The sequence below is a fragment of the Lemur catta genome, chromosome 5 (assembly GCF_020740605.2).
Source record: "Lemur catta isolate mLemCat1 chromosome 5, mLemCat1.pri, whole genome shotgun sequence".
NCBI lineage: Eukaryota > Metazoa > Chordata > Mammalia > Primates > Lemuridae > Lemur > Lemur catta.
In genome coordinates, this window is record NC_059132.1 from 44,994,825 (window position 1) to 45,066,913 (window position 72,089).

Below are 72,089 nucleotides of genomic sequence, written 5' to 3' on the forward strand. Positions count from 1 at the left end.
CTTCTAGAATTAGCGAGTTCTTTCTATGTTTGCCTTATTGAATTCTACCACTTTTGTATGCTTTTCAAATATTTACCTTCATAACTCCAGATAATTTTCCCGAGTAAGCTTACGGAATCCTATGCCCAATGTGTTTACCCAGCTCTGTGTTGTGCATCACGTCCACTGGGTGTCTCAACTTTGACGCATTGCCAGGTGAAGGTGTCCTTGACCCTTGTGTAAGGCTTCCTGACTGTCCATAATATACTCCGACATCTGGCTTGTTCACCCCAGGAAACAACCCCAAAGAAATAGCAGTGAAAGACTCAAGCAGGAGCAATCAGCTCTCCAGTCCTCCCCCCAGTCACCAATTCTGTCATTCACCAAGTTTTGTATCTTCTACCTGCTCACCATTTTTCCTATCTTATTATGCTTACTCACTCTCTGACTTACGATGTTGGAAGACTGTTTTCTGGACTCCTGCCCCCCACCGCCACTTGGTAAGTTCATTTAGCTTTCCATTGCTGCCTGGGTGACCTTTCTAAAATTTATTTGTGAAGATGTAAGTCATCTCCTCATTGAGGGTATCCTCATTCCATGAAGGGGACAGCTGATGTTCTAGGATGGCACGTGACTGGTGTGGTTCAGACTGATTCTCCCATTTTCCCTCTCCATCCCGCTTCCTGTAGCTTTTTGCAGTTTTACCACATTATTTTGCTTCCCCTATTTGCCTGGTTGCTTCCTTATCCTTGTGCTGATCCCACATGTCAAGAAATTCTTCACACCTTCGGTCTGTATTTTGTGTGTCTTTCAAAATCCATTCCTCTCTTTGTAGCGTTTCTGGAGTTTCCTAGTTAGAACGGACTGTTCTGTCCTTTGTGCCCTCACTGGACATTGTTCAGTCCATTTGTCGAACTGGTGACTTAGTGACTTACCCATTTGTTTGCTTATTTGCTTCCATACATCTCAAGTCCCGCTTGAATATCAGGCAGAATCTGCCTTCTCTTTATATGTTCCCCTTTGTCCCAGAATATTACCCATGATTTGGCAGACACAGTGACTGTGTATTATCTGACTGAGTGAGTGGGTGAGTGAGAGAATAAATACAATGTGTTCTGAAGTGCATTTCTTTTTTTTTTTTTTTTACAGGAGGAGACAACAAAGCCAGCAGATTTAAGAGAGGAAAATGGTATGAGTATTATTGAAAATGCTCCACGAGAGCTAAAATGTAATGTCAGTTTTACTGTAACGCGTGAAAATAGCAGAAGCGGTAAATCAGTGACTATCTCTGAGATTTTTCCATGCGTAAATACTGTTGTAAAGGCACCAGTTAACGTATGTGATTTCAAATGTAACAACCATTTCCTGTAATTATTTTTCTTTTCTTGTACTCCTTCATACGGCCTACCTTTTGTTCTTTTAATCTGCACCAATTCTGAAATAATTTTTTGCTATTACTTTTATTTCATCTGAATAAAAGTGAATGGCAGTAGACTTGTGTAGGTATTTGAATTATACAGTCACACATGTTCTCATAAATGACTCTGTGAATGACATTTTACAGCTAAGATGTCCTTGTTAACATCTGGACCGAAGGAAGAGGAAGCGTCGTCACCTTGGGATTCGGATTCGGAGGTACTGTGTTTTGTTGTTGTTGTTGTTATGCTGTTAAAATCTAAGCATTGAGTGAAGTTAAAATCCCAGAAGGGGTGGTGTGATGTCACAGTCTGACCTCTGCATTTTCATATAAGGGCTGATCGTCTTACAGTTTTCAGCTTATAGGTCAGTAAATAATAATGTGCTAAGGACATTACAGCTGTACAGTATAATTCTACTAGTTTGCTGCATTTTTTTAAGAGGCCATCATACTGTAGGGTAAAAAATAAGGCTTAGAAGTGGGAAAGAATCAATTTGGGCTTTCAAGTATGTTGACCTACAAGCTAAAGAATTCTTCCGGGTCAAGCCGTGGCCAAATGTAAAATTGCATGGTACATGTGAACGTGTGAAAGGTCCAGTGACATTCAAAGAGAAAGAGTTTGGAGTAGAATGTTTTGGAAGCTGGAAGTAACAAAGATAGTGCCTGAAACCTGAAGATTTTAAAACGTTGGATAGTCAAGTCAGGATATTGAGGAAACAGGAGATGGAAAAGTATGGGGAATAGTAAATACGTGAGAGTTTAATTACAGCAATTCTATTTACTGATATTTTGATGAGTAGAATTTGTTTTCAAAAACAAAATGCGCTAAATATATTTGTGGCTGCTGTGCTTTTACAAGGGTAGGTAGGAACTAGTGATGACATATACTAAGGGGACAGCTGTGGAAAGAGCTTGGAAGGGCCTGACCTCTTAGGTAGAAGCAGCTGCTGCACAGTGGTACCTGGACGGAGGAGAAGTCAGGTGACATGTTAGCATCCTGGTTATGTCACTGATTACACTAGGCATGAAATCTGCAGGAACTGCCAGGGCTATGCCAGCAGCGGTGGAAAGAAGGGGGAGGGAGGAGCAAGATGAGAAGGGTCTAAAAGAATGAGACCTGTCATTCTTGACACCTGTGTCTCAAGGATCCTTTCTGGGATTCGGTGCTGTCCTCTCACATGTAGGCAGCCTGCCCAGAATGTGCCAGCTGTGAGACCGCTCAGGTCCCCGAGATTCACTGGTGCCCTCTGGCTGCTGCAGTCTGAGTGGGTTGTGTAGCACATTTGTGTCGGTTCCAGTGAAATGAGAAACTGAAGGGCTGAAGCTCCCTGGGCAGCACAGAGGCACACAATGGGTGCGAAAGCAGTATGGTGCCCACCACGTGGGCTGTGGTCTGTGGGGAGGGAGAACGACCTCCAGGGTGCCAGCGGCCTTGTGGTCTGTGCTCAAGAAGCTCCCAGTTCCCTGAGGGCAGCTGCGCTTGGGCTCCTGAGGACAGAGGGGCTGTCTGACAGTTTGGGGGCCTGCAGACTGCCAGAGGTGTGAGGGGAGGAAGAACAAACCTCCCCACCTACCCTTTCCGTGGGGCTCCCAGGTCCTCCGGGGTCTCTCTCTGCTACAACCCGTTGCTCCTTCCTGTTCTGCCCTGCGTCTTCTTCCCGTGGGATCTGTGGTTGGTTCTGGCACTGTGTCCTTAGAATTACACCTGGGGTGTGCCTTACCATCTGAGACTTTCTGTTCTTCCTCGTAGGGTCCGGTGCCCGATATCTGTAGTCACCCATTCTGCCTGTATTCCCCTCTGTGCTCTTTCTAGTGAGGGTTTCTGAAGGTATCTTTAAGACATGATATCATCACAAGCTGCACATTACTGTTTAGAATTCTGATTACCCATTTTTTTTTTTTTTCCTCCTAGGAGAAACTGATGGAATGTTTCTGTTTCTATTTTTCTCTTTTTGTATTTATAAGTTTACAGCTTTCAGATAGTGGTATGTGACCATGTTTCACTACTTGAATGCCTCATTTTATAGCAATAAATTAAAGTGTACAAAAGTGGAGACAAAAAGTAACTGTTACATAAATGTTAGTCAGTATTATTGTGGATGTGCTATGAACAGAAGTCTCTGTTATAGATCTTATTGTGCTGAATGTCTTTTCTTTTCTTTCTTGATTTACATTCATAATTGAGTGGAAATGTTTCTTGTTTTTGTTTGTGTGTTCATCCATGTGCCCGCAGCTTTTGAAATGGTTTTACACCCACCTAAATTTTCCTTGCAGGAGACGTTTCTTCAGTGTCTGTCTCTTCATTCCCTCTCTGCCTCCATATTTAGTTATAGGTTTCTTTTTAGTAGCTATGTGTGCCTTTCTTTCATCCATCAGTGCCATATGAGTTTTATTCCCGTTTATTTCTCTCTTTCTTGCAAAGACCTGAGTGGGCACAATCATTTCTCTGTAGCTTTTTGTCAAGCAAGATAGAAGTGTCTTATACTACTTTGCATCTCCATCCTTTTAGGTAAGGTACTAGTAAAAACTAAACTCCCACATATTCATGGGCAAGAGATAATTCATACAAATATAAATCACGTGGATGGATGTAAAAATATAACACATGATGACTGTAAGTTCCTTAATGTTAGTTGTTTCAGAAATGCTCTCAACTATGTCAGAAAATTTTTGTCCTAGGTTATTCTGGTTAAGAAAATACTCTAAATGAATCACAGTGTTTGTATGGTAATGAAGTAGGGATGAGGGGGATAATATTTTGAGGACATCTGTAGTAGCTCCCATAACGCTCTCCCCACGTAAAGATATATGTTAAATAATGACAGAATTGAGTGTTGGGTCTACATTCAAGTTATTCCACAATCTGTGCACGTTGTGTTGATTCGTCTGGTAATGGTGAACATTACACTTGAGTTACCCATGTTGATACTCATTTTTATTAAGGCTTCTGTTTTTCTTTCTAGAATGTTGCACAACCGGGATTGACGAAGCCAATGGCCACTTCTCAGCAACTCACGAAAAGTGGTAAGCTATTTCAAGACTGCCTATATTGTGTTATTCCTTGTTAACTAATTACACATATTTTCATATACTCTTTATTTTTGCAGTAGTAAAAGGCAAATATAATGGTGTGGGAACAGAAAAGGAAACCATGTTACAGGACGGTATTTCTCATCATCGAGATGTGGTTGAAAGCCTTCCGACGTCAGTCAAAGTCCAGGGCTTTCATGCTCGTTTCGTGGAAACACATGGCCCTGGTCTGCAACCTTTCTTGATGTCTTCAACTGAGGAAGGTCACACAGAGGTAAGTTAGTTTAAGGACCCACAACAACAAAAACCCCTTCTTTTCCCCACACTTTGTTCACATACCACCCCCTGACCCTCATCATGCTGACAAGGATCCTAGAAAGAAATGGATAGCCTCAAGGTCATCATAGAAACCAGTGTAATCACAAGAGAGAGAGATGTACAGGATTGAGATTTATAAACTTTGGTGGGAGAAAACAATTCTTAGGGCTGCCACTGTGTGAGCAAAGAATTAGAAAGCAACCCAAAAGTGCTGCTCCACAAATATGTGGATGGAGGAATGAATGAAGGGGAAGAATTCATGTGCGAAGGGCAAGATAAACGTAATGATTGAGTAAGAGCGTCAATATGACAGATTAGTATAAAAACACCTCAGAAATAGTGGAGTTAAATGAGAGCAGGATCTCTCCACATTAAAAAATATGAAGAAAATGCTTTTATTTTTTATTTTTATTTTTATTATTTTTTTTGAGACAGCGGGCTAGAGTGCCATGGCATCAGCACGCTCACAGCAACCTCAAACTCCGGGACTCAAGCAATCCTCCTGCCTCAGCCTCTCAAGTGGCTGGGACTACAGGCATGCGCCAATATGCCTGGCTAATTTTTTTCTATATATTTTTAGTTGTCCTGCTCATTTCTCTCTATTTTTAGTAGAGAGGGGGTCTTGCTCTTGCTCAGGCTGGTCTGGAACTCCTGAGCTCAGAGGATCCACCAGCCAGGGCCTCCCAGAGTGCTAGATGGAAATGCTTTTCAATGCAAATTAAGACTCTGGGAGGTGGGGTGGGAGGGGATGGAGGTATGACTGCATGGTGAGTGCCAGGGACACTGTCTGGAGAATGGACATGCTTGAGGCTCTGACTCAGGGGGATGGGCGGGACATGGACAATGTATATAACCTGAACTTATGTACCCCCATGATGAGCTGAAATAAACAAAAATGAATAAAAATAAAAATAAATGCAAATTAAGAAACGAGAGGCAGTCAGTGCAAAAGATTCTTCAGAATGACATATCCCTGATGTTAATGAAGGACTGAAAGAGAGTTTAAGATGATTGTCATGAACATTAATCAGCTGGACATTTTAAAATTGCTAGAAGAGAATAATTTGAATGTTGCTAGCATATAGAAAAGAGAATCATTTAAGGTGATGGATATCCCAGTTACCCTGTATGATTCTATTAAAATGAATGTTTCAAATTATCACATGTTAGTCCTCATATGTGTACACCTAGTGAGCATCAGTTAAAATCCATGTGGGAAGTAAAGAAAATTTAATTCTCACTTCTTTTCAATTTAGTAAAGTGATGTCTTGTCTTGAATCTAGTAAAATCTGTGTCCTACATGATGAAAAGTATTTTTGACTCTTTTGTTTCTTGTTAAACGTGTCCAACTTAGTGTTCAGTCACTCCATCAGTTACCTAAGTAATTTATCTTATTGTTTGATATAATCTTGGTGGCTGTTTTAGATCTTTTGGAGAATAAGGAGAGAGAAATAAATAAGCCTTTGATTGGATATCTTTGTTAACGAAAATTGAAATGTGAGGTTATATACAGGAGGTTCTCAGTCTGTTTCGATGAAATCAGAAAGGCAATTTTGAGCCACAACCCTCTTAGAGAAATAAATGCAGCGATTATTTCTTTCTGGAGTTACTCTGATTTATCTTGTGGCAATAATATCGGTACCTAATGGCCACCTGTATGTACACATGCCACGTGAACGTAAACAAAATTGTCGATTGCTTGCTCACATAAACTACCTTTTATCACAGAAACATGCTAAGGCATGGTTTCCAAAGGAGTATACAAAATCATCTCTGGGCGATGATTTTTTAATTTTAAAAATATCTTCTGCTAAGCGCACGCTGTATATTGTTCCCGGGATGCTTTGTGAACTTTCGTATTCACAGTTGTTCCACCTGGCCTGTACAGTCATTCATCTCTAAAACTGAGGAACCCTCTACATTTGACATTTCAGTCAAATTCTTCTGTCTTCCTAGGAACATTGGGTCCCCCTTGACAATCGTAGCTGTACCTGAAGATTTTTAATCTTCAACGTGGATAATCATGGGTTTACTTTCTTCATACTAGATGCTCTCTCCGACTCTTAACTACTACCCTATCTGGCATAAAGCGGACATTAGAGCTATTAGTATGTCCTTTAGCGGGGCAGAAGGAAAAGCACGTGAAATTCAACATAGAGTATTATGTTTCCTTTTTACATTATAGTAGCATTTAAAGATGCCTCCTAATTCTGTAATCACACAAATGGAGAAGGAGGTCTTCTACAGTTTAACACTCATCAGATAAATTTTTACAAAGGAATCCTCTTGAACTGGCATTTTGAATCAGTGTTGTAGAATTCAGCCATTTCATTTCATTTCATTTAAACATGCATATCCCGTCAATTTTCTGCAAGTAAATATTTGCGTATATAAATAAAAGTATATTTCATATCCTTGAATCAAACACTGAGTTATGTAATTGAAAAATTGCATCCCGTCTCTTATTTCCCTCCTCTCCTTATCCTTCTAGAGTTAACAAGTTCTTTCTATGTTTGCCTTATTGAATTCTACCACTTTTGTATGGTTTTCAAATATTTACCTTCATAACTCCAGACAGTTTTCCTGAGTAAGCTTACCGAATCCTACGCCCAATGTGTTTACCCAGCTCTGTGTTGTGCATCACGTCCACTGGGTGCCTCAGCTTTGACGCATTGCCAGGTGAAGCTGTCCTTGACCCTTGTCTGAGTCTTCCTGACTGTCTGTAATATACTCCGACATCTGGCTTCTTCACCCCAGTAAACAACCCCGAATAAATAGCAGTGAAAGACTCAAGCAGGAACAGTCCAGCTCTCCAGTCCTCCCCCCAGTCGCCAATTCTTTCATTCAGCAAGTTCTGTATCTTCTACCTGCTCACCATTTTTCCTATCTTATTACGCTTACTCACTCTCTGACTTATGATGTTGGAAGACCCCCGCTTGGTAAGTTCATTTAGCTTTCCATTGCTGCCTGGGTGACCTTTCTGAAATATATTTGTGAAGATGTAAGTCATCTCCTCATTGAGGGGATGCTCATTCCATGACTGATTCTCCCGTTTTCCCTCTCCATCCCGCTTCCTATAGCTGTTTTGCAGTTTTACCACATTATTTTGCTTTGCCTATTTGCCTGGTTGCTTCCTTATCCTTGTGCTGATCCCACATGTCAAGAAATTCTTCACACCTTGGGTCTGTATTTTGTGTGCCTTTCAAAATCCAGTCCTCTCTTGGTAGCGTTTCTGGAGGTTCCCAGTTAGAACGGACTGTTCTCTCCATTGTGCCCTCACTAGACTTTGTTCAGTCCATTTGTCGAACTGGTGACTTAGTGACTTACCCATTTTTCTTATTTGCTTCCATACATCTCAAGTCCCGCTTGAATATCAGGCAGAATCTGCCTTCTATTTATATGTTCCGCTTTGTCCCAGAATATTGCCCATGATTTGGCAGACACAGTGACTGTGTGTTATCTGACTGAGTGAGTGGGTGAGTGAGAGAATAAATACAATGTGTTCTGAAGTGCATTTCTTTTTTTTTTTTTTTTTTACAGGAGGAGACAACAAAGCCAGCAGGTTTAAGAGAGGAAAATGGTATGAGTATTATTGAAAATGCTCCACGAGAGCAAAAAAGTAATGTCAGTTTTACTGTAACGCGTGAAAATAGCAGAAGCGGTAAATCAGTGACTATCTCTGAGATTTTTCCATGCCTAAATACTGTTGTAAAGGCACCAGTTAACGTATGTGGTTTCAAATGTAACAACCATTTCCTGTAATTATTTTTCTTTTCTTGTATTCCTTCATACGGCCTACCTTTTGTTCTTTTAATCTGCATCAATTCTGAAATAATTTTTTGCTATTACTTTTATTTTATCTGAATAAAAGTGAATGGCAGTAGACTTGTGTAGGTATTTGAAATATACAGTCACACATGTTCTCATAAATGACTCTGTGAATGACATTTTACAGCTAAGATGTCCTTGTTAACGTGTGGACCGAAGGAAGAGGAAGCGTCGTCACCTTGGGATTGGGCTTCGGAGGTACTGTGTTTTGTTGTTGTTGTTGTTATGCTGTTACAACCTAAGCATTAAGTGAGGTTAAAAGCTGAAAAGCAGTGATCTAACTTTTCATTCTCGCCTCTGCATATGCATATAAGGTGTTATTGTCTTATGATTTCCCGCTTGTTGTTAGGAAAACATTTCTGTGCTAAGTATATAGCAGCTGCCTAGTATAATTGTGCTCTTTTGCAGCATTCATTTAACAAGGCAGTGCACTGTACTGCAAAAACTAAGGCTTAGAAGTGACAAGGAATCAATTAGCGCTCTGAAGTATGTTGATCCAAACCTACCCAATTAGTGCAGTGGAACCCATAGCCCAGTGTAAGACTGTAGGGTACATCTGGATGTGGACAGGTCTAATGAGAGATACTCAGAGAGAAAGAGTTGAAGTATAATTATTTCCCAACATGCACTACAAAAGATAATGGCTGAAATGTGAAGACTTTAATATGTTTGGATTGTCAAGTAAAGATGTTCAAGGAACACTATGGGACAAGGAAAATTATGGGGAATAATCAATATGTAAGATTGTAATAACAAATCGGTTTAGTGATATTTTGATGAATATAATTCATTTTCAAAAATAGAATGAACAGAATATATTTGTGGCTGCCATGCTTTTGCAAGGGCAAGTATGACTTAATGACAATGGACAGTAAGGGCACAACTGTGGAAAGAAATGGGAAGGGTCTGACCCCTTAGATAGAAGCAGCTGTTGCACGGTGGTACCAGGACTGAGTGGATGTCAGATGACATGTTAGTATCCGATTATGTCACTTATTGTAGTAGGCGTGGCATCTGTAGGAACTGCCAGGGCTGTGTCAGTGTGGGTGGGCAGGGGAGGAGGAGGAGAAGGAGGAGAAGAGTCTAAAAGGATGAGACCTGTCATTCTTGACCCCAATGTCCCAAGGATCCCTTCTGGCATACTGTGTTGTCCTCTCACCTGTAGGCACTCTGCACAGACTGTGACAGCTGTGGGCTCACTCAGTTTCCCCAAGATTCACTGGTCCCCTCTGGCTGCTGCAGTCTGAGTAGGTTGTGCAGCACATTTGTGTGGGTTCCAGTGAAATGAGAAACTGAAGGGCTGAAGCTCCCTGGGCAGCACAGAGGCACACAATGGGTGCGAAAGTAGTATGGTGCCCACCATGTGTTCTGTGGTCTGTGGGGAGGGAGAATGACCTCCAGGGTGCCAGCAGCCTTGTGCTCTGTGCTCAAGAAGCTCCCAGTTCCCTGAGGGCAGCAGCGCTTGGGCTCCTGAGGACAGAGGGGCAGTCTGACAGTTTGGGGGGCCTGCAGACTGCCAGAGGTGTGAGGGGAGGAAAAACAAACCTCCCCACCTACCCTTTCCATGGGGCTCCCAGTTCCTCTGGGGTCTCTCTCTGCCAGAACATTCCTCCTTCCTGTTCTGCCCTGCAACTTCTTCCCGTAGGATCTGTGGTGGGTTCTGGCACTCTGTCCTTAGAATTACACCTGGGGTGTGCGTTAACATCTGAGACTTTCTGTTTTCCCTCATAGGATCCAGTGCCCGATATCTGTAGTTAGCCATTCTGCCTGTATTCCCCTCTGTGCTCTTTCTAGTGACCGTTTCTAAAGGTGTCTTTAAGACATGATATCATTACAAGGCGCACATTACTGTTTAGGATTCTGATTACCCATGTTTTTTTCTCCTAGGAGAAACTGATGGAATGTTTCTGTTTCCATTTTTCTCTTTTTGTATTTATAAGGTTACAGCATTCAGGTAGTGGTGTGTGACCATGTTTCACTACTTGAATGCCTCATTTTATAACAAAATTAAAGCCTACAAAAGTGGAGACAAAAAGTAACTGTCACGTAAATATTAGTATTATTGTGGATGTGCTTTGAATAGAAGTCTCTTTTTTAGATCTTATTGTTCTAAATTGCTTTTCTTTTCTTTCTTGATTTACATTCATAATTGAGTGGGAATGTTTCTTGTTTTTCTTTGTGTGTTCATCCATGTGCCCGAACCTTTTGAAATGGTTTTACACCCACCTAAATTTTCCTTGCAGAAAAGGTTTCTTCAGTGTCTGTCCCTTCATTCCCTCTCTGTCTCCATATTTAGTTACAGGTTTCTGTGTAGTAGCTTTGTGTGCCTTTCTTATCACAGAAACATGCTGAAGGAATGGTTTCCAGTGGAATATAGAACATCATCTCTGGGTGATTATTTTTTACTTTTAAAAATATCTCCCGCAAAGGGGACTCTTTATGGCATTCTCAGGAAGATTTATGAACTTTAGCATTCATAGCTGTTCCACTTGGCCTGTAGATGCATTCATCTCTAAACCTGAGGAATCCTGTACAGTTTACCTTTCAGCGGATTTCTTCTCCTTCTTATGAACATTGAGTCCTCCTTGATAATTGAAGATGTATCTGAAGATTTTTTTTTTTTTTTTTTTTTGGAGACAGTCTTTCTGTGTTGCCCGGGCTAGAATGAGTGCCGTGGCGTCAGCCTAGCTCACAGCAACCCCAAACTCCTGGGCTTAAGCGATCCTACTGCCTCAGCCTCCCCAGTAGCTGGGACTACAGGCATGTGCCACCATGCCCGGCTAATTTTTTGTATATATATATTTTAGTTGGCCAGATAATTTCTTTCTATTTTTAGTAGAGATGGGGTCTCACTCTTGCTGAGGCTGGTCTCGAACTCCTGACCTCAAACAATCCACCCGCTTCGTCCTCCCAGAGTGCTAGGATTACAGGCCTGAGCCACCGCGCCCGGTCATATCTGAAGATTTTTAATCTTTAACTTGGGGAATCATAGCTTTATTTTCTTCAACTAGATACCATCTCCAATTTTTAACTAATAGCTTATCTGGTGTAAAGAGAAATTAGAACTATTCATATGTTGTTTACCAGGGCAGAAGAAAACCACATCAATTTCAACATGGGGTTTTACATTTCTTCGTATGTTATAGTAGCATTTAAACATGCCTCATAATTCTGTAATCACACAAATGGAGAAGGAGCTCTTTTACAGTTTAAAACTTTTAAGATTAATTTTTACAAAGGAATCCTCTTGAATTGGCATCTTGAATCGGTGTTTGAAAATTCAACAGTTTGATTCCTTTTAAAAATGCATATCCCAGCAATATTCCAGAAATGAACATTTGTGTATGTAAATAAAAGCACATTTTATGTCCTTGAAACACATATTGAGTTAGATAATTGAAAAATTATATACAGTATTTTTTTTTTTACCACCTCTGGTTTTCATTTTTGGAATTTCAGAGTTTACATTATTGAATTCTACCACTTTAGTATATTTTTCAAATACTTACCTTCTTTACTCTGTGTAATTTTCTTAAGTAAGGTTACTCCTCCTCCCGATTTTTTTACATGTATCTGTCTTGTACATCACATCCCCTGGGTACCCAAGCTTGTTATAGTGTCACATGAAGCTGTCCTTGGCCCTTGTCTGAGTCTTCCTGATCTTCATAATCTACTCTGCCATCTGGCTTCTTCACCCTAGTAAAGAGCCCTAATAAATAGCAGTGAAACTCTGAAGCAGGAACAGTCCTGCACCGCAGCCCTCCCTGCAGTCCCCAGTCCAGTCATTCACCAAGTTGTATATGTTCTAGCTGCTTACCATTTTTCATATCTTATTAGCCTAACTCACTCTCTGACTTACAATTTTGAAATACTCTTTTCTCGTTATCCTGGCTCCCGCCAGGTTCATTTATCTTTCCGTTGCTGCCTGGGTGACCTTTCTAAAATATATTTGTGAAGACCTAAGTCATCTCTTTATTCAGAGGATCCTCATTACTTGAAGGGGATAGTTCACATTCTGGGTCATACACGTCTGCTGTGGTTGGGACTGATTCTCCCATTTCCACTCTCCATCCCGCTTCCTATAGCTGTGGTCATTTTACCACATTTCTTTGCTACTCCTAATTACCAAGTTGTGTTCTGCCTCATCCTTTTCATCAAGTTGCCCTGTGTAGAAAGCATTTATACTCTCCTTCTTCACTTTGTTTTTCAAAATCTGGTCCTATTTTTGCAGCATTTCCTCAGTTTACCAGGTAGAAGTGACGGTTCTCTTATTCATGCCCTTACTGTCCTTTATTCAGTTCAATTATAGAAGTAATGAATTTTCTTTTTCTGTTTTTTTTTTTTAATACATCTCAATCCTGTCTTGAATGTAGTGCAGAATCTGCCTTTGTTTATGTGCTCAGCTTTTCCCAGAGTATTGCCCATGATTTGATAGACACTATAAATACGTATTGTTTAACTGACTGGGTGGGTAAGTGTGTGAATAAATACAATGTGTTCTGAAGTTGGGATTTTTTTTTTTTAATAGGAGGGAACAGCAAATCCATCAACTACAAAAATGGAAAATGGTATCAGCATTATTGAAAATGCTCCTCAAGTGCGAAATGCTAATGGCAGTTTTACTGCTGTGTGCCGTAGTAACAGAAGTGGTAAGTTAGTGACTATAGCTAAAAATTTTTCCACGCTTACATGCTGTTATGAAAACACCAATTAACGTATGTAGATCAAAATGCAACATCCATTTCGGTTAAATATTTTTCTTTTCTTGTTTTTCTTCTATTATCAACTTCTTCTCTCTGTAGCTGCTTCAATCCTGAAATCAGTTTTTGCTAGTAATTTTATTTCCTTAAATGAAAATGAGTGGTGATAGATTCGTGTATGTATTTAAAATACACAGTAAAAAATGTTCTCATGAGTGTATCTGTGAATAACATTTTATAGATAAGATGTCCGCATTAGAATCTGGAGAAAATGAAGTTGTAGAAGTACCTTTGGACTCGGCTTGTGAGGTACTGTCTGTTGTGTTTTTAAAATATAAGCTTCGAGTGTTGTTAAATCTTAAGAAGCGATGATCTGACTTTTCACTCTCACCTCTGTATATATATATAGAAGGAATTATTTTCTTACATTTTCACCTCATTATTAAGAAAGTAATTGTGTTGTAAGTATGTTAGGGCTGCATGATGCAATTCTGCCAGTTTATAGCATTCCTTTGTGCAGGCAGTATAATGCAACAAGTAAGGCTTAGAAGTGACAGGGAATCAATTTGGTCTCTGAAGTATGTTTATCTGTAACCTATAGAACAATTCCAGGTCACCCCATGGCCCGATGTAAGATTGTTTGGTACTTCTGGATGTGTGAGGGGCCTAATGACCCTCAGAGAGAAACAGTTTGGATGAGAATTTTTTGCAACATGAAACTTCAAATGATAATACTTGATACATGAAGGTTTTAATGCATTTGGATATTCTAGTTTCGGTCTGCAAGGACCATTTCAGGAGAAGGAAATGTATGGGTAATAGTAAATATAGGAGTATCATAGTAACATTTTGGTTTAGTGATGTTCAGGTAAGTAGAATTCATTTTCAAGAATAGAATGCATTGAATATATTTGTGGCACCCATGCTTGAAATAATGACAATGTATAGTAAGGGCACAACTGTGGAAAGAGGTGGAAATGGCCTGACCTCTTAGAAGCAGTTGTTGCACAGTGGTACCAGCACTGAGTGGGAGTCAGAAGATAGGTTAGTGTCTTGGTTGTATCACATACTGTCCCTGGAATAGTGGAAAAAATGATTCATCCTCTTGGACCTTTAGTGACCTCATTCTTAAAAGTCATATTAATATCTACCTTGTATGTATGGGTGATGAATAACTGTGATAAGAAATGTGAAAACAGTTTTTAACTGGAAAGTGTGTATACAAAAGTAAGGTCAAATGATCACACTGGTGTTCAGTGAGTTAATAAATATCGAGGGTGTTTTTTGTAAATCTGAAAGCAGTAGCATCCAGAAAAGAATGGGGAAGTTAGAATGGGCATGTGGCTTGTTAGTCTGGGGTATGTTAAGTTTCAGCAGACCATTACTGGAGATGTGCTATAGGAATATAGTGATTTGGCACTTGATAACCCTCCAGATAGGATTTTACATGTGTTGACCTTGAATAAATTCCTGTTACTGAGTACAGATTATGTGCTTAGTGGTTAGATGCTGAATGTACAAGATGAACTCTGTTACTGCAATGGTAGGAATAGAAAAGGTAGTAAGCAAAAAACATTTGATAGTCCTTATTAAGTGCTCCATATAAAGAAAACAGAGAAGGTTAGGTTAGACAATATTAAAGAGGTTCGTAGTTAGGGTGGAGCTGGGAGTGAGAGTGTAATTCTGTAGTCAGAGAAGATTTCTCTGAAGGTGACATTTAAATGGCCAACTTTCACATGGTTGAAGAAGGAACCAGCCATGTGAAAGTCTAGGAGGACAACATTGTGCACAGAAATCAGTGGATCACATTTCATCATTTTACCTGTAGGATCCTGGAATGACCAGGAAGCAGGAAGAGGGTAACCATCATCATCATCATTTTTATTGACATATTCCAAAGTTCATATCATGCCAAGTGTTCTGTTTTAACACTAAAATGTTTCTAGAATTAGAAATATTTTAAATGCTTAATGCCGAGTGTATTATAGCAAATGTGTTTTATATATATATATATATATATATATATATATATATGTATATATATATATATTTTTTTTTTTTTAGTTGACTTTTTTGGTGGGGAATGCAAAGTCGAGTTAGGCATTTTGAAGTTAGTTCTTTGTTAAAATATTCACATGAGTTAATATTTTGTCCAGAAATCTGTTTGCTTTGGCATTCTGTGCTTGGATTACAGTCAATATCCCATATGAAGATGAGAGGTAAACTTTATCTAGAGAGCATAGATGAAGTATTCTATTGAAACGTTTTAATTTTCAATAGATATTTCTCCTTTTAGATCTGACTGGGTTTAAAATAGGAGATTCAGATTTTTTTTTTTAGAACATGATGGAAGTCTTGATGAAACTTCTTGGTTTTTTTTTTTATTGAAACTCATTATTGATATAAATTTTGACAGAGTATCTCAAAGAGTCCTGTACAGAAGGATGTTGGTCCTTCATCTAGGGCTGTAGATCAAAAAGGAAGAAATACAGTAAATGGACAAATAGAAGGTAAGAACCATATTTGTAAAAAAAAAAAAAAAGTCATTTGGAGAACATTTGTTTAAAAACATGAGCCCTGATCTATTCTACCAGGCCCAAAAAAAAAAAAAAAAAATCACCTATTAAGATACCTAGTAAGGAAAAGGAGAAGTGAAATGGTGACACATTGTAGATCTTCTCAGGTGCTAGCAACAGATGAAATTGAGAATGTCAGTGAAAGGAGCTGAATCGTTAGTTCCATTTCAAGATGGTCTAAGACCTGGGGGAAGTCAGGAAATAAGGAGGAGGCAAGGAGTCAAAGAGGGAATGAAGACTGAGGAAGGCAAAGAGTACAGGGAGTATGCGAAGGAAGGAGAAAAAGGAGGATGTAAAAGAAAGTGGTCAAATAAAATAATTCTTCAGAAAATGGAAGAACAGGGGATTAGAAAGGTGGGACGAATATAAAGTGAGCGTCCAGTGCCAAAACCTGACAGAGAAGTAGAGCAAAATTTTCCCATTCTACCTGTCCTCCTCCTGTTGTGAAGGCATTGATGGTTGAGGCCCATGATCCTGCAGAGCTCCTTTTTCCCTACCATAGAGCAATACAAGCAGATACGGTCAGCTATCCGTGGGTGTAATTTAATGTCATGCAAAATGTTGTGACTTCATAGGTTCATACCATGAAAATTTGAGTTCTTCACCACACAGTGACAGAGCATCAAAAGTATATCTAAAAGAAGAATTACGGCAAGATACGCAAAAGTTTAAGAATGAGGTAGACATGTTACAAGTCGAATTACTGTCTGTGGAGAAAGAAAAAGGTCTGCTTGAAAAAGAGGTAGGGGTTCACTTACTGCTACTCTTTGTTTTTTCTCTTGATCAGTTCTTGATCCATTTTGATTTTCTACTTATGATATGAAAAGCTCATATGTAAAATAGGGTTTTCCATATATGTAATTGTGTGTAGAAATAGATTATTTCTGCTATGTACATGATTGGATTTCAGGAAAAGTTTCTCATAATCATTATTTCTTCATCAACCTAACTCCCTCTATCAGTCTCCCAGGTGGCATAAGGACTGGGAAACTACTAATAATTTAGCGGTATACCATGTGACCACTTGCACCAGGATAAGCATAAAGAAAATTGATAAAACTATCTATTAATAATGAGCTCTAGGGTCCCCCTCACCCCATTGACTGAAAGATGAATTGCATTCATGGAAAGAACACAATGGGAATACATTGGGAAGGACGCAGTGACTGAGAGGAGATACAACTGTGTCTAACCTTGAGAGTTGCAACAAATGTGGCCAGCCCAATGAATCTCTGAATGTGCTTTTATGTGTGCGAGTTGATCAGTTAAGTCAAACTTTTGGAGCTTATAATTCCATCATGACCACTTTAAATATTTTGGACAATAAATACACATACTTCCACATATTTATTTCAAAATCACCACTCTCAAATGTTTCTGTTGAATAGGAACTTTATATTATGTTGTTTAATGAAGTATGGTTAGATTTTTCACATATGATTTTATAAGTAGCATAAATGCTCAGCCAAAAATTTAGTATTTGACTCCAGAGTAGAAAGCTGAGTTCTCGACATTGAGTTTCAGTGGTAGACAAAAATCTGGAGACATTTCTTCTTTAAAAGTAAAAGTAGAAGAGGCCTCCCACCCCGCCCCTCTACGTCCAAGGCATTATATTACTTTGACAAAGTCACACCTTTAATTTATCTGACAAATTTGGTGAATTTCTCTGATAATTTATGTGACTCAGCATGATGGCATTGCTTCGTCTCTTTTGGTGCCATAAAACGCTAGGTAATACCACTTTAGGAATACCACTTTTGGAGGAATCATTTCATCTTTCTTGGTTTTACTGCCATTATCAGTAGATAAGGGAGGTGAAGCAGGTAATTACTCATGCTGTACATTCTCCATCCATAAATTTTTATGTCTATTGAATATGGAATTTGGGGAGCATCTCATTTTTCAGAATTCTGCACTGGCAACTCAGCAGTTACACTCTGCCCCTTGTGTTGTGGCAAACTTGGTTGATATATTTCAGTGAACACCATCATTTTTTTTGAGATCCCAGGATCCGGATAAGCATAGAATGATAAAAGGCAGTGGGGAAAAGAATAAGCTGAGTGCAGAAGGGGAAAGCTTCCTTTGTCGTCATGAAGCCCCACAAGGTCACATTCTCTAAATCTGGCTATTTAGTGGAAAATCTAGGTGATAGCAAAAGAAGACTATACAAATGTTAGAAAAGTAGAGTATCTAGAGAATATTCCCAGGAAAAAGGAACGTAAAGTACTTTGGGAAATTTTATCTGTCCAAAGATAGGCAGACCTAAGGCTCTCACCATGGGGGTAGTATAAGGTTAGATATTAGAGTGCAAACCCAATTTTTAAATGTAGTCAAATTTATGAATCTTTCATTCTATGCCTTTGGGTTTGTTGTAATTCAGGAAAAGGTTTTTCCAGTTCTGAGATCCTTAAAAATCCAGTAGTGGTTTCTTTTTTACTTTCATGGATTAATTGTTTTCAAATAAATTTTTGATCCTGTGGGAATTTATGCTCTATAAGGTTGAAGGGTTTGCTCCAACTTCTTTTCCAGTTGTATATCCACTTACTGCAACCCTTTCATTGTATAAATGGACAGGTTATCTTTTAATTTCAGAGGAAATCATGATAGATAGGTCCTTGTATTGAGAGATAGCTAAAAGCTTCCTTGGTTTTCCATAGATTTCTCATAGCCAAGAAAGAGAAAAAGATCTGCTCCATAAGAATCGCATGTTGCAGGAGGAACTTGCCATGGTGAGAATGGAGAGAGACAAAATTAAAAGTCAGAATGAAGAAAATGAGAAGAAATATCCAAAGGACACGGAAATTACGAAAGAAAAGTATGATGACGTTTACATGACTCTATTGCGGAATTTGGAAACATTAACTAAAACTGTGTGTCAGTATGGTGAGAAGCTTTGTGTTCTCACAGCTGAGAATGCAATGCTAAAGTGTAAACTGGAGAGTGAAACACAAAACAAGGAAAGACTGGAAGAAGAACTTGCCTCTTGCCATTCCAGACTGACTGCCACTACACGTGATCTTGATGAAAGAGAGACATCAAGAAAACACCTAGAGCTTGCTTTCTACACAGCAAGAGATGAGTGGGATCACTTACAAGACAAAATGAATTTTTCCATGTCGAATCTAAAAGAAAACAATGAGATTCTTTCTGAAAAACTTTCTAAAGCAGAAAGTAAGATCGATAGCCTGGAAACGGAGCTCCATCACACAAGAGAGCTCCTCCGAGAAAAAACGTTGTTTTTAGAAGTTGTACAAAGAGACCTAAGGCAAACACAGTGCCAAACGGAAGAAATAGAACAAACGTATGGCAGTGACCAAAGCAAAGTGAATCCACACATGGGGGAGCAGGAATCTCTAGAGCAGAGATTCTGTGAACTACAAAGAGAAAATATGTTGCTTCGACAGCAACTACATGCTGCTCACAACAAAGCTGCCCAGAAAGACGAGACAGTAACCAATATCCAGGACCAGCTTCAGGATATTGTGAAACAAAGTCAAGCTGGCAGTGACAAGCAAAGTCTGCTTCTAGAAGGAAAACTTCAGGAGCTCACCAATGAATGTGATCGTTTAAAAGAAACAATGTGTCATTTGGAAAAAGAGTCTGCAGAAAGAACAGTAAGTACACAGAATGGTAAATGTTTTTCAAATCTCCTGAAAGAAAATTGCAAATAATATTTCATTATGGGTAAATGTTGAATCCAGCTGGATTCAAAAATATCTAGAATGATAAAAGTATTTGCTCTGTCAGCGTAGAAAGATACCTTGTTTCCAGCAAATAGATGTGAGAGATGCTGTTCTTTGAGGAAAGACATCACGTCACCTTCGAAATTCTAAGAGGTTAAGCTACAAATTGTCAGTATAGACTAACATTAATAGTGCAGACTTACACTGTGTAAAATGCAATTTCAATGTCTTTATGTTGCCCCATTTTAACACCATGATGAAGCAGATACATGGAAATGTTTATACCTGAAATGAGTATTATGAAATTAAGATTCAGTGAAGTGGGTTACTCTGACCATTAAGTTTAGATTCCAGAGATGAACTGAAATGTACTGCTGTATCTTGTAATACTTTGACTTCAGTAGCTTTTTATATGTTTTAGTTGGCATAATTTTATTTTAATTCATGTCTGTTTGACTTATATCTGAAAATATTTCAATTTGAAATGATGTACTGTTTATGACCTATCAATTCTTCAACAGCAGTTTACTTTTATTAAATCATAAGATGGTAGTAACACTCAGCAGAAACCAATCAGGCGGGTGGGGAGAGGAGGGGACACGTAAATTCGCAACTAAAGGGTACAGTGCACGCTGTCTCGGTGATGGGCACACTTATAACTTCGACTCAAATTGCACAAAAGTAATTCCTGTAACCACAGCATTTGTACCCCCGTAATACTCTGAAATTTAAAAAAAAATCATAATGTACTACTGAATTTTAGCAAAACCATAGTTGATTTACTCTTCTCAGTGTTATTTTTTATTTACTTTGTATATTTTTACACATAATTTGCTCATAATTGTCATTTCAAAGCTCAATCACTATGATTTGGAAATAACTTTGTCTAGTATAAAGATAACTATAGTATCTGTGATTTGTGAGTTTGGCATTGGATCCCCATTTTCAGACTAATGAGGTGTGGCAGGATTCACATCTAGTGGGGATGGAGTGAGTAGGGGAGAGAGGTAGGAGCCGAAGTCAGGGAGTAGGGTGGAGGCCAGGTATGCTAGGACCTTGAAGGCTGTTGGAATTTTGCTTTTACTCTGACAAAGGAATCTATGGGAAGGATTTGAGCAGGCAATTGAATATGTGAGGAACTGTGAGGTTGATTTAAGCTTCTGATAAAAAAGAAGGAAGGCATTTTACAATGTAGAATCTCCTACCCCCATCGGTCCCTCCCACATACCCATTTCTTTTTGAGACTTCATTAGATCGTGGAACATTGCAAATTCCTCAGGGGACAAGTGACTAGTGGGCTGAATCTGTTGATTAAGTAACAGGATAGCAATTTGGCAGGAAGCTGACACTTTCTGTGATCTCAACTGAATTCAGTCACAAACAAGAATGTGTACACATGAGGAAAAGAAGGTGAATGAATATATGTGGTGATATTTTTCAAAGTATGTATGTTAGAGTTAGATATTCTTAACGTGATTTAATAATAAGGTGATTTATAAAATGAAGTAACAAAAATATCAGGTACTTGGGAGACATCTACAAGAACTGGCTACTACCTTGAAAAAAGAACCAAGGCCAGAGGCTTTTGTAGAGGTTTCACCGTGTCACGTTAATTTAGAAGATGGGACAGGTTCAAAGAAGAAAATAGATCAAATCAAAAGTCAAGTATGTATGAAATGTAACATGTCAACAGTTCATCTATAGCTGGTTAAGTAACATAAAGTGTTTATGATAGTGATTTCAGTGTGTAGCTTTCATTTGTATTTTTATTATAATTGATTTTATTAGTTATATATCTTTACATGCATTTATTTTCTAAACTCTGTCATTCAGCCATTTTTTCTTCTAATTGCATATGGTTTTTCTTATAACATCTTTAGGAAAATGCAGAGTTAAACATCATTCCTCACAGAAGTTGAGAGCCTTTTTTGTTGTTGTTGTTCAACTGTGGTCTTTAGTGATTTCACTATTGCTATGGTGAGGGAAGCCTGATTAACCAAGAGGATAATGTTTCATGGAATGTTCCATAATATTTTCTGATTTCCCATTTTCAGTTTTGAGAATGGACACAGGATCTGTGTATATGTCTTTCATGGATTTCGGGGTAACTTGGTTTTTTTTGTATTGCTTGTTTTTTGAGACAGTCTCACTCAGTCACCCTGGGTAGAGTGCTGTGCATCAGCATAGCTCACAGCAACCTCAAACTCCTGGGCTCCAGCGATCCTCCTGCCTCAGCCTCCTGTGTAGCTAGGACTACAGGCACTTGCCACAATGCCCGGCTATTTTTTTTTTCTTTCCTTTTTTTTTTTTTTTTTTGAGACAGAGTCTCACTCTGTTGCCCGGGCTAGAGTGAGTGCCGTGGCATCATCGTAGCTCACAGCAACCTCAAACTCCTGGACTCAAGCAATCCTCCTGCCTCAGCCTCCTGAGTAGCTGGGACTACAGGCATGCGCCACTATGCCCGGCTAATTTTTTCTAAATGTATTTTTAGCTGTCCATATAATTTCTCTCTATTTTCAGTAGAGACGGGGTCTCGCTCTTGCTCAGGCTGGTCTCGAACTCCTGAGCTCAAACAATCCGCCCGCCTCGGCCTCCCAGAGGGCTAGGATTACAGGCGTGAGCCACCACGCCCGGCCGCGGCTAATTTTTTGTTTCTATTTTTAGTTGCCCAGCTCAGTTTTTCTATTTTCAGTAGAGACGGGGTCTTGCTCTTGCTCAGGCCGGTCTAGAACTCCTGACCCCAAGTAATCCTCCCGCCTCAGCCTCCCAGATTACTAGGATTAGAGGCATGAGCCACCGCACCCGGCCTATTTCAGGATAACTTGTATGGAAAGGCTATCTTTAGTATTCTCCAAAATGCAAATATTTAGGCTGATTTACAAACTGTTTCAAAACGTAGACATTTCCTTCACCTTCCTTTCATTTACATGGTTTGTAAAAGCACAGAAGAAAAAAAGAATGAAATTAGGTCTTTCCCAGCAACATGGATAGAACTGGAGGCTATTCTCTTCAATGAAATAAAAGAAAAATACCACATGTTCTCACTTGTAAGTGGGAACTATATCATGTGTACACGTAAACATAGAAAGTGGAATAACAGACATTTGTAGATTCAGAAGGGATTGAGGGGAGTCAGGGGTGAAATGTTATTTAATGGGTACAATAAACACCATTCAGGTGATGATTACATTAAAAGCCCAAACTTCATTCATATCTACACAGTATATCAATATCACAGAACTACGCATGTATGCCCTAAATATATAAAAAGAAAAACATTGTTAAAAAGCATAGAAATATTAAGATCATATATAGTATGCACATGTAAAATAGAGAATTAAGGAAATATTGGGATATTATACACATACCATACAGTTCACTCATTTAAAGAATAAAAGTCACTGTCTCTCAGTATCCCCACAGAGCTGTGTAACCATGACCACAGTCCATTTTAGAATATTTTCATCACCCTAAAAAGAGACTCCATAGCCCTTAGCCACTCACCCATGTCCCTCCACCTTCTGCTTCCTAGGCAACCATCTTCTAATTTTTGTCTCTGCCAACTTGTTTGTTGTGGACATTTAATAAACATAGAGTCATTATAGAATGTGTCATACTTCATGACTGGCTTCTTTCCCATAGCCTCATGTTTCAGGGGTCGTGTGTGTTGTAGCACATATCAATACTTCCTTTCTATTTTAGTTGAGTACTATTTGCTTGTATGGTATACCAGTTACTCACTCATCGGTTGCTGACATTTATGTCGCTTCTGCTTTGGGGCTGTTTTGAATAATGCAGCTATGAAGATTCATTTCGTAGTTACTATGTGGACATATGTTGTCATTTCCCTGCCACAGGATTTTATCCTCAGAGTTCTTTGGGCTGGAGTCACCATCTCTCTGCCTCACTCATGCCATCCTTTCTGCCTTTTCAGTTTCTGTTCATCTAGCCTCATTTATTCAGACCCAGCACACAATTTCCCCTTCTCTGTGAAGCTTTCCCTTGCTGACTTTACACTTCAGCACTTGTGGTCTAGTCTGTGCAGAACAATCTAGCTCTTAATTTTACATTGCTTTTACTTTTTCTCAGAGTCCCCTGGCCACTCCCTAACTTAGATTCAGGGCTTGGGAGAGTCAAGGTGCTTTCTCCTGGTGTGGACGGTATGATTCCCCAGCGGGAATGTGGACCTCAGAAAGAAACTCATCCTCACCTGCATCGTGGATCCACTCCCCGTGTTCAGCCACTCCTGGCCCTGTGAGCTGCTTATCTTTCTTGTCCTTCCCAGAATTTGGAGTATTTGTTTTGCTTTTCTATTGAACTCTCATGTTGCCTCTTGGATAATATACTCAGGATGTGGTTGCCTACACGCTCTTTTGGTTCGTCTAGGTGGATAACGTGTGCTGGTAATGCTTCTGGTCAGCCATCTTGAAAACAATTGGATCAGTTCTTAATGTCTTAACTGCTGATTCATATTCCGTTGTTTAGACACACAGGCATTTTATGTATCCATTCATCACTTGATGGCCCTTTGGGTTGTTTCCATGTTTTGGCTATTATGATATTAGTAATGCTGCTAGGAACTTTCATGTTCAATGTTTGTGTTTACGTATCTTTGCAATTCTCTTGGTTGTATACTCCTGAGTTGAATTGCTGGATCATAGGAAATTAGATCCAGCATAGAGATTAATGATCTCCGCTTAATCTTTTGAGGAGCTACCAATCTGTTTTCCAAAGTGGCTGCACCATTTTCCATTCCCATCAGCATTGTATGAGGGCTCTACTTTCTCCACCTCCTTGCCAACACATATTTTCTATCTCTTTGCCCGAAAAATTTCCATCCTAGTGTGTGAAGTGATACCTCATTGTGATTTTGATTAGCATTTCCCTAATGAGTACTGACTTTAAGCATCTTTGGATGTGCTTATTAGGCATGTGTATATCTTCTTAGGAGAAATGTCTACTCTTTTCCCACTTTTAAATTGGTTTGTCTTTTTATTTCTGAATTATAAGTGTTCTTTGTATATCCTGGATACAAGGCCTTTATCAATACATGATTTTCACATATTTTCTCTCTGTGGCTTGGTTTTTCACTTTCACAGAAGTTTTAAATTTTTATACAGTTGAGTGAATCTATTTCTTCTTTTGGTGTTCTGTCTTAGAAATCACTGCCAAATACAGTCACAAAGATTGATGCCTCTGTGTTTTAAGAGTTTTATGGTTTTAGCTCTTCCATTTAGCTCTCCTATTTGGAGTTAATTTTTAGACATGGAAATTGGAGGGAGTCTGCCTTTAGTCTTTTGCATGTGGATGTAGAGCTTTCCCTGCACCAGTTGTTGAAAAGATGATTCTTTTCCCATTTGGGTGGTTTGTTAACCTTCTTGAAAATCAATTGGTCATAAAGGCAAGGGTTTAATTTTGAACTAACCGTTCAGATGGTTGCTCTGTGTCTGTTCTTATGTCAGTACCCAGTCAAATTTCATAAGAAATTTTTTGCAATCTGTTACATATTACCAGTTGTCTTATGTAATAGTAAAAAGTCAATGTATTGAATGTCTTCATTTTTTGCTTTTTGAAGGAGCTTATGGCCAGCTTATGCCTTGCTGACTCCACAACTTGAGTGGAAATCAGGCTTACAAAGACAGAGTCCATTCTTTCAATTTTCTCCACTCAAACCTTTAATCTGTCACCCAGAGCCTCCCTCTTCACTCCCATTTCCATAAGTTCTTGGTCATGGGCTGTGCTGACTGAGTCTGCTATTTATTGTATTGTGTTTTATCAACTCATTATAATTCAGAGAATCATCTGTAGATTTTTATATCTAAGAAAGAAGATTAGGTCTGAGCTGTCAGCTTTTCTCATTGGAAATTAAGTTCATCCATCATCTTTCAGTTCACAGTAGCCCCTCTTTCCACCTGGTACCTGGTTCTTTAGTATAACACTGGCACTGATCCTATTCTTAGCACATGTACCCCAGAGGTGTAGATGGGTGCCAGTGGTGTCAGTGGTGGCTGGGTGCGTTGGTGCCTGGGCCTCCAGGTAGTGTGGCCCAGCAGCTGTGATGACAGTGGCAGGTTGGTCCTCACGCTCCCAGGTGGCACATGTGGCACCGTTTGTGACAGTAGCAATGGTGGGCCAGTCCTGAGCCCCTGGGTGGCACATTTGTGTGTGCACTGATGGTGGTGGGCAGGTCAGGGGAAGGTCAGGCGAAAGAGCTGTCAGCATTGCCCAGTTGGGAAGGCCTATCTTCCAGACCCCAGATTGTGGGGGTGGGGGTGGGCAGTAGCACTGTCCTCAGGCCCCCGAAGGTGCACCGGCCTGGGAAGGGCGGGCTGATCCTCAGGAACCTGGGTTGTGCATGTGGGCACTGGTGATGGCAGCAGCTAAAACAGGCAGGCTGGCCTTGTCTTCAGGTTCTCATGTGGTGCATGCAGGTACAAGCCGCAGCATGTCAGGTAGGCTTGTCCACAGGATTTGGTGTGGTACATATGAGCAGGCCAGTCCTCACGTCACCTGAAAGTGTGCACAGGTGCATGGTGGCCCTGCCGTGGAGGGGGTGGGGTTACCATCATAGGCAGTGACCACAGTCAGGTGGCCCCTAGGCTCTTGGGAGCATGCACCTAGGTTCCCTTTGTCCTTGGGCAGATTCTCTCGTGGGCCAGACCACCTATTCCTAGAGATAGAGGGTGCTATGTGAGCTAGAGTTTTGGGGACCCAGCCACGCCTCTTGGTCCAGGTGGTGCACGATGCTATAACCCTTTAGGAGAATGTAAGGAGCTGTCAGCGGGGCTCCAGGCATGTGCACACGCAGGGGCTGCAGGACCACAGGGTAGGTGGAGCTTAGCCTGGTGGGGCCTGGGTGCTTACAGTGCAATATCCTGCAGCAGCTGGGTCTCAGGGTTGAGTGCGACTCAGCGTGAATTGCCTCTTGGGCACAGCCCGGTTGTGTGGGCTCCAGGCAGCTCCCTTTGTTAGATTCAGGACCTGCAAGGGCTGAGGGCTCTCCGTGGCTAGGATTGCAGGTGCCCTTGGGGGATTGTGCATCGCTGGGGATAGGGGAGTCTGTCCTGGCGCTGAGCTGATCCTGCCAGCCTGGCTGCTTCGCTTCCTTTTCATTCCTTGTTTAGGAGGGTCCCTGCTGAATTCCAGTGTTGTCTCTTAGAGGAGTTCTTCAAGGCATCTAATCTACTTGTTCTGTGGTCCCTCTCTGTGGAGTAGTCAAGTGCTAGGTGCCTCCATCAGCCATCTTGATGACATCTCTATCTACGGGATGAGTATGAAAGAAGGTATGGAAACGTTTTTAAGCCAGGACAATCTACCCCCTGGCTGCATTCTTTTTACATTTCTCCCACTTCAAAAACACACCACTTCCTACTCACTACACCCAGAAGTGTCATTGATTGTGGCTTTACACACAGGCTGGAAGCTCAAGAGCTGCCATTCCAGATGGATGTACTCAATGTATATCATTTTTGCACTATTGTAAAGTTACAAAATTATAATTTTAACCATCCTAACTCAGGGACCATCTACATATCGTAAATTGAAACGTGGACAGGCTGAAAATGGGAAACTAATATTTGAACCCAAGAAGTCCTGGATCCTTGCTATTTAATTTTCTTTAGCTTATCTCTCATGTTGATTTTACTTTAGCTGCTGTGTAGCAGCAGTGCGCTTTCTTCCAGGTTTCAGTATCATTTCTTCACTGGCCTTGACACCCTCCCTGTCATCCTGTACCAGGGCCTTCAGACTTCCACTAACAGTCTCCTGGAAGACCTTTTGGTTTTCATTCTTATTCTTGTCTAGGTCCTTGGAACATCCTCCTTCCTCCTGGTCCCAAGGGATCCTACATGTTTTAGTGGTTCTTGTTGTCTAATGTCAGCACGCCCTATTTAGTATCCATGTCTGTACCAATTCTCTATTGCTGTGTAACAACCCACCTCAAAATTCAGTGTCTCCAAACAACATGATTTTGTTCACAATCTGCAGTTTTAAGCAGGGCTCAGAGAGGCCAGCTCATTCCTTCTCTTACTTGGCAACAGCTGGGGTGACGTGAAACTGGGGACTAGAATTACCTAAAGGCATGTTTGTTCACACATCTGGCAGCCAAAGCTGCCTTGTGGCTGGTACTCTAGCTGGGGTGCTTAGCTGGAGCTACGGGAGGATTCACCATGCGGCTTGGGCTTCCTCACAATATGGCGACCGTGTTCCATGGATAGGCTTCCCTAGAGAGAGCTGTCAGGTGGAAGCTAAATTATGTGTTCTAACCTAAGCTTACAAGTCACACAGCAGTTCCACCATGTTATAGTCACTAGAAACCAGTTGCTAAAGTCAGTTCATTTTCAGGAGAGGGAATTTCATGGCAGAAATGTCAAGCAGTTTGTAGACATGTTTTAAAACTATCACTTCACTCACTTTTTTAAAATCAGATAATCATTACAGCTAAAGGAAAATCATTTATTCCAACTCGGTACTGCTGAAATTCTACAAAGTATTTTTGGTGGTGGTGGTTGTTTAATGTGCTCCCTTATTTTGTCTAAAGAATCAAAAGATTATAATATAGTGCTATTGAATAAAGACATTTTTGTTCAAATGAATGGATTTTGTCACATTTATAGTGGGAGATGATTGCTTCCTAACCCCAAGGATCATCACTCCTGGGAATGTAATTCAAATGATCCTAAGGCATTTGCCGTTCAGAAAAAGGCTTATGACATTAGAATGCATATGTCCAGGATTCATTAATCTGAGTCTTACTTTGAAAGTCTTTTTCTGGGAGCCATTTATTGACTCAGGCCTAAATAACTCAATAAGATATCCCTGAGACTTCTCTAGATATTCTGGGGAATAGTCATGCAAGAAGGGGCATGAGACTTTCTATTACGAGCCATTTCAAGGATGAAAGAATTGAATCAAGCATAGAAAAATCTAAGATCAAGTGCAAATGTTGTGTGGCAAAGAGGATGAGACTAAAGACTCTGTTTTTGTGATTGGTGGTGGTTTTAACTTTGGCCTTGATTTCCTGAGCAATTCAAGTGTCTGTATTTCAGGAATCTAGTACAGTATAGATAAAATTTTCTTGCAATTAACTTTATTTCAAAATGTGTTATTAGTTTTCTGTGAGGCTATTGTCAGCCTACGTCGTTACCAAACTATATTATTTTGTTCTTGCAGATTGATCAACAGAAACAAGCACTGGAATTTCCATGTTCAAAATGTGGACGTCAGTATGCAAAGAATCAAGTTGTTCAGCCGGAATCGTTACCTAAGGAAATAATCCAAGAAAGATATGAGAAATTACAGACAAAGAATATGAGGTTGAAGCAAGCAATAGTAGACCTCAAAAATTACATGGAAAAGAATATGGTAGACCGTCATCAAGCTGACCAGTGTAAACGGGAGATTAAAGCAAAAGCCGAACAGACTGTTGCAGAACAATTCAAAAAAATCAATCTGTTTTTGCAGGTTGGTTCATTTACCTGTGATGCACTTTCATTTATTTCACTGCAGATTATATCGTGGATATATACATTGTATGTGTTTCCTCTACTTCCCCTACGGTAATTTACTTTGTAGATTTCTAGAAGGAAATTGCTATCTGTTTCTCCCTTTAAATTTTTGTTTCCATCATCATTAGAACTAATACGGTCTTTCGGAGTAATGATTCTCCTCCTTAGAGTCATTTGATTATTAAGTCCAGTTGTCATAAAACAAGATTATTAGGAAAAGAAAAAAAACTTATGATTTAGAAATTATCCCATACTCTTGAACTGTTTTTAAGTTATATTGTTCAGGTTTTACAATTTTAAATTGATTCTATAATTCTTTCGATTATCAGATTACATGCGTACTATTTTTAAGAATGATCCAATTTTTTTCTTTGAAAAACATTGTCTTTATACTTATTATAATATAATTGTAGTTTTTTGTCTACAAGTATCCACAGATTTACTGAGTACAATGTGGGTGGTAGATGTACTTATCTATTTTCTACATGATATTGTAATCTAATTTGATTCCAAAAAGTTGCCAGTTTTTTCTATTTCAAAATATTAGGGGTATATAAATATTTTTCTTACATGGATAGCTTTTGTAATGCTTGAGACAGGGCTATTAGTGTGCCTATCACCCAAAGAGTGTTCATTGCATCCGTTAGGTAGGTTTTCACTCCTCTCCTCATCCCCGGTTTCCCCTGCTTGATTTCCAATCACTTTTACTTCCCTCTGTGCACATGTGTGCCCATCATTTAGTTCCAATTTATTAGAAAATGCATGTGATGTTTGTTTTTCCATTCTTGAGATACTGCACTTAGAATAACGGTCTCCAGCTCCATCCACATTGCTGCAAAAGACATTAATTCATCCTTTTTTATGGCCGAGTAGTACTTCATGGTATGTATGTATATATATATATATATATACACACACACACACATATATATATACCACATTTGTTAATCCCCTCACTAATTGACGTGCACTTAGGTTGATTCCAGATCTTTGCAATTGTGAATTGTGCTGAAATAAACATTTTAATGCAGGTGTCTTGTTGAAAAAAACGACTTCCTTTCCTTTGGGTAGATTCCTAGTACTGAGATTGCTGGATTGAATGGTAGGTCTACATTTAGTTCTTTGAGAAATCTCCATACTATTTTCCATACAGGTTGTACTAATTTTCTGTCCTGCTAACAATGTGTAAGTGTTCCTCTCTCTGTTCTTCCAAGCCAGCATCTATTGCTTTTTTTGACTTTTTAATGAGTGCCATTCTGAAAGGGGTAAGGTGATGTCTCATTGTGTTTTTAATTTGCATTTTCCTGGTGATTAGTGATGTTGAACATTTTTTTTTTATTTGTTGACCATTGGTCTCTCTTCTTTTGAAAAACTTCTGTTCATGTCTTCTGCCCACATTTTTTTATTTCAGCATATTAAAGAGGTACAAATGTTTAGGTTACATATATTGCCTTTGCTTCCCCCTCCCCCCCAGTCAGAGCTGCAAGCACATCCATCCCCCAGACAGTGCGCATCACACTCATCATGTATGTATATACCCCTCCCCTCCCCTCTCCCATCAGGCTCAATGCCTGATGAATGTTATTTCTACATGTGCACTTAGGTGTGGATGAGTTAAAACCAATTTGATGGTGAGTACCTGTGGTGCTTATTTTTCCATTCTTGGGATACTTCACTTAGTAGAATGGGTTCTAGCTCTATCTAGGAAATACAAGAAGTGCTGTATCACCATTGTTTCTTATAGCTGAATAGTACTCCCTGGTATACATATACCACATTTTATTAATCCACTCATGTATTGATGGGCACTTGAGTTGTTTCCGCATCTTTGCAATTGTGAAGTGTGCTGCTATAAACATTCGAGTGCAGATGTCTTTTTTACAGAATGTCTTTTGGTCTTTGGGGTAGATTCCCAGTAATGGGATTGCTGGATCAAATGGTAGATCTACTTGTATCTGTTTAAGGTATCTCCATATTGCTTTCCACAAAGGTTGCACTAGTTTACAGTCCCACCAGCATTGTATGAGTGTTCTTATCTCTCTGCATCCACGCCAACATTTCTTGTTTGGGGACTTTTTGATAAAGGCCATTCTCACTGGAGATAAGTGATATTTCATTGTGGTTTTGATTTGCATTTCCCTGATGATTAGAGATGTTGAGCATTTTTTCATGTGTTTATTGGCCATCCTTCTGTCTTCTTTTGAAAAGTTTCTGTTCATGTCCTTTGCCCACTTTTTGATAGGGTTGTTTGATCTTTTTTTGCTGATTTTCCTGAGTTCTAAATAGATTCTAGTTATCAGCCCTTTATCAGATGTGTAACATGCAAATATTTTTTCCCATTCTATAGGTTGTCTGTTTGCTCTTGTGATAGTTTCTTTGGCTGTGCAGAAGCTTTTTAATTTGATCAGGCCCCATTTATTTATTTTTGTTGTTGCTGTGATTGCCTTTGGGATCTTCTTCATAAATTCTTTGCCTAGGCCAATGTCTTATAAGAGTTTTTCCAACATTTTCCTCTAGAATTCTTATAGTTTCATGCATTAGGTTTAAGTCTGTTATCCACTGTGAGTTGATTTTTGTGAGAGGTGAAAGGTGTGGATCCTATTTCAGTCTTCTATATGTGGCTATCCAGTTTTCTGAGCACAGTTTATTGAAAAAGGATTCTTTTCCCCAGTGTATGTTTTTGTCTGCTTTGTCAAAGATTAAATGGCTAAATGAGGATGGTTTTATATCTGTGTTCTTAATTCTGTTCCACTGGTCTCTGTACCTGTTCTTGTGCCAGTACCATGCTGTTTTAGTTACTATAGCCTTGTAATATAGTTTGAAGTCTGGTACATTGATGCCTCCCATTTTGTTCTTTTTGCATAGGATTGCTTTTGTTATATGGGGTCTTCTCTGGTTCCATACAAAGTGTTAAATTATTTTTTCTAGATCTGTGAGAAATGATGTTGATATTTTAATAGGGATTGCATTGTATCTTAGATCACTTTGGGTAGTATAGGCATTCTAACAACATTGATTCTGCCAATGCACGAGCATGGTATGGTTTTCCACCATTTTACATCCTCTGCTATTTCCTTCCTCAGTGTTTCATAGTTCTCCTTGTAGAGGTCCTGTACCTTCTTAGTTAAATATATTTCTAGGTACTTTATTTTCATTGTTGCTACTCTGAAGAGTATTGAGTCTTTGATTTGGTTCTGAGGTTGACTGTTATTGGCATATATGAATGCCTCTGATTTGTGTGTATTGATTTTGTATCCTGAGACTTTACTGAATTCATTTATCAATTCCAAGAGTCTGTTGGTTGAATCCTTTGGGTGTTCTAGATATAATATCATATCATCAGCAAAGAGTGAGAGTTTGATCTCTTCTGCCCCCATTTGGATGCCCTTAATTTCCCCTCTCTTGTCTAATTGCTCTAGCAAGGATGTCCAGCACTATGTTGAACAGTGGGCATCCTTTTCTGATTCCAGTTCTAAGTGTGAATGCTTTCCATTTTTCCCCATTCAGGATGATGTTGGCTGTGGGTTTGTCATATATGGTTTGTATCATTTTTAGGTAAGCCCCGCCTATGCTTATTTTGTTAAGCATTCTTTTCATAAAAGAGTGTTGAATTTTGTCAGATGCTTTCTCTGCGTCTATTGAGAGGGTCATATGGTCTTTGTTTTTGCTACTATTTATGTGGTGAGTTATATTTATAGATTTGTGTATGTTGAACCATCCCTGCATCTCTGGGATGAAGCCCACTTGGTTGTGATGGATTATTTTTGTGAGAAGCACCTGAATTCGGTTGGCTAGGGTTTTGATGAGAATTTTTGCATCTATATTCATAAGGGGTGTTGGTCTGCAGTTTTCTTTTTTTGTTGTATCCTTTCCTGGTTTTGGTATCAGGGTTATGTTGGCTTCATAAAATGTGTTGAGGAGGATTCCATCCTTCCTGATGTTGCGGAATAATTTCTGCAGGATAGGCATCAGTTCTTCTTTGGAGGTGTGGTAAAATTCGGGTGTGAAACCCCTTTAGAGTTATTTGTTTGGGGTTATTTCTTTGCCTCTTGCTGATTTGTTTGAGTTCTTTGTAGATTCTGTATGTTAGCCTTTTATCATATGTAGGATGTGCCAATATTTTCTCCCAATCTGTAGGTTGTTGGTTTTCTCTCTTATTTGCTTTGGCATGTAGAAGCTTTTTAATTTAATCAAATCCCATTTATTTATTGTGTTGTTGCTGTAATTGCCTTTGGGGTCTTAGTCATAAGTTGTTTGCCCAGGCCGATACCTAGAAGTGTTTTTTCTACATTTTCTTTTAGATTTTGTATGGTTTTATGCCTTACATTTAATCCTTTTATCCATCTTGAGTTAATTATTGTGAGTGGTGAGAGCAAAGGGTCCTGTTTCATTCTTCTGCATGTGGCTATCCAGTTTGTTCAGCACTGTTTATTGAATAGAGCTGCTTTTCCCCAGTGTATATTGTCTGCTTTTTCAAAGATGAATTGGCTGTAGGTAGATGGTTTTATATCTGGATTCTCTGTTCCATTCCATTGGTCTGTGTCTCTGTTTTTTTGTACCAATCTCATGCTGTTTTAGTTACTATAGCCTGGTAGTATAGTTTGAAGGCTGGTAATGTGATGCCTCCAGATTAATTCTTTTTGCTTAAGATTCCTTTGGCTCTTTGGGCTCCTTTATGGTTCCAAATGAAGTGCAGAATTATTTTTTCTAGCTCTTTATATATATATATTTTTTTTATTTTCTATTTCTTTTACTTCTGTTCTGACATTTGTTCTTTCTTTTCTTCCACTGGCTTTGAGTTTGGTTTCCTCTTTTTCTTCTAGTTCCTTGACATGTGCTGGTAGCTTATTAGTTTGTGATATTTCTGTCTTTTTGATGTAGGCATTGAAAGCTATGAGTTTACCCCTGAGGGATGCTTTTGGAAAATCCTATATCTTGCGATAGCTTCTGTCCCCTTTGTCATTCAGTGCAAGGGACCTTTTATTTCCATCTTAATTTCATTCTGGATCCTATAATCATTGCACAGCAGGTTGTTTAATTATCTTGTCTTTGTGTAGATTTGAGTGTTTCGCTTGTGATTGATTTCTTGTTTTATTCCACTATGGTCTAAGAAAGTACATGGTATGATTTTAATTTTTATGAATTTCTTAAGACATGTGTTGTGGCCTAAGATATGATCAGTCTTGGAGAATGTCCTATGTGCTGATGAGAAGGATGTATATTCAGTAGTTTTTGGGGTAGAGTATTACGTAGAGGTCTCTTAGGCCCGTGTATTTTAGAGTCCTGTTTAAGTCCAGTGTTGATTTATTTATTTTCTGCTTTGATGATTTGTCCAGCTCTGACTGTGGGGTGTTGAAGACCATGGCAAGTACAATGCTGCTGTTTATTTCTTTGCTTAGCTCTAGTGGAATTGGCTTCGTGTATCTGGGAGCGCCTGTATTGGGGCACTTATATTTAGGATTGTTATGTCTTTTTGTTAAATTGATCCCTCTACCATTATATAAAGATCCTCTGTGTCATTCTATAGCTTTGTTGATTTAAAGTCCACTTTATCTAGTATGAAATGTCTACACCTGCTCTCTTCTTGTTTCTGTTCATGTGGAATATTTTTTTCCATCCTTTCACATTGAGTCTGTATGTGTCCCTGTGGTTTAGATATGTTTCCTGGAGACAGCAGACATTTGGGTGGTGTTTTGTCAGTCATTTCACCAGACTATGTCTTTTGAGTACAGCATGCAGACTCCTAATGTTGAGTGATAGAATTGATATCTGGGTTGCTGATGGGTTTTTGCCATTTTGGGTAGTACCTTATGGTTTAGTTTTCCCTCTTGTGCTGTTATTTTATAAGAACTGTGAGTTTTAGGTTTTCTTGGGTGATCTTACACTGGTGGGTATCTATTACGCTGATTCATATACAATGCAATTCTGAGTATTTCCTGCAGGACAGGTCTGGCCAGGGCAAATTCCTTCAGTGTTTGCTTGTCTGGAAAAGACTTAATTTCTCCATCCATTGTGAAACTTAGGTTTGTAAGATTCAAAATCCTAGTCTGGCAGTTGTTCTGTTTAAGAAGATTGAAGATGGGGCCCTATTCCCTTCTGACTTGTAAAATCTCGACTGAGAAGTCTGGAGTTAGCCTGATGAGTTCCCCTTTGTAGGTTAGTTGTTGGCTTTTGTCTTCTTGCTTGCAGAATTTTCTCCTTCATTTTGATTTTGGGTGGGTTGATTACTACACGTCTTGGAGATGCCCTGTTTGCTGTGAATTTTCATGGTGTTTGATGACTGTCTTATATCTGGATGTCTGAATCTCTGGCAATACCAATAAGTTCCTCCATAAGTTCCTTAAATAGACTTTCATGCTTTTTGTTCTTTCTTCTTCTCGCTCAGGAATACCTATAATTCATATGTCAGTTTGCTTCACATTGTCTCATATCTATCTCAGTGATTGCTCAGCCTTTTTTATTCTTTTCTCTGCCTTTTTGAATGACTGGATTAGCTCCAGAGCCTTGTCTCAAGCTCTGAGATTCTTTCTTCTCCTTCTTTCATTCTGTTTTTGAAGCTTACTACTATTTTTTAAAATTCCCTAAATAACTCTTTCACTTCTTTATGTTCTGTTACATTCTTTCTTGTGTTGTCTCCTAAGCGACTTTTTCATTGATTTCCTGAAATATTTCTTGGCTGATTTTTGTTGGTTGTCAACTTTCTCTTCAATTCCATCCATCTTATTTGCCATCCACATTCATAAATCCATTTCTGTCATTTTGGCAAATTACATTCTGGTTGGAGTCCAGTATTGTAGCTCCATTGTGATTGCCTGGCAGTGTTGAACGATTTCATTTTTTTCTGTTGCCAGGGTTCTGTTGGTGATTTCTTCTCATTTGACTCCTCTTCACCCGGCTCTGGGCTAATAGGTTCACAGGGTACCTGTTCTCCTTTGCTGAGAACTCTGCTGTTTACTTAGGAGAAGGGGTGGACCCTAGGTGATTCTTTTGTGTCCTAGTCTTGAATGTTGACCCATCAGAGAGGGGTGGGTGCACCGAGAGCCTGTAGAACAGCTGTTCTGTTTTGACCCATTCCCCTGCAATGGCTTCAGCTCAGGGTGGTACTGTATGATCTTCCTATGGGGTGGTGAGTTATTCCCCAGCTTATTGATGGAAGTTTGAGTTGGGGGCTGTATGCAACCCTCTCCACAGAGACTGATGCTGTAGGGGATTGCTCTACTGAGGTTCACCCAGCAGAGGTGACAGTGGCAGCTTGGAGAGGCTCTCTAGGCAGTGTCCTGGGTGAACGGGCTCTGGACATTTGCTTGATCCCAGTCCAGGAGTGATGGGTGCTCAAGGCTGTGGGATCCCTCATGAAGTGTTGGACCTTGGGGAGGTTCTGCCAGCTCACTGGCAGTGGTGAAGACTCAGGGGTTTGTTCTTGGGGCCCAGGCACAACTCTGTAATCTCAGAGGTTGTGTTGCAGGACTGGCCAGGGCCCTAGAGCCACTTGGGCAGAGCTTCAGGCCTAGGTACAGCAAGAGCCTTTGAGCTGGGTCTGGGGATCGCAGGAGCGGAGGTGCACAGATGGGGGGACTGTCCGATTGGCGTGGAGACTGCTGATGCTGAGCCACTTAGGTAGGGGTTTGTCCCAGCTGAAGGACCACAGAGGTTCTCCCCCTCTACCTAGATCCCACCAAGGCAGTTGTCCAAGTCTTCCCAGTTGGTTCCTGTAGCATCTGAGGCTCCTCCTCTGCTCAGAACTCACACTGGGGAGTGGGGCACTCGGCTCGCTGACACAGGCACGGCACAGGGAAGCGTCGGTTCTGTATGCTCCCTCCCTGGCCCAGCAGGAGTGATGGGAAGACTCCTGCTGGAAAGCTGAGTCCTGAACAGACCTGGCTCCGTGCACCTGAGCATTCAGGGTGGTGTAAGCTATAGAAACCCAGGAGCAGCAGCCACCACATCCCTGCTGTGCCTGTTCTCCAGGGCAGTGTCTCTGCACAGACTCTGCTGCAGCTCCCCATCAGTCCACAGGTCTGCAGTAGTGGAGGGAGTCCCCTCCCGGGTCAAGCCACCTGCAACTTTTATCTGCTGCTTAAAAGCAACACCCACACAGGCTGCTTCTATTCTCCCTCTTTCCCTGTTCCCAGCAGTGTGAATTATATTGGGACACCCAGGTTAATTTCTGAGACAGTAGGTGCTGCTTGTGAATAAGAGTCTACCAGGCCTCGTTTGATTGAATCAGTAGATGCTGTCATGGGCTGTGCAAATTATTCTCCCTGCCAGTAGGTGGTGCTTCTAGGAAAGAGCCAGCTGCAGAGTTGTTCTCTGGGGCCTGTGGCTGGCTCAAGTCCCTCAGAGAAGTTCTCAAATGCGCCAGGCCGTGGGAGGGGACTCCTTCTTCTCCATGACAGTAGCAGTGGGTGGAGGAGCCAGGCTGGACAGGGCTGGGTCAGAGAGCCTGCCTCAGGCTCAGCAGAGGCAGGTGTCAAAGGTCAGTTCCCAGGATGCTGGATAAAGCCACTAGGAAGGGACTGAAGCAAGTTATCAAACTAGAAAGGCTGCTCGTAGGAGAGGGGCCATCTGGGAATCACAGACTGGCTGTGGGAGTGGGTTTCACTCTTCTCCCTCCTTCTCTGTCCTGGTCATCTCCTTACAGCATATGGTTGCAAACGGGAGGCCAAACTTGCTCAGCTCACGAGCAGTGGTGCCGTGGGTTGGGAACTTCACTGCCTGAGGTCCTGCCTCAGTCTGAAAGTGTGGCTTTCCTGTGGGGTCAGGGGTGCTCCGCCAGTTCACTGCAGTTCTGACCCACACTGCACTCTGTTGTCAGTTCTGCCCACGTGGGCTCACTTGCATCCGGAAGTTAGTTGTCAGATCTCCCCTCAGTGCCCCCAGACAGTCCTAGTCCTCGGGGCATGAGATCTAGTCCTCGGGGCATGAGATCTGGCCTGCGTGCCTTTCCCCTAGAGCTCCAAGTTCATTCTCTGACCGTGCCAGAGAGAATCGTGCTGGTCCCGAGTTATCCACGAAGTGCTGAAGCAGGCTAGGTATCCCTCTGCCTCAGGGTCCACCCTTCACTGCTGAGTGCCAGTGGGCGGCTACAACGAGTGCTGGTGAGCAGCTCCAGGAAGTGCAAGTGGGCAGGGAACCCCCAGAGTAGGAACCCCTGAAGGGTCCACTGAAGGTCCTCAAGGGGAAAGGTGTGGGCCCCACTGTCTGTGGACACCTCAGTGTCATGGGTGCACCAACAGAGGGGAGACAGCTGCTTTTGAGACTTTCAGTTCAGTCACCCCTTTGGGCTGCAATCAGTGAGAGAAGGGGGAGGAAAAGAGTCTGAATGGATGAGAGCCAGTACTCTAGCCCACCATGTCTGTCTCCCTGGAAGGAAGCCCACAGGGAATTTCCAGGCTCTAGGATCACACAAATTCTCCAGGGCTCACTGCAGTCTGGGCAGGAGTTGGGAGCTGTCTGTGTAGGAACAGCTGACATGAAAACTGGATGGCTGGAGCTCCCTGGGGTGGACAAAGGAACACTATGTGTGGAGAAGCAGGGTGGCACCCACCATCTCAGCTCCAGCTTGTGGCTATGGGGAGTGATCCAGAAGAGGTTAGAAGGCTGATGCTTTATTTTGTGGATGTTCCCAGTCCAGTGGTGGCAACAGCCCTTGGGCTCGTGAGGGTAGAAAAGCTCTCCAGGGGCTTGGAGGACCGCTGACCACCATAGGTGTGAGGGAAGGAGAAATGAAACCCCCTACCTGCACTCTCCACTGGGCTCTGAGCTTCCCTGGGTTGATCTCTGTGGATATCGTTTTCCTATTTTTTTCTGCAACTACTTCCTGTGAAATCTCTGACAGACTCTGGCACCTTTCCTTGTGAAATACATCTGAGTTGTGTTTTTTCCTTCTTCTCCTTTATCTGAAACAGTTTTTTCCCTGTGGGATGCTCTGGCAGCTGAAGTCTCTAGTCAGCCGACTTCCCTCTCCCCCTGAATTTTTTAATAATCCATATAGAATAATCCATTTAGTTGATATTGATGATAAATATTTTAAACTTCAGCTTCTTTGGCTCTCTGAGGCCAGATGTGGTGAATCATGCCTGTAATCCCAGCACTTAGGGAGGCTGAGGCAGGAGGGTCACTGGAGGCCAGGAGTTTGAGACCAGCCTGGGCAACATAGTGAGACCCCTGTCTCTACAAAAAATAATAAAACTACCTGGTATGTGCCTGTAGTGCCAGGTACTCAGGTACTCTACCTGAGCCCAGGAGCTGGAGGCTGCCATGAGCTGTCTCTTCCAGCCTAGGTGACAAAGGGAGACCATGTTTCTACAAGGGAGACAAAATAAAATAAAATGAATAAAATACTCTCTGAAGCACTGACTCTGAAGCAAAGGAAAGAAATATATAATAATTGTCCAGGTTATAATGATCAATATTGCATCATTTAAATTTGTTTCAGGCCTATGCAGCACAACGAGATAAGAGACAAGAATTAAGAGAGAAAGAAGTGGCTGCAGTAAAGCGTGAGATGGAACTGAAAGTTAAATTTCTCGAATCTAAACTCCACAAAATGAAAATGTATCAAGAATTCAATAATGTTGAATTGCAAAAGATAAGCTACTCTATGAAGTTAGAAGGAGAAGCTAAAAAATCCTTGGCATGTGGACCAGAAACGTAAGTCAAAATATGAAATCATAGAAAGTAAGCTCATTAATTTGACTTGAAAGCATAATTTTTAGTGGGACAAGTTCATGAGATTGGCGGGATGTGACAGCTAACTAGACACTATAATTCTGGAAAATGATACAGTTAAATGAACTTACCTTTAAAATGTTCATCCAGGACTCTTTGGCTCTCACTTTCTTCTGATTTTAAAACCCCTTATTATTCTCATGTAGTTAACCTAGTCTGTTAGCCTTTCAGCTAAGTATTTTTGAAGCTGTGTAATTGAGACAGTGATAACTGTTCTATAATTGCTTTTCACCATTCCTTTCATTAGAAATGTTAATAAGTTTAACTATGTTTTTGGGAGATGACCACGTAAACTGAAAGGGTTAAGTCCTCCTCCTCCTCCTGCTGCTCTTGGCAGCTTCAGGCACTCGGTACATTAACCTTCCTTGATGGTGATCTTTGGAATTATCAGTAGAGGGTGCCTTGAGACCAGCAATATTTTATAGTTTTTCCACTCTAGATAAAGTCATGTGTGTGAAATGGGGAATGGCTAACATAGGGAAGAAAGAAAGTATAATTCACAAGGTGGTTAAAAATAATCCTTTGGTCAGTCTGAGGGTCCGGTGTATGGATGACAAAGGGCAGGCCCCCCTCTGAGGCCTCGGTAATGGTGTGAGGAGCTCACTGCCTTTGGAGCTGCCTTAGTTCTTTTTGATCACCAGCTCCACTATCTCATGCTCCCCTTGGACTTGGTACTCTGAATTATTCCTCAGTGCCAAATGCTTGATTTTCCCCACATGATGAGTGAAATGCACAAGGGTGGTGAAAGCAAATGTTGAAAATGTCTTTGAGGGATGTTTTTCTTAAATCTCTAAATTGGTTTACTGAATACAAATATTTCTAGTTTTTTTTTTTTTTAGTTTTTAGTCTTTTATTATCTATACTTAAGGAATACAACATGATGTGTTGATATCTTTATACATATTGAAATGGCTGTTATAGTCAAACAAATGTATGCATCATCTCACTTCCCCTTTAAATACAAGTATTTCTAATGGCATCTTCAAGAATCTTGCAAGGAGAGCTATTCCAGAAGGCAGCAAGTATTACCTGTTAAGCCATACATCATCGATAGCCATTTCCCTCCCCTCCTTACTTTGTTTGAGTTACTTGTTGTCTTCAAAATTCCCGTAGGGATATGTGTACTTGTTCGGAGCAATTTTAAAACTATAACTACATCCACTAGACTTGCTCTCTGACACATATTCAGAATTACAACACTGTTTAATGGGAAATTCCATTTTCTGAAGATAACTTTTTAAAAAGTACAATCATTTAGGAAAAAATGAAATAGTGAGCGTTTGTGTTTTGTAATCTCCCAGAATGAGTGAGAGACCAGCAGAGCTCAGTAACAAACTCCTTGTAGACTAATAGCAGCCAGATCTGCTTTTACCACTCAGGCCTTGAGGCCAGTCATACCGCCACCTCGTGGTGGCATTCTTAATAACGGTTTAGGTCTTGACAGAGAATTGATTCCAAATGAAAACTTAATGGTCCCTGCCTCATGCCCATGAACTTCAAATAATGACATGAAGAACAACTTGATCACAGTTAGTTATGTCACCTTTTCCCTTTGGGTTTCAGATTTCTGATAGAATACTTCTTTTGAATTTGGTGAAATACTGAGTTGTTTAATTGATTTATGCTTGTTAAGTAAAGAGTCATAATTATCTGTTGATAAAGAGAGGAAAGATAAATTTTATAGTTTTATGGAAGTCCTTACAGCTCTTATTTTCAACAGATACCCATTTGTTAATGTTATTCAATAAACAAAACTGGCACATTTTAAATTTTCTTAGAAGCTGTGTTTAAGTTAGATTTTAGAAATTGAATATTATGGACTAATAACTTAAAGTATGTTTACAGGTGCTTTTGCTTCCTTTCTAACTGACTTTAGCTTGGCTGTGGTTGATAACGCTTTGAAAGATTTCCTGCACCATCTCAAGTTTTCCAACATTAATCATAAGTGAATGATTGGCATCCAGATACTTAACCACATATGCATGTTTATTATTTAAAGGAAGCTCAGATAAATAAGTTTTATGAAATAAACACTCCCAAATATTAAAAAAGATAAATTTCTGTTTTTAAAAGTTTGTCATTTTGCTACATAAGAATATATCCTTAATTGCTATCTTACAGCATTTTTATCCCAATTATTATAAACTGTACCTACTACAGGGCAATCATGCAGCGGTTTTAAAATAGATAAATCAAGGAACTATTTAAATTTTGAAAATGGCATTCACTCGAATGATTGATGACTAAGCTGGCAATGACATCAAGAGTCTTTAAACAGTGACTACAACCAAACAGATTTCCTTATACTCTTCCTCCTCAGAATGCTGTACAATGCCAACATGGTCCCCAGCTCTCATGAAGATGTAACAAGGACCTTCCACTCCAACCCTGTGATTTCACTCATGTTAAGAATCCACTTCTGAGGATCTCAAGATGAATCCAACAATGAAAAGCTGTATCAATTGCAGAATGCTAAGGAAAAAAACAGTTGAACTATACTTAACCAAGTTGAAGATATTCGTCTAATGTTTGACCATTTTTGATTAGGAAGAAAATTTTAAAAGCCAGGCAGAGCGGTGCATGCCTGTACTCCCAGCTACTCATGTGGCCTAGGCAGGAGGATCACTTGAACCCAGGAGTTCAAAGCCATAGGGCAGCATGATTGTGCCTAAGAATAGCCGCAGCACTCCACTGGGCAACACAGCGAGGACCTCTCTCAAAAAAAATTGTTTCAAAAAAAATTTTGTTCAAACAGTTGTTTGAACCAAAATCCATCAAAAATAACAGCTAGTTTTCATTGTGTATCATTGTTATTAAAATATTCATTTCAGTCCATGTACCCTGCCATTTAGTTTTGATGCTGTGTTTATTATCTCCTTAATGTGGAGAAAAGTAACATAGACCTGTGTTAAATGAGGCCTCAACCTTCTTTCTTTACCTGAATTCATGTCATAAGAAATCAGAGCAGAGCAAAGCTCAGGCAGGCTGCAATCTCTCTGAGCCCCTGTTGCCTTTTATGTAATATTAAGGACTTTGACTAAATCACAGCATTTCAGACATTTTTAAAAGATTATGTAAGAAATATAACTTGTCATTTTTTTAGAGAAATTGCATGAAACCGTTTCACATAGGGCAGATAGAAGTAGAGCTGTCTAGTTAAAGGAGGGCTGGGGGCTCTGAAGTTGTGACTTCCGTATCCCTTCACCCTGCAGTGTCCTCTGTAGGAACTCAGATTTCTGTGGGACATAGTTTGAAAATCACCAGTTATGAGGGAATCCTTCCAATTAGCAAAAAAAGTGCTGGCATATTGTTCACCTGCGTGTAATTTTCTCACCTTATACTTTTAAGAATGGAATGATACAAATGAAGGTGTAGATGTGCTGCCTTGTTAATGTTGGGCTTGAGCCCACCTCTACCACCTGAGACATAATCCCCACCTGGACAAACAGAGAGAGGCCACAGGGAAAGCAGAAGCACTTTTATTAAAAATATGTGTTTTACTCCAGAAGAAGCTAGCATGGTTTTTGAATTAGTATTATGCATAAGCTTAACTGAATTTTTTTTTTAAATTTCACCTGGCAGTGTTCAGTTTCTCCTAAGCTATTGCTTTACACACCTCAAAAGCCACGGATGGAACCCTTGTCTAACTGAATAGGACAGGGATTAATGTCCCCAAGACATTTTTCTGTCCTTTTGTTTTCCATAATCTGTGCCAGACACTGTATTGTCATTCCATTGAGGACAATAAGTCTGAACTTCTTTTAAGGGAACTAAGAAGAAAATCTGTGATTTCAGGGAAAAGGAAGGATAAAATGCAAAGAACTTTTAAAATGTCCCTTAATGTCGGCCAATGTTCACTTGTGTATGTAGATAACACTCCCCCCTCGCCCGGCCTGCCACCAGCCAGGAGAAAAGTGGAGCCATCAACACTCCAGACCCTCTTTTTCAGCCTCTGGAGGCCCCTCCAGAGTGGCTCCTGCCAGCATTTGGGATCTGTCCGTTTGTTCTCTGAGCTTCCGTCTCTAACCCCAGAAGAGATAGTTACAGTAGTATTTCCTTAATTAAAGTCATTCATGTAAAAACCTGCAGTTGACATTGTGTTTATTAATGCTTATGTAAGATTCTTTCGTTAAGTCCCTCTCCTTTTATCTGGTTTTGAGTTATTTTACAAGACCTGGCTAGTAATAGTCTGGTCACATTATTCAGTTTATAAGTGCTGTCTGTAATGTTATTGTCACAGAAATGTTATGGAAAACGGTCTCTCAAAATATTGGGAAACCTGTTTTCAAAAATTTGAACAGGCACTGGATATCATATTATCATTATCATCAGAAAGTATTTATTACATTCAGTATACTATTTCAGACCCGGTTCTGGGCATTCAGGGAGAAAATACCTTTCCTACAAAAGATTTCAGTAAGAACCCTCCCTCTAGAGGGGGATGCTTGCAATGTAGTTTGAGATATTCCCACCCATTTCATAATTAAGTAGATAAATACAGCTATAATTAGATGTTTCAATCAGTTGGTACCAATTCTGGAAAGAAATCGCAGCTACAGTTGGAAGAGCTGTATATTATTTTCCCTGTTTCTAATTCTAGAGAGCCATGAATCAAAGAAACTAAGTTTGAAAACTGGCTCTAACCTATACTTACTTATCTATTTTTCAAGCAAATTTTCTGCAGTCTTTGTGGCCATATGAATAAAGAAATGTTAGTCCTAATACAGATAGCTTAATAATTTTACTTCCTCTTGGCCAATGGAATTTTCACATAATGTGACAGTAGCACCTTCTTCATGGATGTATTTAAGATTCTGCGGTGAAAAGTTAATAGCGTAGAACATTTCTTAAAATTTTAAATTTATAATAGTGGAAAATGGAAAGTCAATTTTAAGGAAAAATCCATTACACTGAAAAATGGATTAACCTTTTATAAAAGGCAGGGTTTTGCTAAGAATTAGATATTCATTTTAGAATATGACTTGAATCATCCAACGTTTGTACAATTAAGAGAAAACATCACCCTTTGGAATGATGGATATCCAAGAATAGAGCCATAATAATTGTATGTTTATGAGATTAAATAGCATTATACATATATATTTTCTATTACGTAAATGTAAAATAAGTAGGAATTTGTATTTCATTTATGGGATTATTTTTGTGTTGAAGCAAGCCTCAAGTTAAGTCTAGTCTGGACATATATTAAAAGCCAAAGTTTGTAAGTGAGATATGATTCCCATGATAATGTCTCTTATTTACTTAAACATTCTAAATAATATTAGACTTATTTCAGATGCAGCAGGAGTTAGAAGAAAATATAACTCTATATAGCAAATGATATCCCTTTCCATTGTTTGGTTAATAGATACTACATTTAGTATTTTTTCTTAGACACATCTAGTAAAAGATGTGAAAACATAAACATTTGTACTGAAGAGCATACTTATGCCTCATGAATTCGTCATGTTCCATAGCCTTAAGAACATCTCATGACATCTCTGTATGGCTTTTTTTCAGACTCCACACTTCATTCCTGCATCCCTGTGGAAGTGTCCAGAGGCAGGCTGAAACTGTTCACAGAATAACCAAACCCTCCTCAACTTCTCAGGTTTATGGCAGTGATTTAAGGCCAAAATGGGACAACCATTTCAGTTCATAAGCAATCACTTGACAGGTGACATTTTAAATCAGTCATTTCCTATGTTATTGGTTTACTTTTGCCCTCAGAAAAAGTTGCATATTCCTTGGCATGGGATAAAAACTCCCCAATCAGTTTGCTCCCTTTCAAGGTATTCAGCCTTTTCTCTTGCCACTTGCCCTCCTCTCCCCCTTTGCTCTAGCATCTCACCAAACTAGACTACTTAGAAGTAAGTGCACAAGGACTTAGAAGTCCTAAGAAGGACTTAGAAGTAAGTCCTTCCTCAGCTCCAGCTGGTTGCATTTGCCACTTCCTTCTGTCTGGCACACTTTGTCCTTGTCCTTCAGGTTTCAACCTACATTCATCTCCACATAAAGTCTACAGTATTGACACAAAACTTGGACAGATGGCCCTTGTGTGTGTTCCAATAGTGTCCAGTTTTATACGTGTCGTGGTATCTGTGACTCTGTGTGGAAATTGCCTGTTTCTCAGCAAGGTTGTGGAATAAGTGAATGAAGAATGGGAAAACCAGAGCTCTGACACTTAACCACAATCACAGTTAATTCAGTGTGCTACTGTGGGCAAATAATATTTAATAGTCATTTTGTCTTGTAGTCATACATACATATTTTTCATTCTTATTAACCCTGATAAAGTTCTCAACTTATTTTTAGTGACTTACACTTAGTATGAAATCTTTAGGGAAAGAATGTAATTCTTTCTTTTTCTTTTCACATGCTGCTGAATTGGAATCTAGATCCTATAGAGCTGCTGCTCTAGGATTTTCTGATGAGTCAGATCTGCATGAAGATCTAATTTGAAAAGCATCCTGAAGATGTGTACTGATGTTAAGGAGAAATTATATTGTACTGGGAGACTTTCAAGGAGACCTCACAAATGAAAACCAGTATCATTGAGCATATGCAGGCTGCCCAAGTGTCTGCTGCTTAATCAGCCAAACAAGCAAGTTTTCAAGAATACATTAGTGGCAGACATTGATGGCTAATTTCTGTTTTCCAGTTTTTATCACTATATATAGTGACAGACATCACTGTATGCTTAGACAGACATCATATCGACATACTGGGACTGTGGTCACTGTCAATGTTTGCATTTATAACAGTTGTTACAGTACCACTGAACTGGCAGAATTTTAATTTTAAGCACTGATTTATATGACTTATTCCTCATGGAAAAATAAAATTTGCCTAAGGTTTCTTACTATATCTGTTTATTTGTTTATTTTTTATTAACTTCTTGAAATATTCTTAAAATTATAGAAAAGTTCCAAGTTTTAGTACAGAGAGCTTTTTGTTTTTGAACTATTTGAGCATTAATTGGTGGCATTGTGCCATCACCCCTGATTACTTTAGTGGGTATTCCTACAAGTCAGGACCTTCCACGTAGCTGCAATACAGTCTTGGTAATCAGAAAGTTAACATGAATACATGCAATTATTAAATGGTCTGATTCTTTCCAAGTTTTATTAATTGTCTATAATGCCCTTGGTAACCATAGAATCCCATTCAGATCCATGGATTGCATTTAGTTGTCCTGTCTCTTAGATTCTTTCAGTCTGGAGCAGCTCCTCAGTCTTTTCTTGACCTTCACTACCTCTAATCTTTTGAAGAGTAAAGTCCAGTAATGTAGAGTGTCCCTCCATTGGGTTTTCTGAGCTTTCATTATGATTAGGTTTAGACCATAACATTTTGGACAAGAGTATCACAGAAGTGATCCTGTGAGGTTCTCGTTGCATCCTGTCATGTGACCTATAATCTGGCTTGTCCTATTACTGGCGGTGTTAGCATTGATCAGTAACAGTGGTATCTGCCAGTCTCTCATCTGTAAAGTTACTTTTTCACCTTGTAATTAATTAGGATTTTGTGGGCTTGGTAATTTGAGATATGTAAATATCTCTGTTCCTCATGAAACCTTCAATTGAATCATTTACTTTTTTCAAAATGGATTCATGGTTGATTTTATTCCATGGCTTACAATTTGTTGATATTTAAAATGTATTTTTCATTGTATAAGTATTCTGTTTTGTAAAATTCAGACATACAGAAAAATTATAGCAATAGTACAAAGAATTCTTGGTTGGATACCGTCCCTCAAATGTTAACGTTTGACTACATTGGCTTTATCCTTTCTCTGCCTTCTCTTTTCTTTCTACCTATAGAAATATATAATATACACTTTTTTCTGAACTCTTTGTAAGTTGGAGACCTGATTTGTCTTTTTTTGTGACTATGTCACTGTGTATCTCCTGTAGTAAGGAATTATCTTCTTATATGATCTTATAGAGCTTTATCATAATTGTTGAAATCTAGAAATTAAAATTGGTTCAATATTAACATCTCATCTACAGACTGGGAACTAAAAATAAAATCCTAAGGCTCCTGCTAACTGAACAGATGCCTCTCGCCAAGGGGACTCCAGAAAAACCTTAAAACTGAGTCCCCAGCCATCATGGGATGGCAGGTGTAAAGCACAATTACATGCACAGGTCTTCTCATTACTATTCATGACTCTTCTAATAGCTTGTTAAATATGTATATTTAGCCATCCAGCTCAGTACAAATCCTGTTTCTTTTGTCCATCCCTTGAAACATGTGTTCTTGGCTTGAGGCGACAGCCGTGTTTCCCAGCCTGTCAGAATGACCGCTGCAGGTTGAAAATACTTCATGAGATATAAAGCTCTCCTTTTTCTAAGTATATAAACCTCATTGTATATTTTTTTAGTTAATAAGACCTTATTCAGATTTTTCCAATTATCTCAATATCCTTTATAGCCAAAGAAAATTCAAGATGAGGGATTGTCACAATCCATGATGTGTTGTGTCCATTTGTCAGGTCTTTTGAGTTTTTTAATCTGGGACAGTACCTGGGTCTGTCTTTGATTTTCATGGCATTTACATTTTTGCAGAGCACAGGTCAGTTATTGTGTAGGTTTTCTCTCAGTTTGGGTTCCTGTGAAGGTGCCTCATGATTTGATTCAGGTTATGCTGCATTCAGGCAGGAATGTCACAGAAGTGATGCCGAGTTCCTCTCAATGCAGCATATCTGGAAGAAGATGTTGTCACTGGGTGTCATGACTGGCCAGTGTTGACTCTGATTATTTAGTGAAGAAGGATGTGCTGGGGTTGTCTGTGGCAAAGTTGCTATTTGCCCTTTGCATTTCAGAAAGCTCTTGCGTGAAGGTACTTGGAGGCTCTGTAAATATCTGGCTGCTGCTCAGAATTTCATGCCCTAGATTGAACATTTCATTCATTGCTGATTCCTGCCTGAGTAAATTATTATGATGATTGTTGCCAAATGATTATTTTCTCATTCTTTCATTCCTCATATTATGCATTAATAAATAAAACCGACAAAGAGGGGTGAAGGGAAATCTTACAATTTTGGTAGGCAAATGCCCCCAGATTTGGTCAGTGGTAGCCATTTCCAGCTGACTTCATGTCTTTTTGGTCTCTCCCCATTACTCTTCGAGTACTTCCGTACCTTCTGGCAGAAAACAATGTTCCAAGCTTATGTTGTATTTTCTCTGCCCTATCCCTGGAATCAGCCATGTTTTTAGAAGCCCTGATTCCTTTTAAGGGAGAATGATATTTGGAAACCATGATCTGGACACGCGTTGTGGCCGGTGTGCTTTGGGCTATTGGGGTCATCCTTGCTCACAAGCTTCCTCCGTGAGCAAAGCAGGGAGCACATGTGTATGCACAAATACACGTGCATGCTTACATTAGTCTGTATTTCTGTATCAAAATGTATTGAAAACTCTGAGTTCTTACTGACATTTCCAATTCCAGTTCTGAAGAGTTCATTCTACTTTTCCCTTTCAGTACAGTTCAGCCTTGAACAACGTGGGGGCTAGGGACACTGAACCCCTGTGCAGTTGAAACTCTGCATATAACTTTGGACTCCCCAAAGATGTAATGACTAGAAGTCTTACCGATAACATAAACAGTCAATTAACATATGTTTTGTATGTTCTGCATACCATAGACTATATTTTTATACTAAAGTAAGTGAGAGAGAAAATATTACAAAAATCATAAGGAAGAGGAAATATACGTATACTAATGTACTGTATTTGTTGATATCAGTGTACATCTTCTGTTTACAAGGTGAATGTCTGTCTGAAATGGGGGACAGCCACAGCTCCACACCACAATCTGTGATACTTATCAAGCAACTCAACTCTTTCTTGTAGTGTCATGACTTTTTTTCTGCTTCTTGGGAGCACTTACAGCATCATAATGGAATTTCATATAGGTCCCATGGTGTTAGTCAAAGTTTGTGGTATTGCAATAACAATGGTGAAAAATGCGTGAGAACCATGAGAGATGACTTTTTCTGGAAAGACAGAGTGCTCAGTTGGAGATGATTAGTGTCACGTGGCATTTTAAGTGGATATTTGAAACATTTCAGCTTCCTGCAATAGCAACAGGAGGTGGCTTCAAAATTATTACAGTAGTAGAATATATGCGGTAGTTAATTTTATGCAGTTATGATTTAATATTGCATCTTTACATTTCTTTGCATTTCTGTCCACTGCAAATGGCACCATGTAGCCTGTGTGCCCCAATTTGGAGAAATGTATACTTTTTATAATAGATTGTGTATATTTTATGATAGTAAATGATAAAATAGACTAATACCTATAATACATATATTTTGTGCATTCATGACATACCTTTTTCTTAATTTTGTTGATTATCTCTATGCTGTGTGGTTCATCTGCAAGATTTTTCCAGTTGTAGTGAACCTCCAAAAATATTGCATTATATTTATCGGGAAGTACCTGCATAAAAGTGAACCCATACAGTGCAAACCGTGTTGTTCAAGGGTCAACTGTATTTGTATCTCTCTTTCCTGACAGTAACCTGGCTGTCTTCATCCCGAGTATATAGTAAGTGACCAATAACTGTTAGCTATGGTGGCCATGATGATAATGTAGAACCATCTGGGTGATTCAACTCCTCAAACATTTTCTGAGTACCTGTAAAGGCTAGAAAGGTCTCATGTCCCAGCCCTAAGGGGAAGTAAATCAGGAAGTAGTCCAAACTGTATTCTATATATTTGTGGCTAAGCCCAGGTGGGGACACCCCACTCCTGTCCTCTGAGCTTTCAGGAAGGTCCTCCTGAGGTCATTGGGTGGTCCCTTCACCCTCTGGAGTTCCCATTCTTTATCTCATCCTCAGATAACTTTGGACATACCTACTGCCCAAGGACCCCTGGGGTAAGTGTTGGGGGAAGGAAGGACTGGGAAGGGGCAATTCAAAGTTAAACCCTAGGGGGGGTGGGGGTGGTAGAGGCAGAGAGAGACCTGTCTGCAACCACAGCAGAGTTCATAGCATTTCTGAGACTACAAGCCACAAGAAGTCAGTGTGTATAAGCATGAAGTAGAGGAGAAGACAATTGTCAGAAGGGCTGTCCTTGAAGGACTTCCTGAAAGGGTAGAGCTTGAGCTCAGTCCAAAGGATGGACAGAAGTTCCAGTGGGCCAAGATGACAAAATACTTGTAACAAAACCCATTCCTTCTTCCACGGCCTGAACCAAGGTCTTCCTTGGGTCATTTCTTTGTTTTGCCACCTGACAAGGTGCTTTTGCTCCCTGAGGAGGAAAGCTAGGAGCTTGCTTCTCTAAGACCCCTGCCCTCACCCCACTCCCATTTCAGACTCCTACGAAGGATGCCACTACGGTGAGGAGAGAGGAGACCACTCATCGGTACTACATGGCAGCGTAGCCTGGCATCAGGAGGCCTGAGGATCTGCAGGATCTTGGGGTTTCACTTTCCACATCGGTACAATGAGAATAAAATGGCACCTGACTGCATACCTGGAGAGCGTTTACAGAAAGCATACTCTATGCAGGATGCCTGTGGAGGTACGGAAATCTAAGAGAAGCCCTTGCATTTGGGACATGCAAAGGCCAGACTCCCTCCCTCCAATTTCAAGCTGTACATGGGCCTTAAGAGCTAAATAGAGTCGTGTGGGCAGTAGTAGTGGCTAGAAGGGTGGAGGTGACAGGGAATCTGCCTGTAGAGGGTGGCCCTGGGTATAGCTAAGTCCAGAGGAAGAGAGAATTTCAGATGGGAACAAAGGTGCCCAGCCAGGACATTCCAGAGAACACAGAAAATGGTTTGTGCTCTGTGGCCCAGCTACCAGAAAAGTCAGTGTTAATCAGAGGGCCCTTGGAGTCCTTGAAAAAGGAGCATGCAGGGTGGGTGAGTTTTCAGTGGGACACAGATGTGTGTGTAGAGCAGTGAGAGGGTGAGGGTCTTGCTCATCCAGAGCCAGCAAGGGCCAAACATGGGGGCGGCCCTTGGCCACCTGCCTGCAGCCTCTGTCCCTGTGGAGCCCAAACACAGAGAGGCTGGGAGCCCGGACCAGGCTGCCCTGCACAGCTGGCATGCGAGGGTCCTCCTGCAGCCAGTGATGAGAAGGCTCTCTCCAGCCTCATCAGCTGCAGGCTTGGAACTTCTAACTCGGGAATGAGGCAAGACACACGGGAAGAACCAAGCCCCCACGAAATTTAACTGGATGTCCTATATTTTATCTGGCGACTCAGCTCCTTCTCAGAGTGTGTTCTTTAGGGAACCTGACCTATAACAAACCTGATGAAGTGGGTACTATCATTGCCTCCTTCTAGAAAATGAAAAACTGAGTCTCAAATCGTGGTCCTATAAGTGACGCTGGTTGTAAAGGGAGGAGTAAAACATTATGGGTTTGGGAGCTGGGTCAGCTGGGGTGGGGTGCGGGTGCAGAAACTCCTCAGCCATTTTCAAAGCCCCACCTCTAACTGGGCCTACAGCTCTGGAGGAAAGGGCTGTGGTCCAGGTTTTCCAGCCAGCCTTCCCAGGGCAGGGCTGAACAACCCCCCTGGAAGAAGGATTTAACCAGCCCCTTTGTCTCTGCCTCTCTTGGCCTTTGCTTTCCTTGTCAGAGTCTGTGTCAATAGCTGGAAATCCAGGCCGCATGACAAGCAGCAGCCTGGCCTGGGCTGCCCCCTCCCCAGCTTCTCACTTCCACCTGCCTTTCCCCACACAGAGCCTGACTGCAGGGACCTGGGCAGGCTCCCCTCTCCCCTGAGAGTGCAGCTGGCCCAAGCCTCAGTGTTGCTCAGCTGGGCCCTAGCAATTCCACTCCGACTCTCCTCAGTAGCCAGGGTGACCTCTAAACAAATCAGATTGTGCCACTCCCCTGCTCAAAACTCTTCCATAGCTCCTGGTAGCCTCCCTGCAGCTGTAGACTGTGCCTTTACCCATGACACTCCCTCTACCTGGAATACCTTTCTTCTCTATTTGAGCTAATCCCTCCCATTCTTCAAGACCCCTTTTTGTCTTTGAGGCCTCTATCTGTCCCCCTTGGCTAGAATGAGTCACTTCCCCACCTGGCCAGCATGGCATCCTTACTGTGTCTGATGCCCTCACCCCAGGGCGTAGGCTGTGAGCATTCGCCTGACCTCTGTGCGGCATTTTCTAGTTTATAAAGTGGTTTTCACATGTGCGCTCCCTTTCAGCTCTCTTGGATAGACCCCTTTGTCTCCATTTTAAAAATGATGCAGCAGAGGCCTGGCCGGGTTCCTGATGTGCTCATCCTCACGTAGCTCAGGACTGCGGACCAGGACTCCGTTACCCAGATCTCGGAGTGCAGCGCCAGTGCTGTGTCCAGGAAAGGCTGGCCTTGCGACTGCATGGCCGACACCAGCTAGCTCGGTGGGTAGGCTGACGTTACTTCAGCGGCGCTAAGAGGAGCCCCCTTCTCTGCTCTGTGCCTGTACCCCGACACAGGCCCCAGTTCCTGGCTGGGTATGGGGGTGCTTGGGCACGAATGCACTTCCGGTTCTGCCTGCTTCCTCTTTAACTGGAATGCTGGGCCAGGTGACTGGGAAGTCACCTTCCCGGGAGTGCAGTAGGAAGTTACCACCCTTGTGCCTTTGATGGTAAGGCTAAGTGGAACTGAGATTCAGGCCCATGCAGTCCGGAGACGGGGAGCTGAGTGGGGTGCTTTCCACCTCTGGACGGCCCAGCATCACCAGCCTACCTGGAAACGCAGCCGACCTGGAACCCCCATTTCCCAAGGGCCACCCACAGAGCTGCCCAAGGACAGGGCTTAGGGAAGGGCTTCTGTCCTAGGCCTTTACAGTCAGTGCCAGTTTCCTCAGGGAATCATGGTGGCTCTACCATTCAAGCAGACCCCGAATCCCACCCCTTGTCACCCCTCCACTGCTACCAGCAGGTCCCAGCCACCGTCCTGGTCCCGTCTCTGCTGGCTGACTCTGGCAGCCTGCATGCAAAGGGCCTCTGCGTGTCTGCTCTTCCATCCCTCTGCATAGTCCCCTCTGGACAGAGAAGTCAGGGCGATGGTGTCACTCTGCTCAAACCCTGCCTGGCCCCCCATTTGTGGCTAAGAAAAGCCCAAGTTCTTAAGCGGCCCACCAGGCCCTCCATCATCGGTCCCCATTCCGCCACTCCCCCACTCCTCTGTGCCAGACACAGCCCCCTCTGGGCCTTCACTGTGGCTGATCCTTTTGCCTGGAAGACTCTTTCCCCAGAAACCCACTCAGCTAACTTTCTCTCCCTCCTCCTCCCAGTCTTTGCTGAGACCTCACCTTCTCAGCAAGGCCCACCCTGGCTACCGTGTCTCACATGGAAGTCAGCCCCACTCTGCCCCACCACTCTCCACGCCCTCCCTGCTCCCCTTCTGTTTCTTCAGTAACACTTTCACCTTCTGCTCACTTATCTCGATGGCTTACTGTGCGAGGCCAGGGACTCTGCCCCTTTTATTCACTACTGAAGCCCTAAGCCAGAGCCTTGGCGTATGGTATGCACTCACTAAATATGTGTGGGGTGCACTGGATCTAGAAGTGTGGACGATGATAATCCCTCCATCACTGTGCTGTATAAGAATTAAATCAGTCCGTTAAGAGCACTGAGCCTAGGGCTCCTGGTAAGTGCTCCGTGAATATTCTTATGGTCAATATGTTAAAATGAACAGATTGCAAAAATAAAAGGTACAAGGGGTCATCTGCAGTGGAAGGGGCGAGGGTGCTCCTAGCCTCTTCCGTCCTGTTGCCAGGGCCTGGGGCCCCACCCTGCGAGTGGCACCGTCGCTGGTGGAGACCTTCTCCCCACACAGCTGCCTTCTTAGCCCTTGTCTTCTCCCAGCGTGGTAGACGGGGGCTCATCTAAGGGGCCTTCCTGGAACAGCCTCACGTAAAGGAACTTGGAGGTGAGGTTGGAGCCAGTCCAACCCCTGTGTTTGTTTCACAGGGGACACCAAGGGCCCGTGTGGGAAAGGACTTGACCGAGGCCTGCTGCCAGCTCTAGGTGCCTTTCACCGTCCCTCCAGCGACTGCATCCTGGGAATCCCAAAGCAGGAATCAACATCTCTCAAAGGGCTTCTTTAACAAACCAGTTTGTGAAATGTTTAACTACGGAAAGCCTTACACAGCATTTGCAGTCTTCATCTGGTTGTGTTTACATTAAATCACCTTTGTTGCAAAGAATAAAATAAAATGAAATTTAAAGTGTTCTGGAAAATTTGAGATGTGACTGTCTAGTTGAATTTTTCATTTCAATAGATATTTATTGAGGACCTCAGGTGTAAGTCTTGGAGACAGAGGCAGGCAAGACACATTCTGTGCCTTTCCATAGTTCTCAGCGGGGGTTGGGAGAGGGCGTGGGCTGTGTATAAAAGAGCAGCATGATGCCGCAGCTGCCCTGCTCCTTGGTGTTTACCCAAAGGAGTCAAAAACTTACACCCACATAAAAACTTGCACGTGAATGTTTATGGCAGCTTTATTTATAATTGCCTAAAATTGGAAACAATCAAGGTGTCCTTCAACAGGTGAATGAATAAACAAACTGTAGCACGTCCAGACAATGAAATATTACTCAGGAATCAAAAAGATATGAGCTATTTAGCCACAAAATAACATGAAGGGACCTTAAATACATGTTGCTAAGTGAGGGAGGCTAGTCTGAAAAGGCTACATAGGTATGATCCCAAGGATATGATATTCTAGGGAGACAGAAAAAAGATCAGCGGTTGGCAGGGGTTGGGGGAGGCAGGGATGGATAGTTGTTTAGGGCAATGAAACTACTCTGTGTGATACTGGGATGGTGGATACGTCATCGTACATTTGTCCAAACCCATCGACCACACAACACCAAGAGTGAACCCCAGTGTACACTATGGACTTTGGGAGATAACGATGCATCCATGTTGCTTCATCCACTCTAACAAACGTGCCGGCCACTCTGATGCGGGATGTTGACAAGGGGGAGGTTGTGCACATGTGGGGGCAGGGGGCGTATGGGCAATCTCTGTATCATCCACTCAAGTTTGCTGTGAACCTTAAACTGCTCTAAAGTCTATTAATTTTTAATTAGGTCAGAATTAATACACAAAAAGACACACACCTGGAAAACCCAGCACAGATGGGGTTCACGGATTCAGGATCTCAGAGGTGGGAAGGTCTTAGGATCCTGTTTCCTCTGATGCCAGTCTGTGGCCCCCAGTTTCATGGAGAATGTACTCACTAAACTGCTCCAGTTGAAGGACTTTTACACTGGGAAGTGACTTTCTTGGAACCTCAGTGGGTTAGCAGTAGAGGACCTTAACGACCATTGCCCAGTCCCTTCGTGGTTCTGATGAGAACTGGGCTGTAGAGGACAGTGCCTGGCTTACGGCCTTCCAGCTCTGAGCGGTACAGCTGGCCTGAGCCTCTCGGCTCTGATACAGGCTCTCCGGTAGTGCTGCCACTTCTCACATCCCCGTCCCCATCCCCAAGGTGGCCTGTGAGGTTCAGACTGGGGAGGATTAGTATGGCTGAGGTGCACAGTGCAGGTCCAGGGCGAGGGGTAGCAGAGGACAGCAAAGGCCCCCCGAAGTCCAGCAAGACCAAACAATTGTCCTGCCCCTTCCAACCCTCCTCCTCCTTCCTGTGAGTGGCTGATCCTCCTGGGTTCTTACTTCTTGTCACCTTGCATAGAGGGCAAGGTCCCTCTGTCTTGCTCTAATCTTCCCTAAGAAGATAAAGGGGAGATGCCCTAGAGCCCAAGCCACTCGGGGCCAGGCCTCCGTGGGAGGCATGACACGGAGTCTGGACCTCTCCATTCCTCCCTCCCCCTCCCCCTGCTCTAGCTCAGCTGCCCGGTTGGACCTCCTCAGGCAGGAAGGGATGGGGAACAAGCAGCTGGCATGTGTGCCATGAGAGGGAAGCAGAGGCTCTCCCGTGTGTCCCATGCACACTTGCAAAATGCCTGCCCCTCTTTCACCAGATGTAAAGCCAGCAGCTCCTTCTGGGAGGATCTAATTGACTAATTCTCAGACTCTGTCTCAAAAAAAAAAAAAAAAGTAAAGTAGTGTCTTCACCAGTCAAAAACAAGATGGCAAACAAAAAACAAAACAAGTTTACGGATGTTAATTAAATAAAAAGATGGGTATTATTTGTACTCAGGAAGCCCAGAAGAGGCAGGCCCATGACCAGTGGACACGGAGTTCTGGTTCTCAGTAGATTTATCATGCTCGTGAGTTTAGCACATAGGTAAAGGCTCCCTTTGGCAGGGCCCCACCGTCCACCTTCGTGGTCCACTGGACTTTCCAGCTGTGTTCTGGGTGAAGCAGGGCTGGGATGTTACCAAATGATGAATAGGTGTCTCTGCTGTGCCTTCCCCTGATTGGTTCCCAGCTTCTCTGCCCCGAGGAACCACCCTCCTGACCTACACCTGCCACCTGTAGATTTAATCCCTACCTAACTAACATCAGTACATTGTAATATATTTTTTAACTCCATTATAATAACAACAGCCGACACCAACAAAACTTTTACTGAAAACCACTTGCTGATCTTCAATTCTCCTCTTCCCATCAACACTGTTGGAATCACAAATCCTGAGTAACCATCACTACCAAAACTGCAGATGGTCAGGGCTCAACTACGACTGACTATTACATAAGCCTGTTTACAATTCCTAACTTCCCATGCTTGAGTCAGGAAACCAGAGGTGTTCAGGACACCAGGACCCAAATCTCTGAAGTGTCATCCACTTCCGGCACGCTCTTTCAAAAACAACAAGTGAACATTTAAAAAGTGATTGATATTCCCAGTAGATTCCAAGTTTACCAGAGCTGTTCCTAAAGATAAATCAATCAGCAATCACCTAATCCAATGTGTCCACGAGTCCACCGTATTTTGTTTACTTATTTTTATTTTTTAGGATATTTCGTTCATAATTCTTCTATTGCATAAATAATTCCAAAAATAAAATAGAAGCAGAGGAAAATCTTTTAATCTTTTAAAAAGTATTTGTTTCTGTGATTCTTAATACATATTAAATAAAACAAATGTTGGATTTGAGATTTGAAGCAGACAGATGTTGAAAATGGTCAACTCCATTAAGCCAGAGAGCAAAGTGATTCTTACACAGGCAGTCGCTGAAGCGGCCAGGAAGTATGTGAAACAGGTGTTCAGTATTGATTAAAAAACTAGAAAGAAATATGACTGAGGCACAATTCTGTAAGTATGGGATTTTTTAAACAATATACAATTGACAGTGAGTATATTCAGGTTTCATCAATTCTAGTATCAAGAGGTGGTCGTCATTTTTTTATGGATCAGAAATATCAAACTACTTTAGGAAAATGAATTATTTAGGCTACGTGCTTTGGTTCTTTTGTGCTGATGAAAATAGGTTTCATCTGAGTTTTTATCCATCATGTGTCAGAATTACTGACTTTATCTTTAGAGAAAAACAAATCTTTATACCCTGAAATAACTGATGGGTAACCAAAGGATGTGGTAGATTTCCTCGTGCTTCTTTCAGAAAACGAGTAAAATTACTGAAAATTATCCTGTAATATATAACTGAGACTTATGCTGAAAAAGACATAAATTCAGTGGTAAAGGAATATCATAAACTTTCAGGAAAATCACAGGGATTTGCTTCTATAAGCATCATTCCCATTTGAAAATGGCACAGTGAACAAGACAACAAAAAATAATATAAATGCTGGGGAATAGCTCCATTGAATGGGGCTGTGCAGATAAAATGATGTAACCTAAATTAGTACCTTTGGCAGCCCCTGTGGCATGTCTGTTCAAAGTACACATCATATCCTCTTCTTCCTTTACCTCTCTGCCGACAAAAGGAACTAACTGTGCCGCGAACACTCAAACGTCTCTGTCTCGTAGAGAGCTTTGCCAAGCCATTCTGTTATGAGATGTGCATGGACATACAGCGAAACAGACTGCTAGAAAAAAGGACCTAGGCTTGCACGCTTCTTCCTTTCTTCTCCTCTGGAAATTCTCAATCACTGAACACCCAGTACTACTCAGATGTGCGTGTGTGTGTCTGTAGATACAATGGACATATGAGATTGATAAACATGTAGATGATGGATGTGAAAGGCTGGGAAACAGAAGTGTTTTGGATTTTGGACTTTTTAAGATTTTGTAATATTTGCATACACATAATGAGATATCTTGGGAATGGACTCAGCTTTAAACGTGAAATTTATTTGCGTTTCATATACACTTTATACACATAGCCTGAGGGTGATTTTATACAACATTTTTAATAATTGTGCACATGAAACTAAGTCTGTGTACATCAAACTGTTGGATACTGCCCAGTGCTATGTCCACTGAGGACAAGACCCTCTGTGAAGGTGTTCTGATGCCATGTGAACCTCAGTGGAAACCAACCCAGGACAGCACAGCACGGTGCAGGATCAGAGGCCCAGCGAAGGGCAGGAAGCTCCTTCTCAATTACAAATAGGAGGGCAGAGCATGTGGGCCAAGACTGTAAGTACTATATAAGATTTCTTAGACCTTATCATTTCACTATGTTTGTGCTTTTGTTGTTTCTTTTTCATCTCTCCTCAATAATGAACATTAAAATAAGTGTTTTAGAAAAAGGTAAAAAGAGAGCTATTGACTTGCCTTCTGTGCAGCAAGACAGGGAGCTAGATGGACTGTATTCTACTGTGTAGCTGGCTATGGAGACAAGCTCCCAAGGTGTGGACCAGATTGAGAGAGCTCTGAGAACAGGCTTATAACATTGAAGGGGAAGAGTTCTGGGGAGCCTCCCTGGGCCTCGAAACGTTTCTATAGGCATGTTGGTAGAAAGCTCTGTTCATTTACCTGACAGTTAGGCCTCACTTCTGAGTATTTAAAATGATCCTTTATAAATTTTTCTTTTTTTTAGCAAGATGTCTTAAAGAATGTGTATTTGACTTTTGAATCAATTCTGAAAAAATGTAATACTTAAGTGGAAACCTCTCTATTATAATCGCAGTCGACCAACATGTCTCTCATGTGCCAGGCACCGTGTTAGACACAGAGGACTCACAAGTGACTAATGCAGCCTCTGCCTTCAAGGAGCTTACGTTCGAGATGTGGAGGCAAGCGAACAGCCAATACATACATAGGATGGAACTAGGATTTGGTAATTTTCCTGCTCTGAATAGTTCTTATGTTCAAGTTTTGAAAACAAATTCCTTTATATAATGGGAAAAAAAAGAGAGAATGTTTTTTTTAAAAGATATATATATAGGTAATTTGTTGTATTTTCTAATTTCTTGAGTTATCATTTTTCTGAGAAATTTATGAGCAATTTCTCAAATTTTCTTGGTGAGGGGCATAATGGAGGAAGAGCATTCATTTTGGAAATTTTGTTTGCTGAGGTATCAAGAAACTAAGATTGAGAAACTTCATGCTGGTGTCTGAGAGAAATGAGCTTGGATATGTTAATTTGCGATGGGGAAGGACAGTTGGACACAGCAGGGAGAAAAGGGCGACCCAGGTGTGCTGGAAAAAGCCAGACCAAGGAAAAGAGAGAAAGAAAACAGGAGAAGGTGACATGAATATGCTTTTTACGAATATAAATTGAGACAAGTTATTCATGGGAAAAAATTATTCATAGACTTGGTATTAGAACTCTTGTGTCTTTGTTGTTGTTTGTTTTATTTTGTTTTTTTCTTATGTAAACTTCTTGTGCATTTGGGGAAGCCAGGTGAAGTATACATAGGAACTCCTTTGATAATTTTTGCCACATTTTTATAAGTCTGAAACTACCCCCAAATAAAACCCTAAAAAATATGGGCAGGTAATATGTTCAAACAGAACCTAGCGGAGCCAAGATTTGAAGCTAAATTTGTTTGACTTCCTAACTCTGTATCTTAACCACTACATTATTCTACGTCCCTTTTTTTTTTTCTTGTACTAGATGATTCTATTCCTACCTATTTTTCAATAGGTGTGTTACCTACCAGGAACCCTAGTTCCAGGGCACCAAAGTTCTATATCCTCAACTTCAATTATTTCTATAACTGGGTTGCCTATTTTAGGACCTTCTGTCATCACTTACTCCTGAAACTAATTGACTAATCTCTTTAGAATAATTTCCTTTAATCTTGGACATAGTATTAATTATCCATTATTGTGTAATAAATTTTCTACACATGTAGTGGCTTAAAACAACATCAAACACTTTATTATCTCTGTGGATCAGGAATTCAGGAGTGACTTGGCTAGGTAGTTCTGGATCAGGGTCATCTTGATATTTAACTTGGATGTGGCTGGCAGGTTGGTGCTGGCTGTTGGGAAGAGGCCTCAGTTTCTCTCCATGTGGGCCTCTCCCAAAGCTGTTCGAGTGTCTGCACCACCTGGAAGTTGGCTTCTCCCAGAACAAGTGACCCATGAGAGAGAAAGCAAGGCAAAACTATCCATTTTAAGATTGAGTTCTAGAATTCACATAACATCACTTCTGTCATATTTCATTTTGTTAGAAGCAAGTCACTAAGTCAGGTCAAGAGTCAAAGAGAAAGGAAATTAGATCCAACCTTATGAAGAGAGAGTGAAGGTCAAAGAATTAACAACATATTTTAAACCACCATATATGGGTTGTGGCCAGTGGTACCTAGACTAACATGCCATGGATAGGTTTGACTATGGTTTAATATTTCTAATTTCTGCTTCTTGAAATAATCTGCCCCAATATTTCTTTCAGAATTCATACCTAGGACTTTGCTAAATCCTTTGAATAGGATTCTTGGATTAAATGCCCAGGCAATACCTACTTAGTACAACTGGGCATTTATTGTCTCAGGCAACCCAAGGAACTGCTGAACAACCAAATCCCAGGATGGGCAGTGATCCAGGGAAATAAGTGGAACCAGGGGTTTGAATGCTGACAGGACTATTGCTCCATGTCTTGTCTCTGCTATCCTTGGTGTGTCAATCTCAGTGTTTCTCACTGTAGAAACATTTTTGTACATGGTAGGAGCTATGGCTATAGGCATTCTCCAAAGTTTGTATTCCACAGCTTTTGACATGAAAGAGGGTCTTCCTCATGCTCTACTTGGTTCCAAGTTCAAATAAAAAGAGCCTGAGTGTCCCACCTTAGGGCCAAAGGAGAGTCATGGTCCTGCAACATGGGTGGTCCTGGGATTACCACAAGGTGGTGGTCAGCAGAAAACGGTGCCTTGGAGGAGTAGGGGAGAGTGATGGAAAGGCAAACACAAGAGTCCCTTAAAGGGTTTCTAGAAGAAGTACTGATATTAATAAAGATGAATACTGAAGGTAGAAATAACATGTTATTTTCATGCATTTCTGCATATCCTATTTAAAATTAAAATAACGACAGCAACAACGTTTATGTGGAAACTGCACTCTTTTTTTTAGTGATATTCATTCAGATTGATACCCACAGTCATAACTGTCATTGATGTTGATATATTTTAATTAGGACAACATGATCAGTGAGTATGTTCTAAGTTTTTATTTGAACTCCCAAGGAAGTATTTAAGAACTAGTTCTAGTCTTTTCTCAGTTATAAAATACAGCCCTCGCCTTTGTGTTTTAGTCATGCAGAAGACACTTTGGCAATATTTTCATCTATGACAGGTGCACACATTTCCCAAAAGGTCAATGAACAAACTCGTAACGTCCAAATTCCAAGAAGTAAAAACCATCAGATTTTTATAAACTTTATAAAATTGTATTCACTTTAGACATTTGACTTTGGCAGGCATTTTCTTCAGCTTTTGTTGTGACCTGGTTCACTAACGTTGCCTCTCTGAGATAGTTACTGGTCACTTGTGGGAGGGATGGTAGCCCTTTCCTCATTTTTGTCAGCTCACCATAGCAAGCAACCTTTTCTCACTCCCAACTCTCCAATGAGCTTCTCAACATCCCCTCTTTTGTCTTGACCTCTCCATAGCTTCTCTAGCATTCCATTTGCATTCAAATACCACTCTGGGTTCATCCATTTTGCACTGGAACTTCAGCATCTATTTCTGGTCAATGCTTCTGGTAAAGCAATAATTCTCCCTTACACATGTCTTCTCAGCAGACATGGCTACTCCAACAGCCCACATGCCCCACTGCCTACTTCTTAGCTCCCTCCTCAGAGTAACTGATGTGTACAAGATAGACAGAGCTTCATTCAGCATGTCCCATTCCGTTCTGTGGTCCAACTCTTACTAACTCTCATGGGACCTTATAGCTGTGATCATTCTTTCCTCCTCCCTCCAAATTTACATTCTGGCCTTTCCCACCTCAACTGAACTCTGAAACAGTAAAGCCATTCATTGGTCTGTAACCTTGGAAATAATAGACTAGCAGGGGAGAAACATTAACACAAAGCAGAAGTATCCTGAATGCACCACGTTTCTCAGAAAGGTCACTGTTAGCCATTGGACTATATATACTATGTCAGTGTTTTAGTCCTTGGGATGGGAGAGCAAGTCCACTTTAAGAATGAAGCAAGAGCCATAGGTCTAGCTCTCCAATGTCTTTTGTCTTGACCTCAGCAAAATTGTCTCTTAGAATCTTGAAGACCTTATAACTGTGATCCCCAACCCCAGGGCTGTGAACTGGCACCAGTCCATGGCCTGTTAGGAACCAGGCTGCACAGCAGGAGGTGAGTGACAGGTGAGCAAGTGGAGCTTCATCTGTATTTATAGCCTATCCCCATTGCTCCCATCACTACCTGTACTCCGCCTCCTGTCATACGAGTAGCAGCATTGATTCTTATAGGAGCACGAACCCTATTGTAAACTGCACATGCGAGAGATCTAGGTTACACGCTCCTTGTAAGAATCTAAAGCCTGATGATGTGAGGTGGAGCTGAGGTGGTGATGCTAGTGCTGGGGAGTGGCTGCAAATACAGATTATCATTAATAGAGAGGTTTGACTGCACAAAGACCATAATAAATCAGTTGCTTGCAGATTCATATCAAAACCCTATCCGCAAGTGGCAAGTGATAATTAAACTGCATCTGGTGGCAGGTTTTAAGTCAGAAACCAACACTTACTTTAGTCTGCCTGTGGCCCACCCATTATTTTATTTACCACTTCTGTCTGTGTCTCTTTACTGTGCTGTGCACTTGTCTCAGTCAAAGTTTTGGTAAGCCTAAAAGCTAACCCTAGCAAAAATGAGTAAAAAACAAATGTCGCTAGAGAACTTCTTTGAAAAGGGGGAAAGATCTAATGATGAGACAATAGAAGACTCTAAAACTGCCAACAAAATGAAAGCTGAATTTAAAAGAAAATGCCAAGAGTCCTCCTTAAATTATGGGTTCACTGCAACAGGTGATTCACATTCTCCAAGCCCCCTTTGTATGATATGTTGTGACCGGCTATCCAACAAAGCCATGAAACCTTCAAAACTGTTTTGCCACATGCAGACCAAGCACCCTGCATTGAAAGACAAGCCTTTGGAGTTTTTTAAAAGAAAAAACCGTGAACACAAAGAACAGAAGCAATTATTGAAGGCCACCACTTCATCAAATGTGTCTGCACTGAGAGCATCATTCTTAGTGGCTGACCACATTGCTGAAGCAAAGAAGCCCTTTACTATTGATGAAGAGTTGATCCTGCCTGCTGCTAAGGACATTTGCTGTGAACTTTTAGCAGCTCAAATGGTGGCACATGTTCCTTTCTTGGCTAGCACCATAACTAGAAGAATTGATGAAATAGCAGAGAATACTGAGGCACAATTGTTAGAGAGGATTAATGAGTCACTATGGTACACAATACAGGTTGACAAGTCTACTGATGTTGACAACAAGGCAACAATGCTTGTTTTTATGTGAGATATTTTTCAGGAGGATGTGCATGAGGATATGTTATGTGCACTTTTGTTGCCAACCAGCACCACAGCTGTAGAACTACTCAAGTCTTTGAATGATTACATATCAGGAAAACTGATTTTGTGTCAATATATGCACAGATGGAGTGGCTGCCATGACTGGATGGCTTTCTGGTTTCACTACTCGGGCCAAGGAAATCGCTTCTGAATGTGAGTCTATGCACTGTGTCATCCATAGAGAAATGCTGGCTAGCTGAAAAATATCATTTGAACTAACCAACGTTTTGCAGGATGTGATTAAAATTATCAACCACATTAAAATACATGCCCTTAACTCATGTCTGTTGGTGCCATTCTATGAGAAGATGTACACAGAGCACACATGTCTTCTCATACACACAGAAGTGAGATGGCTTTCTAAAGGTAGATCACCGGCCAGCATTTTTGAGTTATAAGAGCCACTCCAGAGATTATTTTAGAAAAACAGTCACCATTGGCAGCACATTTCAGTGACACAGAATGGGGAGCAAAACTTATTTACTTGTGTGACATATTCAAACTGCTCAACAAACTAAATCTGTCACTTCAGGGGAGAACAACAACTGTGTTCAAGTCAGAAGATAAAGTGGCTGCATTCAAAGCCAAACTAGAATTATGGTGACAACAAGTGAACACTGGAATTTTTGACATGTTTCAAACTTTAGCAGAGATTTTGAAAGAGACTGAGCTGGGGCCTTCTTTCTCCCAGCTGGTGCATGATCACCTACCTCAGCTCTCAAAAGAGTTTGAGCATTACTTCCCAACCACAAAAGACCCTGAACTGGGAAGGAATGGATTCGTGACTCATTTGTGAATAAGCCAGGTGAATCAACTTTATCTGTGCTAGAAGAGGATCAACTGCTTGAGATGCAAATGATGGTGGCCTTAAAAGTATGTTTGAGACAACTTCAAATCTCCATACGTTCTGGATTAAAGTCAAGGTGGAATATCCTGAGATTGCCACAAAAGCACTGAAAAGCCTGCTTCCATTTCTGACATCCTATCTTTGTGAAGCACAGTTTTCTGCAGCAACAACAACCAAAACAAGATTACAGAGTAGACTTGACATAAGCAACACACTTCGGGTGTCACTGTCTCCCATCACCCCCAGATGGGACCATCTAGTTGCAGGAAAACAAGACCAGGGCTCGCACTGATTCTGCATTATGGTGAGTTATGAAATTATTTCATTACATATGACAATGTAATAATAACAGAAATAAAGTGCACAATAAATGTAATGCACTTGAATCATCCTGAAACCATCCCCCCAGCCCTGGGTCCATGGAAAAATTGTCTTCCATGAAACTGGTTCCATGTGCCAAAAAGCTTGGGGACTGCTGCCTTACAAGGCATACCTTTTCTCACCCTTTGCTGAGACTGGCCTTTCCTTATTAGCACAAACAGCCAAAGGCAAATCTGCAGCAACGGTGTAGTGAGGACAGTGCATTGACAGTGATGGCCCTATCCTTAAAGGCCAATGCTGGGCCCTTCATCTCATTAAAACAAACAGACAAACAAATAAAAAAACAAAAAAAACTTCAATTCAGCCTGGACCAGCACCCCCAAATAGCAACACTCCAAACCATGTTGTCTCTAGGGTACATTTTCAAGGGCAAGACAGACAAGGCCCTGCCCAGCACCATAGTTCACATTCAGTGGTATTAATATATGTTCTGCTCAGAGATTTAACATAAATTAAATTTCTCACTCATTAATTCATTCATTTTTTAAAATGCACTGAGTGATTACCAAGGCCTCTATACTATGCTTACCAGTGAGTTCCAGGAGGGCTTAATCCTTGTACTCAGACCAGCCTTCCTAGGTAGAAATAGCTCTTGTCACTCTTTGAGTCTTCCACCAATTCTTTCAGATCAAGGGCTCATTATGTTCTTCTGGGCTCTTCTGCTTATCACTTTGCTCAGGGTCTGGGGTCTTCTCAGCAGCCCACCTTGATGCCAACAAAGTACAGTCATTAAACATAATTTGAGCAAAAACTGAGAATAACATGGCAAAGAGATGTCCCCATTAAAAATATTTTTGGTCTGGCCAGATACCAGTCTTACCAATAACTCAAATGATAAACTTATCCTTTCTATTCTACCTACCAAACAAGCCTAAGGTACAGATATATACCTTTAGAAAATCTAGAAACTTTATTGACTTAGGATTGACAATATGGAAATATAAGTCTGAGTCCTTCCAAAAGCTAGCCCTGGGTGCTGTAAGCTTTTCTGTGGTCCTATCAAATAGAAGACTTTTTAAAACGTAAGATTTTTTTTCACACAACATTGCCTCGGTAAGGTCATTCAGAGGCAACCTCATCCATTTAACCTTCAGGTTTTAACACCCGATGCTAATGTGCAAACACTTCTCTTTCTAAAACCACCAAATACTCATCAGGGAGATAGTTTAAAAGAAAACATGTCCATAGTTATTATCAACAAATCCATTTATGGAACTGTCCAAGACATTTAGATAAAAGGAATCGAAGAAAAAAAAAATGTTTTCATGATCTCAAGGAGGTCAGAATGCTAGACTGAAAACACTCACAAGGACATACAGTGTTTGGTCCTCTCTCTTAAGGGGCCCTCAGGATTTGTGTTAAGAGGCTGGAACATGGTCAGGGGACCCTCCTAAAGCTGGGAAGACTGGAAATATCTAGAGTATTGAGCCTGAGCCAGCATCCCTTGAGAACTCCATAAGATGAGACCAGGAAAACTGAAATTAACTAATAAGCTCATGGGGTAGAAGAGTGGCAGAAAATGGGGGCCATAAGCAAATGGCAGGAGGCAGATGGAAGGAGGAGTGAGTGGGCACTGTATTAGAGTAAAGCAAAGAGGGCTCTTAGTGCCACACATGGTGCTATGGTATACATAGCTTGTTTTCACAGGTATGGGTTGCGTTAATCTACTGATCCATTTATCAATCTGTGTTTCAGGCCCTGGACTTGATACTGGAGTTACAATATGTAACAGCTCAGATTACAAACTCCCAGGGGAGGCAGGCAAAGAGAATCACTGTACTGAGCGGCAAATGCTGTCGGGTGCGGGGAGTGCAGAATGCTGTGGGAGCCTGCAGGAGCTCCATAAGCCCAGATTTTGGTGATCAAGGAAAGTTTCTCAAAAAAGAAATTACCTGTGCTGAGACCTGAAGAGCTAGTCAAGTATGTAGATGCGTCAGACTGGGTAAAAGTCATGGTGTGGGTGGACATAAATTGCCTATAATCAAAGGAAGAATTTAATAGTAAGATACACATTTTGATCTTTTTCCACTAAAGGTCAGAGTTATCAAATACCCAAACTTAAAAATTATGCTATCTTTTATAATCTGATTATACACTAAAGTAGGGCAGAGTCTTCTGAACAAGTTTTGCTGGAATAGGAAGCACTAGGTTGACGATTTTGTTAATTATTTTGAGTTAGTAACAATGACATACAATTTAATATGAAGTAAACTCCAAAATTGCCTTTACGTATTTCCCAGCATGTCAGCAAATCACTTAAACTGGCTTTGGGCTTTCACAGTTGATCTGTGATATGCTCTGTTACCCAAGATGTTACTTTGGTGTAGTTTTGAAGAATATTAACAATGATAGCTAAAATTTGTAGATTATAGATCACATGTGTGAGACGTCATCCTAAGTGTTTCCCACGTATAAATAATACAAAGAGAGTGATAATAATAACCAGGACATATTTAAGCGCTTACGATGCTCTCGAGCACTGTTGTGGGAAAAAGAACCACAACCTGAAGGAGGTGTCAGAAAGCCTCATGGAAGGTGGCCTGAAACAGAACCTAGAGCACCTGTAGGACTCAGAACTTTTGGGAAGAGATAGAAAAACGAGAAATTCAATAAGTATGAAACTGTTTGGGTTCGTTTTTGTTATTTCAGGTCTGTGTTACTTCATCTTACAACATGATTTTGATATGCGTGATGCTAAAGGATGAACTACTCAATGGTGGGATACTAGCGATGGAATGCTGGGGTCTCCTCTAAGACTCTGATAAATGACTAAGAATCATTTCTAGGATTTATGGCTATGGAATAGGTCTGGATCTTTCTATTAGATGATTCCTAATATTGGTAGTGTCTAAGGCTGGATGTGGATTTGGTGGGCACAACCAAACAGTCCTGGTTTGCACTGGCTTACAAATCCTCTTGAAAATGTAGGGATTGATATCAAAAAAAAAAAAAAAAAGAGAGAGAGAGAGAGAAGAAGAAAGTGAATAAAAAAGACATAATTGAAAGATAATTGCATTGCAGGTAATGCTTGTTGGGCCATTTTCCTCAATGGTTTTATAACTTTGGCATGCATAAGAACCACCTGAGGAGGGACACAGTACTAGTTCAAAATGTATTTCTCTAGATCTCACTTCCAGAGAATTTGATCCTGTTGGCAGTGGGTGGGGAGTGGGGATGAGGAACGTTCTGAACAGTATGTAAATGATTTGGATGCAGAAGTTTTGAGAAAGATCACACTTCAAGAAACACTTTGAAAGTCTTAGGAAAAACATAAAGAAAATAGTCAACACAAAACCTAAGAGGACCAGGAAAAACACAGAATTCAAAGTCAAGAGGAGCCTATGTAGGAATTATATTACAACACTCCACCATCAGTGATGTATTACAATTAGCGGTTATGACTTCTTGTTTAAGTTGTTGCTTATTCTCTGCCTATTTCCATTAAAATGGCTAGGAAAGAAAAGGTAATATATATGCTTGGTGGAATAAAACATGTTATCTATTTTGAGAGAAGCTGACTGGGGCAAGGGGAAAGAAATATGGAAAATATATCACCTACTGCCCAGGATGAATGCCACACGCCTCACTGGACTCCAGTGCCTGCTGTAATTGCTGACGTGTAAGTCTCCGTTCCTGAATAATTCCAGAGCTGCCAGGAGCCTGGGGTTCATCTCAGGTGTGTGAGCCTGACTGGAACAAGCCTGGTAGGGTAAGAAACACAAGGATATGCATCGCTACTGATAAGACTCCATGTTTAAGAAGAAGGAAGGTAATAAAGAATTAACTGAGAGAAGAGAAGAATTAAATGAGAGAAAGAGAATTTCTGTTTTAAAAGATTTTTTTTACTGGAAATATTAAGTCCAATAATTCTTTTAGTACTCTATAAAATCAGATAAATTATTAGCAGTTTAAAAAAATGAAATATGATAAAAAGAATGGACATAATTATTTAATCACTATTAGCCTTTTTAAAGGTATCTATAGCCTTTTAAACACTGAATCAAACACATAAAGAGACTAACCGCCCTGAGGAGCACAAAAGTGAATTTAAATGACTGATTAATATGAACAAAAGGTATAACACAATATGCTTAATACATCTTAACTAAGCAAACTATATGATTCTTTAACATTTAAAAAAAAATTTTAAATTAACATCCTAAATATCTATTCTGTCACATTCTGTATATTTGTGTAATATATATATTTATATAATATATAAATATATTTTTTATTTGTATAATATAATATATATTTCTGTAATATATAAAAATATATAATACTTTTCCAGTAGCATTTTCTTGGATTATTTCACCAAAACACATTATATAGTTAAATACAGTTCCTTAAGAAGTGCGACCAACCATACTTGATTGAAATAAAGAAAAAACTGTATGAAAATATCTTAGAGAGAAAAAAAAAGACATCAGTAGACTGTTGCCTTTTTTAAGCATCATTTCCCCCTGTAATTCAAAATTCCTTTTCTGCTTTCTGCCCCATAATCCCATGGGCCACCGAGCTGCCAGCAAGAGCCATAATCACAGGCAGCACTGCAGACGGGCCGGGGTGCGCACGTGGCCAACACTGGCCCGTGGAAGGGCGCCTCCCCTCCACACTGACGATTAGCAGAGATCTGACCTGAAAGCCAATTACTTATGAAAGAGAAATGAATGTTAAGGGAGAAGCTCAAAGGGACATGGAAATAGTAACCATTGCTTTTTTATTTAAATAGTAAATGCTCAAAAAAGTAAAACCAAAGCAAATCAAAGCAAACCAAAACAAAACAACCAAAGAACAAAAAGACAAACCACCACCAATAGAACATACATGATGGGAAAGTCCAAGATGACCTGTATCTTTGGTCAAACTATTCTTTTAAAAAATGTTTTATGCAAATAAAGAAATAATGAAAGAGGCCAGACTGAGAGGACTAGACATACATGGTTTCTGATAGAATCGACAGGGGAAAGTTGTGTGGGAGTTAAATACACCAAAACTTGCCCACCACTGAGTTGAAATTACCAAGTGGAAGGGTTGGGTATGGTTTTGGGGAACAGAGAATAGTACTCCAGGGTCCACTTACCCCCAACCTATTTGCAAAACCCACCATTAGTGGCAAGTGACGGGGGCACAGGGTGGGCTAGAGAAATGTGAAGACTTTTCCCTCAACAGCATATTGGCAACTAATGTTATGTAATTTCCTTTTACTGACCACAGAATTTCTAGTCACTAGAGCTGTGCATTGTTGTTATCGTGTATTATTGTACACAATAGAGTCTACCACAAATAGGGCAATGGAACTTTAAACAGTGAAATCTTAGGAAAACACTATGGTTTGTACAGCAATAGTTCAACAGGAAGAAATGTGACTTTCTATGGGAATTTACAGTGAGTGTGGGATCATAACGATGATCAAGAGTATTTGAAACATGCTTTGAGTACAGAAATTCAAAATAAAGAATAGGAAATGAAAATATCATACATTAATATTTTTAACCATTTCATGCAAAAGCACTTATTTATACCAGTAATTTTATTTTATCCTTATAATCCTGGGTGCGAATTACACAAAGGTCTTATTCCATAATCTGTATCTTTCTCTCCTCCTCTTTAATATCCAGGCTACACAAACTGCATCCTTCTCCCCTTGGCACATACACATTAAAATTTTCCTTCCGAAAAGGGTTCTGAAAAGTTAAACCACACTGAGGTGTGACTGACAATGATCTTGAGAGCCCACCTGTTTCAAAATATCTACAATTTAAGTTTCCGAAGCCTTAAATAAAAACTGCTATAAAGCAAAGTATTCTGCACAGTTTCTCCAGCCCCGCCAGACTCAATCCCTATCGGCTTCTCCTCCTTGCCTTAAGTATGACCATTATTAACACAATTTCTTACTAAAACACCAATATGCTTCGGAGGGAACATTTATTATGCCTTTTTAGCCAAAAATACACAAGTTGATATGATCTTTTTCACTCCAAAAATTAATTAAAGTGGGTTTGTTAGGAAACAAGATGGAGAGATAAGCTCTCGGCAAGGGGAGTGCATTTATTGAGATTATTATACACCAAACATGTGTAATGTGTATAGAACACAATGTGACATATATTATTTCATTTAATCCTAAGTGGCATGATGTAGGTAGTTTTTCCATTTTATAAAGGAGAACATTGATGTTTAGAGAGGTAAATCTAATCATAGAAGCTCGCAAGTGATAGAGATTCAGACCAAAAGATGCATGAATACAAAGCCCATGCTTTTTTAGGGAGCACTGAAAACTGCTGACA

General features: G+C 40.7%; 1 protein-coding gene across 1 annotated transcript; it reads left to right on the forward strand.

Annotated features, from left to right (window-relative positions):
* The first annotated feature begins 8,734 nt into the window (after positions 1-8,734).
* On the forward strand, positions 8,735-54,961 carry LOC123638218 (putative coiled-coil domain-containing protein 144C). Its single transcript, XM_045551672.1, has 12 exons — positions 8,735-8,770; positions 13,101-13,221; positions 13,514-13,581; positions 15,689-15,782; positions 16,424-16,590; positions 18,506-19,462; positions 28,703-28,993; positions 39,476-39,690; positions 45,289-45,379; positions 50,614-50,651; positions 51,090-51,298; positions 54,687-54,961. Exons 2-11 carry the CDS (start codon positions 13,131-13,133, stop codon positions 51,115-51,117), a joined length of 2,040 nt encoding a protein of 679 aa, XP_045407628.1. The 5' UTR covers positions 8,735-8,770; positions 13,101-13,130; the 3' UTR covers positions 51,118-51,298; positions 54,687-54,961.
* The last annotated feature ends 17,128 nt before the right edge of the window (positions 54,962-72,089 follow it).

Bases quoted from the DNA above. Each gene is read 5' to 3' on its own strand.
- LOC123638218 (XM_045551672.1), top strand. From the start codon at position 13,131: ATGGAAAATGGTATCAGCATTATTGAAAATGCTCCTCAAGTGCGAAAT. The intron at 19,463-28,702 runs GTAAGTACACAG...TTGTTCTTGCAG, and splicing joins AAGAGTCTGCAGAAAGAACA to ATTGATCAACAGAAACAAGC. The intron at 50,652-51,089 runs GTAAGTGTTGGG...CTCCCATTTCAG, and splicing joins ACTGCCCAAGGACCCCTGGG to ACTCCTACGAAGGATGCCAC.